Raw genomic sequence first — 70,996 nt, 5'->3', positions numbered from 1 at the left:
GTGTGATAAATACTTTGTTTTTCTTTTTTCATTGTGTGTGTGTGTTATATACACAAGTGTGCAGAGCCTTATGTCTGTGTGTTTCTGAGATCAAAGAAGGATGCAAATGATCCTACTCTGCCTAATTCTTTCCTTTGAAACAAGGCCTCTCACTAAACCTGGAGAAGTTTCAGCAAGCCTCTGTCTCTGTCCCCAGCACCACTGAGGGTATAGGTGTATGAGGATGTGGCCCTACTTTGTTAAAAAATTTTTTTTGCCATAGGTTCTAAGATCTGAACTCAGGCCTCCATGCTTGCACAGCAAGTGCCCTTATCCACAGAGCCATTTCTCCAGCAGTAAACAATTTGTGGGTTCTTTCTTTTTTTATGTTCATACCTTTTTTCTTCACATTTTTAATGTATGTATCTATAGGGGCTACACGCACCAAGACACACTTGTGGAGGTCAGTGGACGACTTTCTGAATTTGGCACTCTCCTTCCACAATTTCACGGACTGAGCTCAGGCCTTCAGCCTTGACAGCGAGCACCCTTCCCAGCTCAGCTGTCCCGTGCCCTACAGTTGTACCTTTAAGTAGTACCTGCCCTTCACACTTCCTGGAACTTCCTGAAAGACTGCTTAATGTACCACCCTGTAAAAAGAAGTTTTTTCCTTGATAAGCCTTCCCGCCAGCCTGGTTCTAGAGCCGCATCAGTCCCAAATAAACACACAGGACGCTATATTAATTATGAAGCTGTTGGCCTTGCTTGTTTCTTACTGGCTAGCTCTGACTTAAGTAATTACCCCATAATCGTTAATCTAAGTATGTCTCTTACCGGAGAATAGTTCCAGGCTTCCTACCCTATGGTGTTACATGTCGAACTCTCTTGTGTTTCTCCTTCCCAGAATCCTCCTGGACTCCTAGCCCCACCTATCTAGATTCCTATTGGCCAGCAGTGCTTTATTGACAAAGGACTTCCCCAACACCACCCAGACGTAGCCATGATGAGAAATATGAAACGAATGAGACATACCCTGATCTACTGTTACTACATACACTCACAAAATAAAATGTTAAAACATAAATTAATTAGTTAATAAGAAGACAAGTGGCCCTGAGGAAGCAGATGGGGAAGGCCCTCACAAAGAAGGATAGAGCAGAGGTCTCACACAGACTTTACACAGGCCAGAAGTAACCCCTAAACAGCCAACACAGGCAAGGAAATCTACGCTAAGGTCGTTGTTGAATAGAAGCAGAATTTGTGGCAGGGCAGTTGAAACCCAGTACCACTGACACCAATGAACAATTGCATGGACCAATGATGGGCTTGAGGGCTAATATTGATGGGAGATGTCATTCTGGTGTCTCTTATTGGTTGTTGAATAAAGCACTGTTGACCAATAGGGAAGCAAGATAGGTGGGACTAGGTGTCGAGGAGGACTCTAGGAAGGAGAAACACAGGGAGTCACGATGTAGCCTCCATAGGGGTAAGAAGTCCAGACCCTTTCTCCGGTAAGAGACATACTTAGATTAACAATTATGGAGTAAATACTTAAGTCAGAGATAGCCAGTAAGAAACAAGCAAGGCCAACAGCTTCATAATTAATATAGCCTCCTGTGTGTTCATTTGGGACTAATGCGGCTCTGGAACCAGGCTGGCGGGAAGGCTTACTCTAAAAATGTTCCATGAGTCTAAGGAATGAGAAGTAGGGTTCCCAGGGCCACCAGAGGCCCATGTATAGTCCCTTGATTGTGGTATCGTTTTCCTCACCTCTCTCTGGCCTCTGTAAAGCAACTGCAGCTGTCATCATCACCCTGCCTTTATTAAAGACTTGCTCTGCCGACAGTCAGGCGTAGGCTCATGTTCTTTTTTCAGTCACCTGAATGGCAGGTTGAATGGGTTTAATGGCTCTATGATGATGACAGAGAAGGTTGGTGACTAACTCACTCAACCGACTTGTTTCTTGTCCTGCTTGATTACTCTTGTCAAACAGCTGGGCATGTGCTAGGCCCAGCATATTGTGCAATTGCACAAACATGTGTTTGTGCAGTCAGGCTTGCGTTCAGAAGGCCCCTTCCAGGTCCCTGCCCTGGGGATGACACATTCTCAGTGACTTGTCCTCCACAGGGACACTTGTGACTACCCCCTCTTCTGAAACTCCTCTACTCTAGATTTCAGGGGCCCTCCACTGTTGCTCTCAAGGTGGAAGGGCCTGCAGGCTCACACACAGTGCTCCATTTGGACTGCCCTTGTGTGGGTTTCTATGAGCTCAGAGCCTTTGGCTTGAGTTTGGGCAAACTGCTTAAGCTGTTTCTTCAAGCAATAGCACTTGCCTCATTAAGATGTGAGAATTAAATGAGCTAACAACACTTAAAATAGTATCTGGACTTCAGTAGATGGTAATTAACAATTAGCTCTCTCAGGCAGGTGTGGTGATGTAAGCCTTAAATCCCAGCACTGGGGAGGCAGAGGCAGGTGGAACTCTGTAAGTGCCAGGCCAGCCTGATCTACAAGGCTAGTTTCAGGACAGTTAGGGCTGTTACACAGAGAAACCCTGTTTCAAAACAAGGTGGTAGCATATTCCTTTAATCCTAGCACTTGAACCCAGAAGGCAGAAGCAGGCAGTCTGACCTACAGAGTGAGTTCTAGGACAGCCTCCAAAGCTATAGAGAAACCCTGTCTTGAAATACCAAACAAACAAAAAACAATTAGTGTGCTCTCTCTCTCCCTCTCTCCCTCCCTCTCCCTCCCTCCCTCCCTCCCTCTCTCTCCCTCTCTCTCCCTCTCTCCCTCTCTCTCCCTCTCTCCCTCCCTCTCCCTCCCTCCCTCCCTCCCTCCCTCCCTCCCTCCCTCCCTCTCTCTCTCTCTCTCTCTCTCTCTCTCTCTCTCTCTCTCTCTGTTTTGTTGGGAAAATTCACACACAAAACAAGTGTTCTACTACTGAGACCTAGTATTAGCTTCTCAGTCATGTTTCCTTAAAAGAAAAGGTGTGGTAGTACTTTGTAATCCCAGCATTCAGGAGGCACAGCAAGTTTGACGACCACAGTTCAAAGCCAGCCTGGTGTATATAGCTAGTCCTAGGTCAGCCGGGGCCATATACTGAGACAGACAGGAAAAAAAGGAGAGACAGAGAGACAGAGAGAATTGTAAAATAATCTACAAATTTAAAAACTGTGATATTAGCTGGGCGGTGGTGGCGCACTTCTTTAATCCCAGCACTCAGGAGGCAGAGGCAGGTGGATCTCTGTGAGTTCAAGACCAGCCTGCTCTACAAGAGCTAGTTCCAAGACAGCCTCCAAAGCCACAGAGAAACCCTGTCTCAAAAACCCAAAACGAAAACAAAACAAAATGTGATATTAAATATATAGAAAAGTAACAAGCCAGCTAGATATGGACATAGTGGTTCACTCCATAGTGCCAGTTGCCTGGGAGGCTGAAGGCAGTAACTTGAGTCTAGGAAGGTTGTATTTATTTGTTTTGTTTGTAGGTTTTATGTTTATGTGTATGAGTCTTTTGCCTGCATGTATGTAAATGCACAGCACACACATAGTACTTATGAAGGTTAAGAAGAAGACACTAGATCCCCTGGAACTGGAGTTATAGGTGGTTGGAAGCTACCATATAGGTGCTGGGAGCAGAACCCAGATTCTCTGAAAAACCAACAAGTGTTCTTAACCACTGAGCCATCTCTCCACGCCCTTTGTTTGTTTCGCTTTAGGGGGTTTGTTGTTGTTTTGTTTCATTTTGTTTTGTTGGAGACAGTCTCACCAAGTAACTCTACAGGCTGGCCTTGAACTCACAGAGAGCCACCAATCTCAGACTCGTGGGCCACCACCGGCCAGCAAAGTGCTAGGATTAAAGACATACACCATGTCTCTTGGGTTTATTTGTACTTAAGGTTTATTTATTTATTTATTTATGATTTTTTTTTTTTGGTTTTTCGAGACAGGGTTTCTCTGTGGCTTTTTGGAGGCTGTCCTGGAACTAGCTCTTGTAGACCAGGCTGGCCTCGAACTCACAGAGATCCACCTGCCTCTGCCTCCCAAGTGCTGGGATTAAAGTATTTTTGGTTTTTTGAGACAGAGTTTCTCTGTATTGTCTTGGAGGTTATCCTGGAACTCTCTTTGTAGACCAGGCTGGCCTCGAACTCATAGAGATCCACCTGCCTCTGCCTCCCGGGTGCTGGGATTAAAGTGTGCGCCGTCAATGCCCAGCTATAAACTTTTTTTTTTTTTTTTTTTTTGGTTTTTACGAGACAGGGTTTCTCTGTATTGTTTTGGGGGCTATCGGTCCAGCCCGGCCTCGAACTCACAGAGATCCGCCTGCCTCTGCCTCCCGAGTGCTGGGATTAAAGGCGTGTGCACCAACACCTGGCTTATTTTTTTAAATTTTTATTTGTGTGTGTGTGTGTGTGTGTGAGAGAGAGAGAGAGAGAGAGAGAGAGAGAGAGAGAGAGAGAGAGAGAGAGAGAGAGAGAGAGAGGATGTAAGTGCAGGTGTACAGATGACAGAACTAGCTGCCCAGGAGCTGTAGTCACAGGCAAATGATACTCAGGTCCTCTCAAGAGCAGTATGGTACTCTGAGCCATCTCTTTGCCCTGAGTCTAGTAGTTTAAGACATAACAGGGCAAAACCTCATTTCAGAAAAAAAAAAGGAACAAGTATCCTTTATGTCAAAGCTCCATTACAGTAAAGGAACCTCTAAAACAGGACGCTGTGGATGTTAGATGTTTGCAACCTGAAATCTAAATCACATAAAATTAAATTTATTTAAAAGGGATTTTTTTGTTTTATTTATTACATATTCAGTGTTCTGCCTGCATATCAGAAGAGAGCACCAGATCTCATTTTAGATGGTTCTGAGCCACCATGTGGTTGCTGGGAATTGAACTCAGGACCTCCGTCCGGAAGAGCAGTCAGTGCTCTTAACCTCTGAGCCATCTCTCCAGCCCTTAAAAGGGATTTTTTGGTTTATTTATATATATTATTACTGTGTCTATGTGTGCATTCTATAGATAGGGCCAAGCGGCACAGAGTACTGGTAGAGTTTTGTTCAGTCCGTTCTTTCCTTCTACCCTTACATACGTTCCAGGAATCGAACTCAGATTGCCAGGCTTGGGGGCAAGGACCATACCACTGAGCCATCCTACCAGCCCTAATTGGAAGTTTAAAAAACTAAATACATAGTTTAAGTAGTACCTGCAACAGGCCGGGCGTTGGTAGCGTACGCCTTTAATCCCAGCACTCGGGAGGCAGAGGCAGGCGGATCTCTGCGAGTTCGAGACCAGCCTGGACTACCAAGCGAGTTCCAGGACAGCCTCCAAAGCCACAGAGAAACCCTGTCTCGAAAAACCAAAAAAAAAAAAAAAAAAAAAAAAAAAGTAGTACCTGCAACATAGAGTCCATTATCTACCTACCTACTTATCTACCTATCTATCTGTCTGTCTGTCTATCTATCCACCTATCCATTCATCCATCTATCTAACTTTTACAGTTTGGTAATGAACACCAGGGTCTTAAGCATTAAGGGAAGTGTAAGGATTCAGGCTGGCCAGCCCCTGTCACCTGCAGAATGCACTCAGGCAGTACCCTGGTGAGCCCAGGGTTCCATGACTACAGTCTGCACACAGGTGCCAAGGACCCCTTAAAAAAGACCACCACCCTCTCTCCCTACCCCCCTTTCCAGCTCTCTGCTCTTTTCCAGCTCTCTTCCCACCATTCCCCTGGAGCAGAAAGGACTTTTCCTGTCTCCCCTTCTGTCTTCTCTTTCATCTCTGCCTGTGTCTCTAACCTCTGTTCTCTTTCCTTCCCCCTCGCTCCCCTTTCTAATAAAACTTCTCACTTAAACTCTGTCTGCCTGGTGTGTTTGCCCCTCTGCCACCTCGGTCACTCTGGCCTGCCATGGAATCCGCCAAGATCCCTCAAGTCCCCCTTTGAGCTTTATCCTACCAGGAAGTGCTCCACCCATGAGCCACGCCTCAAGCCCCACACATTATCTCTAACTTTCCTTCTCCACTGCACAGACCTCATGTCCTCAACCTCTGCCTAGATCACAAATCTTAAAGTGACTGAACTCTTCTTCATTATTCAAAACTCAGTGGTTGAATAACGGGTCCTGTGGTATAAGCCTTTGATTGCAGCATTCAGGAGGCAGACAGATCTCTGAATTCAAGGCCAGCACAGTGAGTTCCAAGTCACCCAGAATTTCAGTCAAAGTGAGTTTTTGTTGTTTGAGGTTTTTTCTTGTTTGACTTTTTTTTTTTTTTGTGGTGCTGGGAATCGAACACCAGGACATGTACATGCTAGAGAAGCACTCTACCACTAAGCTGCACCTCCAGTCCTAGAACTGCCTAGTGAAACACTGTCTCTAAATAAATAAACAAATACCCAGTGTATGCGCACATTTCCTCCCAATGGCCCTGAGTATCTTGTGTCATATATGCTTATAAAAATTCTTTCACCTATTTTTAAATCTGTCTAGAAAAGACAACAATAAAAATTATTATTTATGATGATGATGTTGATGTGCGTATAATGTCTGTGTGTGAACAGGGAGAGAGAATAACTCAGGAATTGATTCTTTCTTTCCACTGTGGTTCTGGGAATGCAACTCGAGATGCCAAACATGGTCTCACTGTGTAGCTCTGGCTGTCCAGGGACTCACTATGACCAGGCTGACCTCAAACTCACACAGATCCTCCTGCCTCCGCCTCCCAAGTTCTAGGGTTAAAGGTGCATACCACTATGCCCAGCTCACACCTAATAATTTTTAAGGAATATGGGGGCAGGGCTGGAGAAATGGGTCAGTGATTAAGAGCACTGGCTGCTCTTCTAGAGGAACTGGACTTGGTTCCCAGTACCCACATGATAGTTCACACCCATCCATAACTCCAGTTCTGAAGGAGCCTCCACCCTTTTCTGGCCTCTGGGGGCACTACACACATGTGAAATAGACATACATGTGGGCAAAACATGCATACACAGTAAATAAAACTAGAATGTTTCTTTAAGCTGAAATGTGAGGTGAGGATTGGCGGTGGAATGCTTGCTGACCAGGGGGAGGCCATCAGTTACAGACTCAGCAATGAGAAAACCTAATGTGAGAATAGAGTGATGCCAGTGTATGGTGAGCCCAGGGCTGTTTGTACCTGTGTGTGACTCTTTCCGGAAGGCTTGATGCTAACAATGTCTGCCACCAGCTCATAATCTAAACCAGAAGGTACACTTTTGGAAATAATTAAATATCCTCGGCTCGTTAAATCTTGTCATTTGGGAAGTGGTTACAATAATGTGGTTGTTTTCCTGCCAATCCCTAAGCCCAGAGCATCAGTCTGTGGAGTCTTAGCATGCGAACCTGTTTATTAGCCACTAACTGCCTACTGGACTGAGGTACTGAGGTACTTCGCTGTTTCAAACAACTGTCAACCGGAGCATTTCATTCTCCATACTCTGGGTCCCAAATACCCTGCAACAGAGTTGGGTGTGGGGTATGTGTTAGGGTTTCAAGGCAGAGGGAAGAGTGCCTTGGCAGCTTGGAGCCAGGGACCACCACAAAGTCACACTATGCAACAAGCCACACTTGAGAGATTTGTGGGGGAGGGGTACTCAGAGGAGGGTGAAAGGGGAAAGAGGGCAGGAAGTGAAGGCACAGGCCTTTTTTTTTTTTTTTTTTTTTTTTTTTTTTTTGGTTTCTTGAGACAGGGTTTCTCTGTGGCTTTGGAGGCTGTCTGTCCTGGAACTTACTCTGTAGACCAGGCTGGCCTTGAGCTCACAGAGATCCACCTGCCTCTGCCTCTGCCTCTGCCTCCCAAGTGCTGGGACTAAAGGTGTGTGCCACCACTGCCTGGTGAGGCACAGGCTTTTTTTGTTTTTTGTTTTTGTTTTTGTTTTTTTTGTTTTTACAAGACAGGGTTTCTCTGTATTGTTTTGGAGGCTGTAGGTCCAGCCCAGCCTCAAACTCACAAAGATCCACCTGCCTCTGCCTCCCGAGTGCTGGGACTAAAGGTGTGTGCCACCACCGCCCAGCACGAGGCACAGGCTTTTTATAAAGGCATATAGGGTATGCACATGGGGAGATTATGTGGCTCTTGGCGACAGTGGAGATGTGTAGGGTTTTGGCATCTGGTGATGATGTGGCCTCTGACTCTGGGTTATTGAAGGTGAGCTTGTGGGTGGAATTTTCCAACAATGTGCACCTGTACTTGAAAGGGAGAGGCAGGAGTATTAGGAGTTCCTTGTTACCCCTGGCTATATAACAAGTTTGAAGTTAACCTGGGATGAGACCCTGTCCCAAGCTAAGCTTCTGGCAAACTTTAGTTACTGCCCAGTTCACCGTCCCTTGCCATGTATGTAATAAACTTACTTTCTTCCTGAAAAAAAAATTACAAGAGACAATGAAATTTTAAGATGTCATAGCATAGTGGCTTTAAAATTTTATATAAATGTGTGTGTAAGTGTATGTGTACATGTATGTATACAGGATGCCTGGTTGGTTACATGAGTGCTGGGACCCGCACTCCAGACATCATCATTGCTAGTTAGTTATAACTGTCAACTTAGCATACCCTAGAATTGCCTGGAAAGAGGGTCTTATTGTAGAATTTTCATGGCTTCAGAGATGGTTCAGTGGTTAAGAGCACTGTCTGAAGCCGGGCATTGGTGGCACATGCCTTTAATCCAAGCACTTGGGAGGCAGAGGCAGGCAAATCTCTGTGATTCTGAGGCCAACCTGGTCTACAGAGTGAGTTCCAGAACAGGCTCCAAAGCATTACAGAGAAACCCTGTCTCGAAAAACAAACAAACAAACAAACAAACAAAAAAAGTACTGGCTGTTCTTCAAGAGGACCCAGGTTCAATTCCCAGCACTCATATGGCAGCTCACAGCTGTCTGTAACTTCAGCTGCAGGGGATCTGACACTCTTACACAGACATACATGCAAAACACCAATGCACATAAAATAAGAATAAATAATTTTTTTCAAAAGCACTGTTTTCTAGATGAGTTGGCCTGTGGGCATGTCTGTGTGAGGGGGGTGTCTTGGTTGTTCACTGATGCAGGAGCACCTAGCCCCTGTGGGGAGCACTGCTCCCAAGGCAGGAGGTCCTGAATGGTGTAAGAGGAAAAAGCCAGCTGAGAGCTAGCAGATGGGAGAGTGTGTGGGCATCCTTTCCCTTTGCTTTTGAGTTTGGCTGCAATTTTGCTATCTGTTTGAAGCTCTTGATTGACTTTCCCACTGTGTTAACCTAGAGTTGTAAACTGAAATAGTCCCTTTCTACCCTAAGTTGTTTCTTGGTGGAGTATTTTTTTTTTGTAGCACAGCAACAGACATCAAACTAAAACATACAGCAAGTGCTCTTAACCACTGAGTCACCTCACCAGCTGACTCCCCACCCCCCATCGCTGCCCCTTTGACAGAGTCCCTTGTATTTTAGACTAGCCTTGATCTTACTATGTAGCTGAGGAGGGTCTTGAACTCATGACCTTCCTGCTCCACCTCTTAAGCGCTGAGATTACAGGAGTGTGCCACCATGTTTGGTTGACCAAACCCAAGGCTTCTTGTCTACCAGGCAAGCATTTACTAGCTGAGCTACATTCCCAGCCCAAAACAACTTTTCATGTTACTGGGTTTTCAGGTCACTGGGGAGAGGTGTGTGAGGTGTTCTGAGCAAAGGCCTACTGAGGTGAATGGGGTGGGGGTACCGCACAGGAGGCAGCAGAAGTCGGCAAGAAGAGGAGGGACAGACTGAAGGTGGGAGGCGCAGTCCTCTGAATATGGATGTGCCCTGCAATGACCTGTGTTAGAGATTTGGCTCCCATGATGACCCTACTCCGAAGGTCACTGTGGAGCACACTCCTGAAGAGGACTGTGGGATTCCAGACCCTTACTGTCTTTCTCTGTTTCCTGGCTCAAGATGGAGCCGAAAACAACAAGACTCCTAGATCTTAGACTAAAACCTTCAAAACTGTAGCAGGGCCTCAAGACCTTACCAAAACTGACTCCATGATGGAAGGACCCTTCAGGCTGCAAAACTCAGCATGCTGCTAATCCATCGAAGTCCACAGTTCTGGGAAAGTCTCTCATGTACTAACCTTGTTCTTGGCTTCTGTAGTATCACTTCTGACTAACTGTCCTTGTTAACTGAAGTATGGCAACCCAGAATGTGGGTGTTGAGCGTAAAAGCTCACCCAGAGAAAGGCTCAGTGCTAGGCTGGGATCCTGAACACCCAGAGTGGTCATTGGCTGTCTAATAAAGGCTTTCTCTTGGCTTAAATCCACATTGGAGCAGTCTCCTCTGGTGGACACCCAACAACAAAAACCATAAGTGAAGAAACCTTTTTCTTAGGCCAGAGAGATGACTTATTGGTTAAAAAATGCACTTGCTATGTGGCAAAACCAAACCCATGGAAAAAGAACCAACTGCCACTTGAGGGTCATATGATATGCATGTCTACACACACACACACACATACACACCATACACATACAGAGTAATAAAGTAAAAATAAAATCCTTTTTCTCGCCGGGCGTTGGTGGCGCACGCCTTTAATCCCAGCACTCGGGAGGCAGAGGCAGAGGCAGGCGGATCTCTGTGAGTTCGAGGCCAGCCTGGTCTACAAAGTAAGTTCCAGGACAGCCTCCAAAACAGTACAGAGAAACCCTGTCTCGAAAAACCAAAAAAAATCCTTTTTCTCTCTGTAAGAGAATTGCCTCAGGAAGCTTACTATAATAATACAGAGACTATACAAGGGACTATGGACGGCCTTTTTTTTTTTTTTTTTTTTTTTTTTTGGCTTTTCGAGACAGGGTTTCTCTGTGGCTTTGGAGGCTGTCCTGGAACTAGCTCTTGTAGACCAGGCTGGCCTCGAACTCACAGAGATCCGCCTGCCTCTGCCTCCCAAGTGCTGGGATTAAAGGCGTGCGCCACCAATGCCCGGCTTATAGACGGCCTTTTTAAGAGAAGGCTTGCTTCTGTTTACACTTGAGGACGTGTTCAAGAGAAAAGCCAACATATTACAACAGACTGGAAGCCCCAGAGCTGGGTACTAGCCCAGCTGTGTTTCCTTTGGTCTGTGATTAAATACTATTTTCTTTATTTGCCAAATGCTTCTGGTGCTGACAGTTAATTCATTTAATCCTCACGACACCCTCATGAACTAGATACTATTGACAGATTCTGCAGATGAGGATCCTCAGGTACAGAGAACAATTAGTTATGTTTCCTGGGGATCACAGCTATTACGTCTAAGGGCCAGGACTTATCAGGCATGATGGAGCAAGCCTGTAATTACAGGGGATGGACACTGGAGGCAGGAAGACCAGCAGTTCAGGGTCATCCATGGCTGCATTTTCTCAAAATAACAAACAATTAAACAAGCAGTCAAAAGCTAAGTAAGTCTATCACATCTATTTTTCCCTCACTGCTTAAATTCTTATAATCCAGTATAAAACTTTAAAAATCGAAGATATATATACATATATATACATAATACATAATATATATATATATCAAGCTATGTGGTGGTGCACACACTCTTAATCCCAACACTTAGGAGTTTGAGGCCAGCTTGGTCTACAGAGCAAGTTCCAGGGTGGCTATATCTAAACAGAGAAACTCTGTCTCAAAAATAAACAAAAAAGCAACAAAACAAAAAAGCCATATCTTTCATTTTTCTGAGAAATTGACCCTGCTCACTAGAGTTTCTGGACAGCCACTTGCCCACTGTTACCATCTTCCTCGCTCCTAGGGGTGCTATGTTTCCACTGCCCATATGAGCACGTATGAAGCAAGCAGGTAAATTGCTTCCTTCAAAGCCTGGCATCCTGAGTCCCATTCTCAGAACCCACAGTGGAAGAAGAAAATCAATTCCTGAAAGTTGTCCTCTGTCCATATGTTTGAACGAATATGCACGAGTGAAGCTAGAATTCTTTCTAGTATATAAAAATATGTAAAGTAATTCTGTGTAGAACTTCAGTTATTCACAGTAATGAAAAGTGAGCCAGCACACACCTTTAGTCCTAGCACTTGGGAGTCAGAGTCAGGCAGATCTTGAGTTTGGGGCCAGAGTGGTCTACAGGGCGAGTTCCAGGACAGCCAAGGCTACACAGAGAAACCCTGTCTTGAAAAAACAAAAACAAAGCAACAACAACAAAAGAATAATTACACTGGGTATTACACTGGGCACAGCTACATACCTTTCCCAGCTACTTAGGAGACTGAGGCAGGAGTATTGCTGCCTAGGAGCTCAAGTCCAGCCTGAGAAACACAATAAGACCTGTATTAGTCACATTTTTTGTTGCTATGACAGATAAACTGTTGAGAAGAGGGTCTCTTGGCCTCAAGGCTGCCCTGCTCCACTGTTACAGGCCCATGTGAGGCAGAGCATCATGATAAGAAGAGCACATGGTCATGGAAAGTTCTACCTCATGCTAACCAAGAAGCCAACCAAAAACTCCCTTATAGGCACACTAATCTAGTCTGTATCTTCAGTCATCAATATCACTGCCAAAATAGCTTCCTTGCTCTTTACATTCAGCAGAAGTATGAATCATATGCTTCCACATGGTCTCTGGTGACAGTACAGAACACGGTTCCCAGCTGTAGTAGAATCATGGATGCTGGCAGGGCCCTCAGAGGCAGCTGGGACCACAGACATCAACATGGCCCTTGATGGCAGTGCAGGTCACTCACTTCAATGTGGCCCCTGGAAATAGCATGGACCCAGACATCACCATGGCCCCAGGTGTTAGCTCAGGCCATGGTATCTGCATGGCCTTTGGTGGTAGCAAGGACTATGGACATCAACATAGACCCCAGCTACAGTAGGACTACGGATGCCAACAAGGCCCTCAATGGCAACATGGGTCCAGGCATCACCATTACCTCAGATTAGTATGGTCCCCAAGCAGCCACATGGCACATGGGCATCAACACGTCTTCAGGCTGTGGTATAGATCACAGACATCCAAATGGCCATTGTTGGTGGCACAGGCCACGGACATCACCACAGGTCCAGGCTGCAGTAAGACCACTGACCCAGACATGGCCCTGGGAAGCAGCACAGACATGGACATCACTATGACCTCAGGTGGGGGGTTGATAGTTCTTATTACTAATCCTAGCCCTTGGGTTGTAGAGGCAGGAGGACCAGAAGCTCAAGGTCATCCTCAGCCATAGATTGAGTTCAATTCCTACCTGGGATATATGAGACCCTGTCTCAGAAGGAAAAGGAAGGAAGAGAGGGAAGGAGGGAGAAAGAGAAAAGAAAATCTATTCCCTATGCAGTACAAACTTCAAAGGCCCTTGTCACATGCGATGGTGTATGCTGTCAATCCCATCACTTAGGAGACAAATTTGGGCAGATCTCTGTGAGCTGAAGGCCAGTTTAGTCTACATGGGGAGTTCTAGGCCAGCCAGGGTGATGTTGTGGCACTGTCTCAACAAAATAAAATAAACAACAACAAAAAGCCCCATGTGATGGTTAATCCTCATTGTCAATTTAGAGACATAGCTCTGGGATATCTGTGAGGACCAGAGATGTATCACGAGTTCTAATTGGTCTTAATAATAAAAACCCAGAGTCAGATATTAGGGGGTGAAAGTGGAAAGGTCAGAGAATCAGAGCAGACAGCCACTAGAGGTCTTTTTTTTTTTTTTTTTTTTTTTTTTTTGGTGTTTTTCGAGACAGGGTTTCTCTGTATTGTTTTGGAGGCTGTCCTGGAACTCGCTCTGTAGACCAGGCTGGCCTCGAACTCACAGAGATCCGCCTGCCTCTGCCTCCCGAGTGCTTGGATTAAAGGCATGAGCCACCACAGCCCAGCGCCACTAGAGTTCTTACCTTTACGAAATCCTCAGACTGAAAAGATATCAAGCTACTGTCTCCCCTGCCTTATATTCCTCTCTCTGCCCAGTTATATCACTTCCTGTCTGTCTGTACAGACCTCCAGACCTCTATGGTTAACTAGTGTCTAGCTCTGCCCTCTGATCTTCAGGCAAGTTCTATTTTTATTTATATACACTTGGAGGCTGGGGATTCCATGGATGGGCAGAGCACCTGCCCACCATGTGGAAGGACCTGTGCTCATCCCCAGTGCCTCAAAACCCCAGAACAAAACAAAACAATACCATTGTCCCTGATGGGGAAGTCCTTTATGTTTCTCTTATTGGTTGATGAATAAAACACTGTTGGCCAATAAGGCAGGGAGATAGGCAGGACTAGGAGGAAGAGAATTCTGGAAAAGGAGGCAGATAGAGCTGAACAGTCACGATGTTGCTGAAGGCATTACTGGGTAAGCCACAGCCTTGTGGCAATACATACATTAATAGAAATGGGTTAATAATTAGAACAGAGCTAGCCAATAAGAAGCCCTGGCCACCCTAGCCACCGGCCAACAGTTTTATAAGTCTCTTTGTGTTCATTTGGGGTTTCTAGGGTCGTGGGACCTGCCGGGCCAAGAATCTCCTGTAACAAAACTCTCTAGTTGGTCGCATATTTCTCAATCCTTTCTATTTGTTTGTTTATTTATTTAGATTTTTCCAGACAGGGTTTCCCCGTGCAGCTCTGTAGACAAGGCTGGCCATGAACTAAGAGATCCACCTGCCTCTGCCTCTAGAGTAGATAAATGGTGAGGTTGGCAATCTTGAACCCGCTAGAACAGAAACAGGAAGGAAGTCAGGGGAATTGGAGGCAGAGAGGGTCTGGTTCAGAAGTTAGTCCATCGTTAACAAGATGCTGTGCTACCAGCCCCAGGAGGGGTACATTTATACTCTGGAAAAGTGACCCTGCCCTAAAATCATGCAACTTCCTGTCAGCTCACTTCTGTCCAGCTCACAAGCTAGGAAAGTGCTCTAGTTTCCTTTATGCTGCTGTGGTAAAATGCCCTGACAAGTTCTGGAGGAAAGGTTTATTTCAGGTTACAGTCAGCTTCAGGTCAGTCCATTATTGTGACGGAGTCACAGAAGCAAGAGTTCGAAACAGCTGGTCACATAGCGATAGCCAAGAACAGAGACAAATATGTGTATGTGTGCTTAGTGCACAGCTAGCTTCCTCAAACTAGTGACTGGTTGTTATAACATGACACAAGGTGGGACAGGGCAGATCCCATGGCAGGTGAGGGACAAACACCACAGGCAGACAGAGTTTAAGGAGGAAGTTTTATTGGGGGAAAGGAAAGAGTAGGGAGAAAGGGGAGAGAGAAAGAGAAGAGAGAGACAGGGAAAGTCCTGCCTGACCCTTCAGAGGAACAGTGGGAAAGAGAGAGTGAAAGTGGGCAGAGTTTGCCTCTTTTTTTTTGTTGTTGTTTTTTTGTTTTTTCGAGACAGGGTTTCTCTGTGTTGTTTTGGAGGCTGTCCTGGAATTGGCTCTGTAGGCCAGGCTGGCCTCGAGAGTTTGCCTCTTAAAGGGACCTTTGCACCTTTATGCAGACTATATAGTGATATAGCAGCCATAGGACCCTGGGCTGGCCAGTATACTGCCTGAGTGCATCCTGCCAGGGGACAGGGGCAGGCTAGCATAATACCTGGTTCCTAACACTGGTGCCATCCACTTTGAAGCTAACTCTTCCCACATCAGTTGATGCAATCAAGATAATCCCCAACAAACATTTGTACAGATCATCTCAAAGTAATCAGTCTCTCATTGAGTGACTCTAGGTTGTGCCAATTTGACAATAAAAACTGGCCATCACAGACAGTGCACCTACTCTCTGTCTCTGTCTCATTTCAGGAGGCATCCAGTATGAACTAGATCAGGCACTGCGGGTGCCACAAAGGCGAAAATACTGAGTTCTGGCTCCCCAGAGGAGTGTTGTCAGGACCTGGGAATTCTATTGCAAGCTAAACAGCTAGCCCTCTTCCTTTAACCTTAACTTCTTCCTTGAAGGCCCCAACTCCAGATACAGTCTTGGCAGGAGTTGAGACTTCAGCCTAAAACACATAGGGGTAGTGCACCTGTGTACAATCTTCAAGTTGATATCCCAGTGGACAGTAACATCAGTTCAACCCTGTTTCTCTGCCTTTCAACTTATTTCCTTTCCCTAGAGACTGTGGTCACATTCACAGGAGAGATTCAACACATCCCTCTGTTGACTTGGTAACATTCTGATTTAAAAGAATCCTGTGGTTGGGCAGAGGGTAAGAGCACTTGCTATGTAAGCATGAGGATGTGAATTCCAACTCCCAGGACTGTGTAAAGCTGGCCATGGCCTCACATGCTTGAAACTCCAGCAGTGAGGGACAGAGACAGGTAGATCTCAAGGAGAAGCTGGCTAGCCAAAATGGCAAGGTTCCCCTCACTTTTTCATAATACTGGATTCTACAAGAAAGCAGGCTGAGCAAGTCATGGGGAGCAAGCCAGTAAGCAGCACCCCTCCATGGCCTTTGCAACAGCGCCTGCTTCCAGAATCCTGCCCTGCTTGAGTTCCTGTCCTAACTTCCTTTGATAATGACCACTTTAAAAGAAAGACCCCAGCCCGCTTACAATCTCTTTCCCCCTGTTTCACAGAGAAACCCTGCCTCAGAAAAAAGATAAATAAATAAATAAACAAACAAACAAAAAAGAAAGTAAGCTCTGGGGGCCCTGCCTTGGGCCTGGTGCCTACACCCCTGGGCCTTAGTTTACAACATCCCAGTAATTAGGTGACACTGGGGCCTGCTGCTGGGGCAAAGAAAGAAAAAAGAAAAACCCAGAATTGCTCTGCATGAGAGAGCACAGTTGGGGAAGGGACATGGGTGCCCAAAACAATGGCAGGAGAGGACGCTTGAGGACCAGGCCCAGCTGTAAGTGTTTGTAACAAACTGCCAAGGCTGAGACAAACGGCCTTGCCACTTCACGGTGACTGCCCATCGCACAAGAAAGGCAATACTTGCCTCTTTCCCCTGGGGAGGAAGTTCGGTTCAGCGACTGTGGCGATTGGACAGCTTGAGGTAATGCCTCTGCCTCTGGCTGGGATCAGGGTCAGAGTGATGAAGAATGGGGGCAGAACTTCCTCCTGGGTCCCAAGTGGTTCAGAACGAACCGTGGCCAGCTGGCCACAGCCCTGTGACGGCCTCTGGTAGACACCAAAGGAGGAATTTGATGGAGGCTGCCCAGGAGTCTGTTTCCACATTAATTTTTTTTTTCTGAGACTGAATCAGCACACAGAAGCCAAGCACTGTATCAGTAATCAACAATCGCAAGCTCTCTTGTTACTCTTGTTTCTTTTATGTCACTATTATAAAATTTCAGATCATCAAAGTATTTCATATTGTTTCTTTTTTGAGACAGGGTCTTGCTGTGGAACCCAGGCTGGTCTTGAACTCACTATCTTCTAGTCTTAGCTTCAGGAGTTCTGGCCTTCTGAGCATGTGTTACCATGCCTGGGTTCACATTGTGTTTCTACCAAATGGTTATATCTACTCTCCTGTTATATCTACTGTCCTAGCTTTGCTTAGCCTTGCAGGGTGGTTTTTGGTTCTGTATTGTATTTATTCTTTTTAGTCCTGTGGGGGAAAAACCAGGGCCTCACACATGATCATCACATGGTCTACAGCATAGTTACACCTTACAGGAAGTAGTTATTGAGGAGACAGGAGCCCTTTATTTTTCTCCGGTCTGTACCTCGGTTCCTGGACTCAGGGGGTCCTTAAGCCTCAGTTCACACCACTATGCCAGCCTGCATGACCATTCTTGGTCTCCATGACCATGCTCATCTCCTACATCACCATTCTTGGTCTCCATGACCATGCTTGGCCTGCATGCTGAATGCTGATCTTTAGTCATCATTTCCATCTCCTGAACCTTTATCAGGTGCTCAATACATTTGCATTGTTCATTTTAATACATTTGGACACACTTAAAAGTTTGTGTTGTGGCTCTGCGGGTATCTGCTTCTGGGCCCCTAGCCCCCTCTTTTCCTATGATTTTTTGAAAGTCATCATGCTAAATTTACTCTCCTTACATATGAAGGCAATCCTTTCCAGGTTTAGAGAGCTTAGCTGAAACATGCCTTGTGCATGTTTATTGAAGGTTTATTGAAGCTAAGAGCTCGCTGGACAGCAAGGTATTTAACTACTAGGAAGGAGAAGGCTGTTTTCAAGCTCTTCCAGGCCTAAGAAGAAGGATTTGGTGCACAGCCCAAGGGCACATAGCCAGTCACTTCAAGAGCCAGGGCTAGACTTCCTGACTTAGAACAAGACCTTCAACTTTGCAGTGAAGAGCTAGGTTGTCAGGTGTGAGTGCCCTCAGCTTCCGTCCCTGCAGCTTCTGCAATGCCTGCACTTTTGTTCTTCCTTCTGTCCTGACTCAGATAAAAGATGGCACAAGTCTGGCAACTTGAATTCCATCTCTGGAACCCATGTAAAAGTGGAATGAGAGAAACTTCGCACGGTTGTGTCCTCAGACTCCCACACGTGTGCCTTGGCACTGCCTCCCCCTTCCCTTAACAAGAGTGAAAGTTTAGCCCCACAGGCTCTCTTCATTTTCTCTCTTCTACATCCTAGTTCCAGTTTCCCTCTCTGAGTTCTGCTGTGGGCTGGCGAGATGGCTCAGAGGTTAAGAGCATTGGCTGCTCTTCCAGAGGTCCTGAGTTCAATTCTCAGCAACCCCATGGAGGCTCACAACCATCTATAATGGGATCTGATGCCTTCTTCTGTCGTGCAGGCAAAAATGCAGACAGAGCACTCCACCCAGACCCCTCCCCCAAAACAAGAGAGAGAGAGAGAATGAGTTATCTTGTTAGCATAGAAGCATAACCAGGTGGGGCAGCAGATGTCGCTCAGTTAGTGGCATGCTGGCACAATGTCCTAACATGCAGGAAGTCCTGAATTCGATCCCAGTACTACATAAACTGGGCATGGTGCCAAAGACCTGCAATTCCAACACTCAGAAGGTTGAGGCAGGAGGACCAGATGTTCAAGGTTATTCTTAGCTGTATAGTGAGCCCAAGGCCAGCCTGGGCTACCTGAAACTATGGAGTTTTGTTTTGTTTGTTTGTTTTCCTTTTTTAATTTTTGTTGTTGCTATTTTTTAAACAGGGTTAACCAGTTAAGGGGTCTGATGCAAGCCTAATGACCTGAGTGTCCTCTGGGACTCATATAGTAGACTATTGAAGCAAGTACTAAGCCTGTATAAGTCCCTGACTGGAATCAACTGCTTCAGCCTTCTACAGAGGAAAATAGGTTCTTTCTCCCAGGACACTGTCACTGGGGAAGACAGATAGAATGAGGAAGGGGTATTGAAGATACCCCCAGGCCACAATAGCCTACTGTTGTGGGATATTTGTACACTGTGTGAAAATGTATTGCTGTGATTGGTATAATAAAACGCTGAATAGAGCCAGGTGTTGGTGGCACACGCTTTTAATCCCAGCACTCGGGAGGCAGAGACAGGAGGATCTCTGTGAGTTCGAGGCCAGCTTTGTCTACAAAAAAAGTTCCAGGACAGTCTCCAAAACAATACAGAGAAACTCTGTCTTGAAAAAACAAAAAACAAAAAAAACAAAAAGCTGAATGGCCAATAGCCGGGCAGGAGATTTTGGCAGGATTTCCAGGGAGATAAAAGAAGAGGAGGAGAGCCGGGCGTTGGTAGCACACACCTTTAATCCCAGCACTCGGGAGGCAGAGGCAGGCGGATCTCTGTGAGTTCGAGGCCAGCCTGGTCTACAAAGTGAGTTCCAGGACAGCCTCCCAAGCCACAGAGAAACCCTGTCTCGAAAAACCAAAAAAAAAAAAAAAAAAAAAAAGAAGAAGAAGAGAAGGAGATAATCAAGGTATAAAGGAGATGCTAAGGAGACATGGAGGGTGTCAGACACACAGAATGAAAGAAAAGTAAAAATCCATGAGGCAAAACATAGATTAATATAAATGGGTTAATTTAGGTTATAAGAGCTAACGGGACAAGCCTGAGCTAAGGCCCATCTTTCATAATTATTTGTAAGTCTCTGTGTTATTACTTGGGAGCTGGCTGGCAGGAGAAAAAGAGACTCGTTACAGCCCACCCTTCCACCTCCTGCAGCCTCCTGCCGCTCTCCTTCTACAACTGGTGTTTTCCAGGAGGAGCTTCCTCCTAACCTCAGGGTCTTTTGACACTTGGGATCGGTGACAAGCCCCTTTTTCCAGTTTACCTGAAAATGCAGGAGACAAAAACACCAGACAAGCACAGAGCTTTCACTGCAGAAAGTCTCTGGGTCTGTCCTTCAATACAGAAGCAGGCTGGTACAATGGTTATACCAAGACTGCCGGATCCTGGGCCTTTGATCAGGGTGGCCTTGAAGCTGGCAGAGAACAGACTGATGGAGACAGGAAGGAAACAATTTGTGAATGGGTCATTGGGTGATGGAGAAGTCCTGTGTATATGTCAATAAAGCACTGTTGGCCAATAGGGAAGCAAGATAGGTGAGACTAGGAGTCAAGGAGGATTCTGGGAAGGAGAAACACAGGGAGTCATCATGTATCCACCATAGAAGTAAGAGGTTCGGACCCTTTCTCTGGTAAGAGAAATACTTAGATTAACAACTATAAGGTAAATACTTAAGTCAGAGCTAACCAGTAAGAAACCAAGGAAATGGCCAACAGCTTCATAATTAATATAGCCTCCTGTGTGTTCATTTGGGACTAATGCAGCTCTGGAACCAGGCTGGCATGAAGGCTGCACTTTACAATTGGGAGTAATTTTGCTTCCTTGGACCTTTTGCTCCTTGGCTGTCAGACTGACCAAGCCATTCAGAACATATATTGAATCCCACAATGGAGCACACAGTCTCAGTCGGGAACATGGCTCTATCATCTGGATCCCAAGCCAGGCCCCTGTGCTATGTGTTCTGGACAATGGGGTATATGATAAAACCATTGAGTCTGATAGATGTCCACCACTGTTCCTTTCACTGTAAAACAGTGTTTAACATTGTCAACTCGACCAGATCTAGAATCTTCTAACCTGGCCTCTGGACATGCCTGTGAGGATTATCTCCATCATGTCCATGGAGGTGGGAAGGTGACAGTACCATTCCACAGACTGAGATCAAAGAAAAATCAAGGAACAGGAGAGATGGCTCAGAGGTTAAGAGCACTGGCTGCCCTTCCAGAGGACCTGGGTTCCATTCCCAGCGCCCACATGGCAGCTTACAACTGTCTGTAACTCCAGTTCACAGAGACACCAATGTGGTCAAAACACCAATATACATAAAATAAGAATAAATAAAATCATTTCTAAAATGTTAAAAAGAGAAAGAGAGAAATTGAGTTAGATGCAAGTATTCATCTCCCTTCCCTTCCTAAGTGCTAGGTCATATGACCAGCTGCCTCAGGCTCCCACCGCCATGGCACTGCTGTGATGGACTGTACCCTGGAACTTCTTTCTTTTAATTGCTTTAAACAGGGTATTTTATCCCAGGAACAAGACAAGTAACTAAGTCAGGTGGTGGTGGCACACACCTTTAATCCCTACACTCAGGATGCAGAGGTAGTTGGATCTGTGAGTTTGAGGCCAGCCTGGTCTATAAAGCAAGTCCAGGATAGTCAGGGCTACTGGCTATCCTGTCTCAAAAAACAAACAAAAAGACAAATAACTGAGACAGACCCTTGGTGATTCGTTTATTTTTCCAGAGCCACAGCCATCTCAGGGTCTTGCACATGCTAGGTCAGCATAGCACACTGAGCCTCCCCCCACCATACCCACCCCCATTTACTTTTTGGTGTTGCCCATTACTCTACTGGAGTTTGAATGGGTCTTGAACATCCCAGGTAAACATTCTATCAACTGACTGTAGTCCCAACTGCTGAATTCCCCTCCCCCATTTCTTTTTGAGATAGGGTCTTGCTATGTAGCCTTAACTGGCCTTGAACTTGCTTGGTAGTTAAAGATGGCCTCCTGCCTCAAGAATGAGGATTACAGAAGTGTACCATCACATCATATAGTATTTCCACTTTGAAAATAAAATGGTCAGCCAGGTTCGGTGACACACTCCTTTAATCCCAGCACTTGGGAGGCAGAGGCAGGTGGATCTCTGAGTTCAAGGTCAACCTGGTCTACAGAGTTCCTTTCAGGTCAGCCAAGACAATACAGAGAAACCCTGTCTTGAAAAACCAAAAAAAAAATGAAAGAAAATGGCAGGGCCCTGGGGTTGTGACTCAGTCAGTAGCACAAGGGGAGCTGAAGCCCTGAGTGAATGTGTATTGTTGACATGGTCATGGCCATGTTAAGAGCCCCCATGCTGCCAGGCAGTGGTGGCACACACCTTTGATTCCAGCATTCGAAGACAGAAACAGGCAGATCTCTGTGAGTTCGAGGCCAGCCTGCTCTACTAATCGAGTTCTAGGATAGCCTCCAAGTCTACAGAGAAACCATCTTGAAAAACAAAACAAAAAACAGAACAAGTAAGCAAACAAAAGAACCCCCATGCCTCAGCACCACGGGAATTGACAACTCCTTCCTTGAGTCAGGTTCAGAGAATTTGCAGTCTTCCTCTGGTCCATGAGTGGATATTGACAGTCCAACTACTACAATGTCCTCCTTCCAGGGGACTGCAACCTGAGACTGGCCCCTTGTAGAGACCTTCCACCAAGACTACCCAACCAGCCTCCTTGTACTGTCCTAACAAACAAGCTGAGTTTCTGAGTTGTTGCATAGTAACTGCACTCCACCAGAGCGAGCACAGTCCCCCAGATCCCAGCTTTTCTGGACTCATGTCTATCGTTCTTTTCATTCCCAACTTGCCACAATCAGGTTTCCAGGACCAAGTGGTACAGTGCTCAGTACACAGCCTAAGGTGGACATGGTGGCACATGACTGTAATCCTGGAGGCAGGAGGATCAAAAGCACAAGGGTATCCCTGGCTACAAGGCCATCCTGCACTAGACGAGATACAGTCTCAAAAGAAAACCACACTGAAGTGTAGTTGCTGTGGTTGCCTAGAAGTTTACAATAATACCTAAGTCTATAAAAGTATATTGAGGGGCTTGAGGGGCTGGAGCGATGGATCAAAAGTTGAGATTACTGGCTGCTCTTCCAGAGATCTTGGGTTCAATTCTCAGCAACCACATGGCTGCTCACAACCACCTGTAACTTTATTCTAACAGGGGATCCTATGCCCTCTTCTGGCTTCTGTGAGCACCAGCAGACACATGGTGCATACACATGCATGCAGGCAAAACATTCACATACGTAGAATAAGTACACTTAAGAATTATATTAAAAACCAGGCGGTGGTTCATGCCTTTAATCCCAGCACTCAGGAGGCAGAGGCAGGGGAATCTCTGTGAGTTCGAGACCAGTGAGATCTACAAAAGCTAGTTCCAGGATAAGCTCCAAAGTTACACAGAGAAACCCTGTCTCAAAAAACAAAAACAAAACAAACAAAAAACAAAACAAAAAAATTATAGTGTTGGAGAGATGGCTCAGAGGTTAAGAGCACTAGAGGTCTTGAGTTCAATTCCAAGCAACCACACGGTGGCTCACAACCATCTGTAATGAGATCTGGTGCCCTCTTCTGACCTACAGGTATACATGGAGGCAGAAGGCTGTATACATAATAAATAAGTAAATAAATAAATAAATCTTTTTTGTTTGTTTGTTTTTGTTTTCTGATACAGGGTTTCTCTGTGGTTTTGGAGGCTGTCCTGGAACTAGCTCTTGTAGACCAGGTTGGTCTGGAACTCATAGAGATCCACCTGCCTTTGCCTCCTTAGTGCTGGGATTAAAGGTATGTGCCACCACTGCCCAGCAATAAATAAATCTTTTTTTTTTTTTTTTTGGTTTTTCGAGACAGGGTTTCTCTGTGGCTTTGGAGGCTGAATAAATCTTTTTATTTTTTATTTTTTTGGTTTTTTTCAAGACAGGGTTTCTCTGTATTATTTTGGAGCCTGTCCTGGAACTCGCTTGGTAGGCCAGGCTTGGTCTCGAACTCACAGAGATCCACCTGACTCTGCCTCCCGAGTGCTGGGATTAAAGGCGTGCGCCACCACTGCCCGGCAATAAATAAATCTTTTAAAAAATTATATTAGAATGTACCTTTGTGATGTAGGAAAATACAACAGGGTAAGTATAGAGATTGTTTTTGTTTTGTCTTTTAAAATAATTTATTATTATTTTATGTGCATTGGTGTTTTGCCTGTCTGTATGTCTGTGTGAAGGTGTTGGATATTGGAGTTACTGCTAGATGCCATGTGGTTGCAGGGAGTTGAACGTGGGACCTCTGGAAGAGCAGTCAGTACTCTTAACTGCTGAGCCATCTCTCCAGCCCTTACTTTTTTTAAAGATTTATTTGTATACAGTGTTTTGCCTACATGCATGCAGGCTAGAAGAAGGTACCAGATCTCATTACAGATGGCTATGAGCCACCATGTGGTTGCTGGGAATTGAACTCAGGACCTCTGGAAGAGCAGCCAGTGCTCTTAACCTCTGAGCCATCTCTCCAGCCCCAGCCCTTATTTTTTAAGGTAACTGCTTTGCAGTTTAGCACTTTGCTTTCATATGTCTCCTTTACCTTTAGTGGAGACTCCTTGTCAGGAAACTATGGATACTATACAAAACAGACAATCAGCGGCCTAACAATGCAATCTGCTTATTTGTTGTTATTATTTTACAGGACATTGTTTGGGTTGGTTATGTGTCCAGAGCAGAAAAGAAGACTGCTCCAGCTTTTTTGGAGCTACAAGTCATCTGGGTGAAATAAGATGTGGTACTCATAAGAATCCATTCAGGCCAGGCAGTGGTGGCACACGCCTTTAATCCCAGCACTCGGGAGGCAGAGGCAGGCGGATCTCTGTGAGTTCGAGACCAGCCTGGTCTACAAGAACGAGTTCCAGGACAGTCTCCAAAGCCACAGAGAAACCCTGTCTCGAAAAACAAACAAACAAACAAACAAACAAACAGAATCCATTCAGAGCAATAAAGCCAAATAAGGACGCCGAGAAGCTCTGCTCATGTTGGATGGTGCACAGGAGGAGGGGGCATCCCCTTAGTCTCTTTGGAAAAAAGCATTCTATGCAGAAAGAGACATGGTCAGTGCTTATACGTGAAGGGAAGGGTCAGATTTACAGAAGCTGAGCCCTGAGACAGCAGTATCCTGGCTGGAAGGGGAGGGCTCACCACCATGCTGGCATCTCGAAAGGAAGAGGATCTGGTAGGGTGAAGGGTTTATGGTCACTCTCTGTGACCACTGAGAACAGACCTGGTTAGGAAAGCCACAAGTTCACACTCCCAGGCTCCTAACATTACCGGGAGATGTACTTCCTCAGTGTCACATAAATCACAGACTTTCACAGCTGAAGGTGCCTCTCTGCTGCTATCACTAATCCAGCCTCTTCTCCCTGACCTGCTAGTCTTCTCCCAGACCAAGAGGTAGACAGCCTAAAGGACGCTAACTGCAGACAGATGCAAGGCCAGTTGATAATCCCTGAGATAGTATGCAGCGCTCTTCTCTGACAGCATGTCCCAGCTCTTGGGGCTACTTCGCAGGAGTTTCCTTTACCTGGAATTCTTCCCCACCTGCTGTAGGGAGGTGTGTGTGTGTGTGCGCGTGCTTGAGCTTCAGACCATCCCATGTTTAGCATGGCAGCAGTGAAAAACACTGAATCATTTCTTGAGAAAAGTTTATGACACCTCAGTATCATTCCTGTTCTCTGCTTCTCAGGACCTTTCAGACCTCTTTGCTGTAGTGTTAATGTTCCAGTACTTTCCACTCAACCAGAAAAGGGCCTTGAACTGTGTCCCACACAAGTCAGCCATGCAGGACCCGACTCTCTGTAAGAGCTGGCTGTTGCCTTCGAAATGTGGGAGGCACGGACTTTCATAGCCCCCACCACTGCTCTCTTAACCATTTATCCACCTACACTCTGTGTCACTTCCGGCACCTTGTCTCACCTCCATTTTATTTCATTTTATTTACTTTGATGGTTGTTTGTGCGGTGGTGGTGCACGCCTTTAGTCCCAGCACTCAGGAGGCAGAGGCAGGCAGGTATCTGTGAGTTCAAGGTCAGCCTGGTCTACAGAGTAAATTCCAGGACAGCCAAGGCTGTTACACAGGCTGGCAACAAGGTCCACTTTGATATGTTAACTAGGCACCTCTGCAATTTGTCCAGGGTTTGGGACTTAACACCTCACCGGAAAGTAGTGTACCCTTATATATGCAAGGTATCTTTTTTTTTTTTTTTGGTTTTTTTTTTTTTTGGTTTTTCGAGACAGGGTTTCTCTGTGGCTTTGGAGGCTGTCCTGGAACTCGCTTGGTAGTCCAGGCTGGTCTCGAACTCACAGAGATCCGCCTGCCTCTGCCTCCTGAGTGCTGGGATTAAAGGCGTGCTCCACCAATGCCCTGCCTTTTTTTTTTTTTTTTTTTTTTTTTTTTTTTTGGTTTTTCCGAGACAGGGTTTCTCTGTATTGTTTTGGAGGGTGTCGGTCCAGCCTGGCCTCGAACTCACAGAGATCCACCTGCCTCTGCCTCCCGAGTGCTGGGATTAAAGGCGTGCTCCACCAATGCCCTGCCAAATTTTACAGTTTTGTTTTGTTTTTTGAGACAGGGTTTCGGTGCAGCCCTAACTGTCCTGGAACTTGCTCTGTAGCTCAGGCTGGCCTTGAACTCATAGAGATCCACCTGCCTCTGCCTTCCAAGTGCTGGGATTAAAGGCATGCACCACATTGCCTGGCAAGATTGATACTTTTAAAATTAGTTATGTGACTCTCTCTCTCTCTCTCTCTCTCTCTCTCTCTCTCTCTCTCTCTCTCTCTCTCTCTCTCTGTGTGTGTGTGTGTGTGTGTGTGTGTGTGTGTATGTGTGTGTGTGTGTGTGTGTGGTGCCCACAGCAGCCAGAAGCGTCAGGTCTCCTGGAGATGGAGTTCCAGGCAGTGGTGGGTTCTGGGAACTGATTGGGTGCTGGGCCCTCTGGAAGACTTGCACATTAATGACAAAGTTGTTCAGAAGCAAAGTAATAGGTAGTGCTGACCTATACTCTGCAGGGAGCACTCAGGGCCCTGGCTGTTCTCTAGGACCAGGAAAAGGATGAGTTGGGTATTAAGAGGCAAGGCGTGGGTGGGTCTGTTTTGAGTGACAGGCTGGTATTATGTGAGCCATTCTTCACTGTGCACGTCCTTTCCCATGATGCATCTGATTTTAACCAGATGCATCTGTGATGATGCCCAGGCCCACTCCCTTCCCTTTCTAATAAAACTTCTCACATAAGCTCTCTCTGCCCGGCATATTTGTCCCCCACCCACCATGGAATCCGACAAGGTCCCCACATCCCACACGCTTTATTTCTTCTTCTCCTTCTCCTTCTCCTTCTCCTTCTCCTTCTCCTTCTCCTTCTCCTTCTCTTCCTTCTCCTTCTCCTTCTCCTTCTTCTTCTTCTTCTTGTTTTTTTTTTTTTTTCCCGAGACAGGGTTTCTCTGTGGCTTTGGAGGCTGTCCTGGAACTAGCTCTTGTAGACCAGACTGGTCTCTAACTCACAGAGATCCGCCTGCCTCTGCCTCTGGAGTGCTGGGATTAAAGGCTTGCGCCATCAAGCCCGGCTAGTGCTTTATTTCTAACACAGATGTTTAGTCCATTTCCACCATGGTGGCACTCAGGGAGATGGTGATGAAGAAGCAGCTGAGAGTTCTACATCTGGATCTGTAGGCAACAGGAAGAGAGAGCCACTGGGCCTGGCTTGGGCTTTTGAAACTTCAAAGGCCATCCACAGAGACACACTTCCTCCAACAAGGCCAAACTTCCTAATTCCTCACAAGTAGTACCACTCTTGATGGCTAAACATTCAAACATATGAACCTATTGGGCCATTCTTGCTCAAACCTCCACAATGGCTCAGCAGTTACTGAGTAGTGGCTCCTCTTCCAGAGGACCTGGCTTTGATTTCTAGTATCCACATGGCAGCTCACAACTGTAAATCCACTTCCAAGGAATCCAATATCCTCTTTTAGCCTTCTCAGGCACCAAGCATGCACATGGTGCTCAGACATACATGCAGACAACACACACACATACACACACACACACACACACACACACACACACACACACACACACACAAAAGTGAGAGGCTAGTGAGATGGTTCAGTGGTTTAGACTGTGTACCCCTCTTCCAGAAGACCCATTTTTAGTTACTCATAGTCATCTATAACTCCAGTTCCAAGGGGATCTGACCTCTCCTGGCCTCTGTGGGTACCTGCATTCACAAGCCCATACCCCCTCCCAGAAACATATACATAGTTAAAAATAAAATGTCTTTTTTTTTTGGTTTTTCGAGACAGGGTTTCTCTGTGGCTTTGGAGGCTGTCCTGGAACTTGCTCTGTAGACCAGGCTGGTCTCAGACTCACAGAGATCCGCCTGCCTCTGCCTCCAGAGTGCTGGGATTAAAGGCGTGCGCCACCACTGCCCGGCAAAATATGTCTTTTAAAAATGCATTAAAAAACAAAACAAACAAACACCACCAAAAAACCAAGGTGGAAGGAGAGAACCAACTCCCCAAAGTGGGTCCTCTGATACAACATGCTCTGTGTACCCAAGTACCATGGATCTCAATTTTTTTTTAACTAAAATCATTTAAAATACAGAGCCTGGTGTGATAGTGCATGCCTGAAATTCCAATATTTGAGAGGCGAGAGGATTAGGGACACAAGACCCCTTCTGCTATATACTGAGTTCAAGACCAGCTTGGGCTATTTGATACCCATATCTCAAACAAGCAAGCTGGGATATAGGTCAGAGATAGGGTACTTGCTCAGAGATAGGGTACTTGCTCAGAGATAGGGTACTTGCTCAGGATAGGGTACTTGCTCAGAGATAGGGTACTTGCTCAGAGATAGGGTACTTGCTCAGAGGTAGGGTACTTGCTCAGAGATAGGGTACTTGCTCAGAGATAGGGTACTTGCTCAGAGATAGGGTACTTGCCTGCCCTGTGTGAGGCCCTGCCATCTGTCCAATCCCCGGTATTGCAATTGATACATAATGTTTAACCATCGGACATTCTGTGGTGGCCCTCACCTGTAACCCTAGCCCTTCAGAAGAGAAGGCAGGAAGTGCAGTATTTCAAAGGCACCCTTTGCTGCATGCTCTCTGACTCAGGGCCAGCCTGGCATATATAAGATCCTGTCTCAAAATAAAACACACAGCCACAACAGTCAACAAACAATGCTGAGCTGGTCATGTAGCTCTGTGGTAGATCACTTGCCTACCAAACATGAGACTCCAGGTTTGATCTCTGGCAATAAACAATTAGACTTGAACAAATTCTTTTTTCTTTTCTTTTAATGTTTGCACTATTTGATCTTGGATTTTGGTTTCAAGTTACACACTAACAATAAGAGTGTGTGGTGTGTGATTACACACTACAATAAGAGTGTGTGGTGTGTGGTTACACACTAACAATAAGAGTGTGTGGTGTGTGGTTACACACTAACAATAAGAGTGTGTGGTGTGTGGTTACACACTAACAATGAGAGTGTGTGGTGTGTGATTACACACTAACAATAAGAGTGTGTGGTGTGTGGTGCTTTTTCGACTTTCTTTGCTTGCTTGCTCATGGGTTCATTTAGTCCCCTTTATTTGGATATAAGGCATCAGAGCGTGCTGCAATTGTCACTTGCTAGTGAGATAAACATCAGTTATTGTCACCCTGTCCTCTAGATGGTGTGGCAGATTTTGTGAAGGGCAGGCCTCATTGGAGTTCAGCTTTAAACCAAGTGAAGGGGTGTCGTGTCAAGGATATTTTAATTGGCTGTCTGCATTGTGTGGACTCATTAGATAATTGTCAGCCTCTCCTTCAGTTCCTGCTGTACAGGCTGGCTGTGGAAGACAGCCTATGGGAAAGAGATTAGCCAAGGGAGAGCCTGTGGGGCTGCAGACACAATCTACCAGCCTCTGGGGCCAAACCTGGAGGCAGTGGGGCTGGAGACAAAGGTCCTGGAGTTGGGAAAGAAAAAGGATCTGGGCATAGCAGAGGGCATAAGAAGGACTTGGGGTTGAAGGGATGTTGGAAATTCCCTCAGGAATCCCACCCAGGGCTGGGAACACAGCTCCGTTAGTAGAGTGTTTGCCCAGCATGCGCATATGTCTGTAATCCCTGCACTCGGGAGTTGGAGGCAGGAAGACTGGGAGTTCAAGGTCATCCTCCTCTATCTAGGCAGTTCAAGACCAGCCTGGGCTACAGGAAAGCCTGTCTCCGAGGGGAGTGGGGACAGAGGAAAGAGAACTAAGAAGCCATAAAAGCAGATGTTTAGGGAGAGCTGCCTACTCAGGAAATGAAGGCTGGAGGGGTTTCTGACATGAGACGACTCAAGTTCCACAGCACCTAAGAAATTAGAGAATGGGCAAGGATTTGGGGTGAAACTAATTTTCACTGCTGGAGAGTGGCAGCCCGAAGAGCTGGCCTGGTCTGTTGAAGTCAGAAGTCAGAAGGCAGAGTCTGCAGCAAGCAGTGCGGGGCGGTCAGGGGTGGAGGCTAAGATCACATTTGGGAACAATGGAGCTTGAACATCAAACAAGACTTAGGGCTGGAGATGAGGTTCAGTGTGAAATCATCTGCTGTCTGTGTGGGAGACCCTGGGCTTCACCTGAGCACAGAAACAGAGAAACAACAAATACAAACCCAGTGCGGGAGAGAGAGCTCAGTGTTTAAGAGTGCTGACTGCTCCAGCAAAGGACCTGGGTCAATTCCCGGCACCCCCAAGATGGCTCACAACCATTTGTAACTTGACTCCAAGGGCACCAGGCATATAATGTACACAGACACGCAGGCAAAACACCCATACACATAAAATAAAGCAATAAATTAAAACAAAGCAAAGAACTCTTATGGTGACTGATTTCCTAATAATTGTCTGTTGAATAAGGTATTTAAATTTTATTTTATTTAAATTCAGTTAAACCTCATGTGTATGGGTGTTTTGCCTGCACATTTGTCTGTGAAACATGTGCATCTGCCTGTGCCTTCAGAGGCCAGAAGAGGCCTGGAACTGGATTTATAGATGGCTGTGAACTGTCATATGGGTACTAGGAATAGAACTCAGGTCCTCTGGGAAATCATCAAGTGATCTTAATCCCCAAGCCATCTCTTCAGCCCTGAATAAGGTTTTATTTAAAAGAGATCATTTCTGGGGCTGGCAAGACTGCTTAGTGGGTAAAGATGATGACATGGGTTTGAACTCTGGAGCCCACATGGTTGGGGAGGGGAGAAACAGTTTCCACAAGTAGTCTTCTGACCTCCACACACATGATAGGGCATGCGTGTACACACACACACACACACACACACACACACACACACACAGTGAAGGTTTTAAAAAAGAGCACTTCAGCCGGGCGTTGGTGGCTCACGCCTTTAATCCCAGCACTTGGGAGGCAGAGGCAGGTGGATCTCTGTGAGTTCGAGGCCAGCCTGGTCTACAAAGTGAGTTCCAGGACAGCTTCCAAGACAATACAGAGAAACCCTGTCTCGAAAAACCAAAAAAAAAAGAGCACTTCATTGGGGTGGTGGCACACCCTTTAATTCCATCACTTAGCAGGCAGATGTTCTCCTGGAACCTCCAGCTCACTCCTGCTTGCTCCAGAAAGCCCCATTCCTGTTTCTTGAAACCCAGCCCACTCAAAGAATCTCTGAACAAAGGGAAGGCACCAAAAAGCCCAGTTCTACATTCTTGGCTGCTACAGTAGCTCCTCCCCTGAAGCTGCCAGCAGCCCAAGTCCCTGCCCAAGCACTCCAGCTTTTGACCATACTTGGGCACAAACCCAACTTGTGGCAGACACGTCATCACCCCTTGCCTACAGGTTATATAATAAGCTTCTTGCTTTAGTTCAGTAATGTGACATCTCTAACCCGATCTCTGGGGCTGGAGGACTCACACGGGGGTTGCTTTACTTAAATAGACCTTTTCTTTTGCCTTTTCAGTTCAGCTTGATCTGGCTTACTGCATAGGGCAGAGAAACCTATTATCAAGGTACACAAAACCTATTAGTAGATACAGGCAGATCTCTGAGTTCAAGGCTATCCTGGTCTACAGAGAGAGTTCCAGGGCAGCCAGAGCTACATAGAGAAACCCTGTCTCAGAATAAAACAAAAGGTTCTCGTCCCTGTGAGTATTTTGGGTGTGGTCTCCAGTGCTGAGTGCCTGTTGACATGACTCAGAAAATTGAGGAAATCAAGGACTTTCTGCTCACAGCCCAGGGGAAGAATGCCAAATCTGTCAAGACCAAGAACAAGGATGCCCAGTGTTGGTGGCACACACCAACACATAGGAGGCAGAGGCAGGTGGATCTCTGTGAGTTCAAGGTCAGCCTGGTCTACAGAGTGAGTTCCAGGACAACAGCATCCAAAACAATACAGAGAAACCCTGTCTCAAAAAACCGAAGAAGAAGAAGAAGAAGAAGAAGAAGAAGAAGAAGAAGAAGAAGAAGAAGAAGAAGAAGAAGAAGAAGAAGAAGGAGGAAGAAGGAGAATGTGAAGTTCAAGGTTCGCTACAGCAGGTACCTTTACACCCTGGTCATCACAGACAGAGAGAAGACTGAGAAGTTGAAACAGTCCCTGCCCCCTGGTTTGGCAGTGAAGAGGCTGAATTGAACCAGACCTCTGCATTGACTACTAAAAACCCTAAAAAGTAAAAAAAAAAAAAAAAAAAAAATGGTTACTCTGACTGGGAATGAGGCTCAGTTAGCAGGATGCTTGCCTAGTGTCTTAGTCAGGATTCCATTGCTATGAAGAGACACCGTGACCAAGGTAACTCTTATGAAAGGGAGAATTAACTGGGGGCTGGCTTACAGTTTTCAGAGGCTCAGACCATTATCATCGTGGTGGGGGAAGCGTTGCAGCATGTAGACAGGCATCAGAGCAATAGCTGAGATTTTTTTTTTCTGTCTTCCCCCCTCCCAGACGTGGTCTCACTGTGTAACTCTGGCTGTCCTGAAACTCACTATGTAGAATATGGTAGTTTTGAACTCACAGAGATCTGCCTGCCTGTCTCTGCCTCCCCAGAGCTGGGATTAAAGGCATTTGAAACTACACCCAACTAAGTATCTGAGACCTTTACATCCTGGCCACAGGCCGAGAGAGAGAGAGAGAGAGAGAGAGAGAGAGAGAGAGAGAGAGAGAGAGAGAGAGAGAGAGAGAGAGAGAGAGAGAGACAGACAGACAGACAGACAGACAGACAGAGACAGATAGAGAGAGACAGAGACAGAGACAGACAGAGAGACAGAGAAAAGACAGACAGAGAGACAGACAGAGACAGAGACAGAGAAGCAGACAGACAGAGAGCATAAGCAGCAACTGGACCTGGCATTGGCTTTAAAAACATCAAAACTCTCCCCCAGGGACACATTTCCTTCAATAAGGTCACACCTCCATAACCTTCTCAAGCAGTACCGCTCCCTGATGACTAAGTATTCAAATACTTGCAGAACATTCTTATTCAAACCACTACTTGTAGTATGCACAAAGCCCTAGATTTGATCCTCAGCACTACATAAAACTGAGCATGGGTAGCAGAGGCCTGTAACCCTAGCACTCAGGAGGCAGAGGCAGAAGTCTGAAAAGTTTGAGATTATACTCAACTACATAGCAGATTTTTAAGCCAACCTATGGTAAGTAAGACCTGTAAAAGAGGCCACCATCTTCTAACATGGACAAGGTTCTGGGTTCCATCCTGGCACTACAAAAAGAAAACCTTAAAAAACAGACAAGTTGGGCTGGAAAGATGGCTCAGAGGTTAAGAGCACTGACTGTTCTTCCAGAGGACCTGAGTTCAATTCCCAGCAACCACATGGTGGCTCACAACCATCTATAATGAGACCTGGCACCCTCTTCTGACATGCAGGCAGAACAGTGTGTACATAATAGAAATCTTAAAAAAAAAACAGACAAGTTGGCACAGTGGTATATGCCTGGCACGGTGGTGATGCCTATAGTTCCAGCACATGAAAGGTAAGAAAAGAGGAGAATCAGGAATTCAATCCTCCCTACATAAGGCAGTCTGGGCTATTGAAAACTTGTCTCAGAACAAAATAAGACAAAACAAAAATCCCAACAACAATAAGAAAAGAAACCTGACAAACTAAACTTATCCAACATGTTAAAAAAACAAGAGCAAACACTGAAAAGTGTCCAAAGAGAACTCTGAGTAGGGAAAGCCTCTTGCTGCCTGAGTTCGATCCCTGGGACCCACATGGTGGAAGGAGAGATCTGACTCCCTCCAAGTTGTTGTCTGACTTCCACACCCGCTCTATGGTTTGTGCTCCTCCCCAAACAATAAATAAGTGTATGCAATAAAGTATAAAAAATGGTGGAGGGACTTCAAATATCCACCAATAAGGAAGTAAGTGAATTCAACACTTAGACTAAACAGTACTGTGATAATGTGAAGCAGTTAAACAAAAAGATAAGATCACACACTGAGAGATTAATGATTATATTAAAAGATTATATATATATATATATCTGGGCATGGTGGTAAACGTCTATAAATCCCAGACAAAGGAATCAGAAGGGCAAGGCTAGCCTCAGCTACATTTTGAGTTTAAGTTCAACCTAAAATATACAAGATTTTATCTCAAGAAAAAAAAGAGCCGGGCGTTGGTGGCGCACTCCTTTAATCCCAGCACTCGGGAGGCAGAGGCAGGTGGATCTCTGTGAGTTCGAGACCAGCCTGGACTACCAAGCGAGTTCCAGGACAGCCTCCAAAGCCACAGAGAAACCCTGTCTCGAAAAACCAAAAAAAAAAAAAAAAAAAAAAAAAAAAGAGAAACCATATGCCTAAAATATTGGCACACATTTGCAATCCCAGCACTTGGGAGGTAGAGACAGAGGAATACTGACTTTAAGGCTATTCTGGCTCTCAAAATGGAAACTAAAGAGTGGGCTGGGGACACAGCTGAGAGGCACAGGGCTTATCTAGAATTCAGGGCTCCTAAATTTCAATCCCTAGGACCTCAAGAAAATAAGAGTAAAAAGGAACAGTGGTAGAATCCCTCTCTTTTTTTTCTTTATGTGTATCAGTGCTTTGCCTGCAGGCATGATATGCACCACATGTATTCTTGGTGTCCAGAGAGGCTAGAAAAGTGTGTCATGTCCCTGGTTGTGAGCCACCATGTCGGTATTGGAAACCCATCCTCTCTACAAGAGCATCAGTGCTCTTATGGCTGAGTCGTCTCTCCAGTCCTAGAATTGAAGCTGTGACAACATGTCCTTTGCAGAGTAAAGGAATGCTTGAGAAATACACACTAGGCTATTTGCTGGGTGATGGGCTGGCCTGGGGCAAAGGGAAGGCAGGAAAAGGCCAACTGCAAAACTGATGGAGATGAGACCAGATTTGGCAAGGAGCCAGGCGTATGTTCCTTTTGGGGAGGAACTGCAAGCACCATGCTGCTGGCGGGGACAATACAAGACTTCTCTGGGGTCTCACTTAGCTTTTTGTTCTGTTATGTTCTTATGTCATTATGTTCTTATGTCATTATGTAGCCCAGGCTGGCTTTCCAACTTGTTGTCCTCCAATAGCATCTGCATTGAGGACACAGGTATATACAACCGTGTAAGGCTTTCAAGAGTCTTTTCAGGCAGGCTGACTGTCCAATCCACAGGGAAATAAAGGTTGCCCGCCAGTCCATGAAGTCAGTCACCGGGTATCAGGTGACATCTTGATGGCTGATTTGCTGTTAGATGCAATCTGGCTCTGGTTAATTCTGCTAATACCAGATTCTTAGAGTAGGCAGGGATTGGAGGTTGAAACTGGCCCTACTCTTTTTTTTTTTTTTTTTTTTTTTTTGATTTTTCGAGACAGGGTTTCTCTGTGGCTTTGGAAGCTGTCCTGGAACTAGCTCTTGTAGACCAGGCTGGCCTCGAACTCACAGAGATCTGCCTGCCTCTGCCAAGTGCTGGGATTAAAGGCATGCGCAACCAACGCCCAGCGAAACTGGCCCTACTTTTAACCCAGGCTGATCTAGAACTCACAGTAATCCTCCTGCCACCATCTCCCAAATCCTGGGATTACGGGCATGAACCTCCATGCTGGGCTTCCATTGTTTTCCACAGAGCCCTTTCCTGACTCCATTTGGCTACATCTTTTTCAAGCCTTCTGTGCCCATTTTCTTGCATTCTGGTGTCTTTCCTTTGTCCTGGTGTCTGTCTGTATGTTTAACACTGTCCACTCCATCGAACCATAAACATCCTCTGAGAGGGTGGATGTGTTTTATACCAATCAGCCTCATGACACCCTACTCAGCTAGTCCATTCCGAACCAAGAACCCCTCTATCCATCCCAACTTCGGCTCTTCGGAACTTGGTGTTCCTGGGTGGGGAGTCGTCAGGGATGCTCCGGAACAAAGGCTGGCGGGCGAATGCTGCTAGTGGCTGCTGTGATTCACCTCTCCTGCCTGACTCTCAGTGGGTGGGTGACACAAACCAAGACCCTGTCTCAGACCTTAGAGCCTTTGTTGGTTTGTTGATCCAGAGGGAGGGAGGGGGCAGGTGACTTGTCAGGCCAGGGATCCAATAAGGGATACTCCAAGGAGAGCGACAGTGCTCCTCAGCCTCCTCCCACTATTATGGGAGGTACACCTGAAATGCCCATGCCTGCTGAAGGCTACCTAGAAAAAGGCTCACCTCCCAGCACTCGGGAGGCAGAGGCAGAGGCAGGCGGATCTCTGTGAGTTCGAGGCCAGCCTGGTCTACAAAGCGAGTTCCAGGATGGCCTCTAAAACAATACAGAGAAACCCTGTCTCAAAAAACCAAAAGAAAAAAGAAAAAAAAAAAAGGCTCACCAAACTTTTTGTTGTTGTTGTTGTTGGGTTTTTTGAGACAGGGTTTCACTTTGTAGATTTGGAACCTGTCCTGGAAGTTGCTTTGTAGACCAGGCAGACCTCAGATTCACAGAGATCTGCCTGCCTCTACCTCCCAAGTGCTGGGAATAAAGGTGTGTGCCACCACCGCCCTGTGGTTCATCAAACTTTTAAGGTGAGTGATTGGTTGGTGCCCAGTGTCAGAGTTCCTCAGGTCTTCTGGCCCCAGATCAAAGGAACAATGCAGGCAGCAGATATCTGCCCCAAGTTGCTGGATACAGGTGACATCTCCCACCATGGCCCGTGTGGGAGTTAGTCTGGGGATACACTGTCTCACAGGGTGGATGGGAAGAAGGGATGGGAGCCCCAGCAGGGAGGAAGAGACAGAGCTTGAAATAGAGCCTCAGAGGGTGCTGAGATTAAATTCCTAAGGACTTGAGCACTGGTTCCTGGTAAATGGGGTGCTGCCCTCCTCTGGAAGGAGTTGGAGGTACCCCAGTATTCTCCATTCCCCTACCCTGCCTGGGGGGGCATTTACTATCTTTCCTTAGTAAAATGGGAGAGTACTTTGCTCTTATAAACTTCAAACTAGGGCTGGGGTGTAGCTTATTTCCAGAGTACTGACTAGCGTGCACACAGCCCTGGGTCTGATCTCTAGCCCAGCGTAAAATGGGTGTGATAGTGCACACCTGCAGTCCCAGGAGTTCAAAGGAATCCTCCCTTTATTAGTCAGAGTGTTGTCTAGAGAAACTAATGGGATACACACACACACACACACACTCACACACATACACACACACACACACACACACACACACACACACACACACGAATTACTAAGTCAGCAGAGAGTTAGTCCTGCAGGCTGGTTCCTCTGTGGTCAGAGTAGTCTCGCAATGAGTGTCTCTCACAGGGTGGGTATAGCAGAGAACGGGGGTGTCATAGAAGTATCCAGTTGTTGGTCAGTTATAAGGCTGGGTACCTCAGTAATCCCACTGTCATAAAAAGCCTGGAAGTTTCCCATAGAGTTCCTGGTCTCTAGGCCACGAAGAAAGCTTGGAGACATTGGTTCTGATTTCAGTGAAGGGAACAGCTGTAGATGGATTTTTCTTTGGGCCGCCAGTTCACAAAAAATTACTCAGATACTTATTATTAATTACAAAAGCTCAGACTAAGCCGGGCGTTGGTGGCGCATGCCTTTAATCCCAGCACTCGGGAGGCAGAGGCAGGCGGATCTCTGTAAGTTCGAGACCAGCCTGGACTACCAAGCAAGTTCCAGGATAGCCTCCAAAGGCACAGAGAAACCCTGTCTCGAAAAACCAAAAAAAAAAAAAAAAAAAGCTCAGACTATAGCTTGGGCTTGTCTACTAGCTCTTAAAACTTTCTATTCCTTCCTTCCTTCCTTTCTCTCTTTCTTTCTTTTTTTTTTTTTTTTTTTTTTTTGAGACATGGTTTCTATGTGTAGTCCTAGCTATCCTGGAACTCACTCTGTAGACTAGCCTGTCCTCAAACTCACAGAGATCTGCCTGTCTTTGCCTCCTGAGTGCTGGGATTAAAGGAGTGTACCACCACCATCCAGCTTTAGTTCTTATAATTTAAACTGATCCATTTATATTAATCTTCGCTTCCCCTTGTGACTTCTTACCTCTCTTCCATGATGAACCTCCTGTTTCCTCTCTAAGTCCTCTGGCATCTTTCCCAGGCCTAGATTCATCTCCTCAGCTTCTCTCTGTATCCGGAAGTCCCGCCTAACCTTGTCCTGCCTAGCTATTGACTATTTAGCTCTTTATTAAACCAATCAGAAGGCGTCTCGGCAAAGACACATCTTAACAGTGTGCAAAAAGATTATTCCACAGCAGCAGCAGCAGCAGCAGCAGCAGCAGCAGCAGCAGCAGCAGCAGCAGCAGGGCAGATCAACCTGTCAGCAAGAGGGGAGGCCAAGTCAGCCCTTCTTAGCTCCCTGAAGGTACAACCCACTGCCAGCCAGGCAGCCAGCACAGTTATGCGGGTGAGGGGTCTAGTTTGTGGCAAGTTGACATTGCAACCAGCCACAATACGCAGCTATACAGGGAGGCCAGCCCAGGATATATGAAACCATGTCTCAAAAACAAATAAATACAATCTAAAAACTTCAGATCACATCATTTGGGGCTCAATGGCAGGAAAGTGCTTAACATGCACAGGTTCTGAATTTCATCCCCAAAATAAATAAATCAACAAATACACAAAGCGTGAATCCCAGCACTGTTGGATAAATCAGACCCAAGTAAGGCTGCTTTTTAAGAAATGTTCATTTTTGCCGGGTGTTGGTGGCACACGCCTTTAATCCCAGCACTCGGGAGGCAGAGGCAGGTGGATCTCTGTGAGTTCGAGGCCAGCCTGGTCTACAGAGCGAGTTCTAGGACAGACTCCAAAACAATACAGAGAAACCCTGTCTCGAAAAACCAAAAACAAACAAACAAAAAGAAATGCACATTTTTTTCTTCTGAGAAAACCCTGGCCACTGGAAAAGTAGGGAAGCAAAAACACCGAGACTTTAGGCCGGAGGTCATGGAGTTCAGAGGACATGGCCTCCCCAGGAGGGAGGCAGCCACTCCCTGGAGTTCTTGGATGACATTCTGACTCTAAGCCCTCAGTCTCCCTTCTGGCACCCTTCCTTCTGCTGGTGTACTGCTGACATCCGGGATGCCCTCCTGGCTCTGGGCTGGCATGGCTGTGGTGTCCAGACATTAACAAACTAACCAGCCAGGACATGAGCTACAGCCTGGTGGTATGGTCTGCTTTGCCATTGACTAGCCATTCCGCACCCTATTGATCCTCAGTTTACTCTTTTGTGTCCTGAGACCACAACAGGTAATTAAAAGAAATGTTTTTGTTTTCTTTTTTGAGACAGGGTTTCTCTGTGTATCGCTGGCTGTCCTGGAACTCAGTGTGCAGACCATGCTGGCTTTAAACTCATAGTGATCCGCCTGCCTCTGCCACTGGAACTAAAGGCGTGCACCACCACTGCCCAGACTTTCGTTTGTTGTTTTTTTTTTTGAACCAGGGTCTCACTGTATAGTTCCAGGTTGGCCTCAGATTTTTGTATACATTCCCACCTCTGCCTGCTCAGTGTTGGGATTACAGATAAGGGACTCCATGCCTGTCTGTGACAAGTAACTTAATAACCAGTGAAATAATCTATTTTTTTGTTTTGCTTTTTGGGTTTTTTGAGACAGGGTTTCTTGGTGTAGCTCTGGCTGTCCTGGAACTCACTCTGTCCACCAGGCTGGGCTCAAACTCACAGAGATCCTCCTGCTTCTGCCTCCTGAGTGCTGGGATTAAAAGTGTGTGCTCAATTCCCAGCAACCACATGGTGGCTCACAACCGTGTATTGTGGAATCTGATGCCCTCTTCTGGCATAAAGGTATACATGCAGATAGAGTACTCATATACGTTAAATGAGTAAATCTTAAAAAACAAAACTGATGTAAGTCATATCAGCCTGCCAAGAGATTAATATTACTGTCCCTATTTTTGCAGCTAAGGAAATTGGGGCTCAAAATAAGAGTAGAGGCAAGCATGGTGATATGTACCCATAATCCCAGGAGGGTAATGGGTTCGTGTCTTTGTTATATGACAAGCTCAAGGCCAACGTGGGCTTTGCAGTGGAATTGCTGGGTTTTAGACTCCCATGTCTTTATACAAATCCCATTTCATTCACACCTAGACACTGGGATTTATCCTGTACCACAGCTGAAGCAGAAGCCTCTCAAATGGGTCAGGCACACGCAGCATTGTAGGAAGCCAGCACACAATTGCTGAATTCTACTCCAGGAAGTCACTCTGGGTGCCATCTTAGAGGAGGCCCAGCTTGCCTTTAGGAGATGAGGCCAATTTATGGGTGACAGTTGGGTGCTGACTGGGAATGGGAGACCCACCATCTGGCTCCCAAGGCACATGCATCTAAGTGTACAGCTTTGGTTTTATCAGGGATGGGGTTCAAATAGTCTAAGTGGTTACTGAGGGTGGTAACCTCTTTCCCAGGAAAGGGAGGGGGTGGGTTGGTGAAGCTGCTTAATTGAGATGGGAGGGTGGCCAGGGACTTCCAAGCTTTTAGATCCGGTGGTGATGTTCCGTAAACAAGCGCAACCTCAGCTCCCTGGAGGGCCTGGGAGCAAATGGGTGCATCTCGGCCTCCCTCCCAGCAGCTGCTCGCACAACCCGGCCGCCTCCAGCGGGCGAGCTCAACGGCCTCCCCACCCCCAGCTCAGCCTCAGGAAGTGGGGCCACTGAGAGTATCCTCTCGCCTCCCCTCCTGCCGTGAGTGCCCTCTGTGAGGGAGCATTTCCTGGCCTAATTAAGCTGGGTAATGAGTAGCTAAGAAAAGGGGATGAAAGCCCTAGGCGGCTTAGAGCTGGGACAGTTTATGACAGGGGTGTCTGCAGCTGGTGACGGTCGTAGAGAAGTTATTTCTCCTAAACCTGGGAAGTTACATGCTATTTCCTCAGCAGAGTGAGCCCCAGAGTGGAGCAGAGGGATTACTCTGTCCTAAGGGGACCTGCTTGGAGGGTGAGGATTAGGGTTTGCCCCAGGCTCTGGGGCTGGGGAGGAACCAAGCCAAGCTCGGGAGCAGCACAAGTCACCTGGGGCTAATGACCTTAGTTTAGCCCAAGGCTGGGCCGTCCTCGGCGACCAGGAGTGCCTCCCCGGGGTGTTGTTTTTCATTTGAATGATAGGACTGTGCTCAGAGGCCATTTCCTAAGGCCTCTTCCAGCTGAGAGTGAGGAAATCTGAGCTCTGTCCCTCCTCCCCTCTGTCCCTCCTCCCCTCTGTCCTCCTTTAAAGGTGCTAAAAGTTGAATACCAGAAAATATCAGGTGCCACAGCAGCCAGGAGTTAGGGGAGAGAGAGCTGGTGTAGACAGCCCCACCCAAGAGATGGAGGCCGGACTGCGGAAGCTCTGGATCCCAGGGCAACTTCTCAAGACTCTAACCCTGAGGTTGTCTGATGCCCCACTGTAGGGGAGAGTTGAGTCCCACACAGCCGCACACTGTACCCCAGATTCTCCTATTGTGCCCGTGTCTGTCCTACTGTCTGTTCTTCATCTTCTTAAATTTAATTTTTTTGTTTTTGAGAAGGCTTTCTCTGTAGCTTTGGAGCCTGGCCTGGAATTTGCTCTGTACACCAAGCTGGCCTCGAACTCACAGAGATCCACCTGTCTCTGCGTCCTAAGTGCTGCGATTAAAGGCTTGGACCACCACCTCCTGGTTTGCTCTTCATTTTTAAGAAATTACTTTGTGCCAGGTGTGGCGGCACGTGCCTGTAATCCCAGGGTTTGGAGTTCAAGGCCAGCCTTGTAACATAGCAAACTGAAGTCAACCCTGACCTATCGGAAACAAAGGAACAAAAGCCCAGACCACTTGGTTACAAACCCACTACCACAGCACTGGCTGCTCCTCTAGAGGACCTAGGTTCGATTCTCAGCACCTGTATGGTGTCTCATAGCCCTCTGTAACTCCAGTCCTGGGGGATCTGATGCCTTCTTTTGGCCTCTGTAGGCACCAGGCATGCACATGGTTCATGGATTTACATGCAGGCAAACAACTCATATACAACAAATTACAGCAACAACAGTAATAATAAATATTAAACCAAATCAACCAGACAACAATAAAGTAGAAAGAAATTGCTTTGCTTCATACTCATGTCTTAGTTGGCAGGAGTGGGTGGAGTAGAGATTGGGCCCAGTCTGCCACTCAGCCCCTGACTGAAGTTAGAAATCAAATGGCCCTACTCATTATCTTCTCCTCTTCAAAAGGAGGGCATTGGGGTGTATAGTTCTCACGTTATGAATCCACTGCCTCCACTGAGGCAAAATTAGGACAGATATTTCACTGACCTTTCAAATAAGGTCCTCACTGGGTATGTCCTGGTCCTACCAGAGTAGCATTTTTCTAGTTACCCTGTAGTGTAGAGTTGAACCCATTTACTGCAGCTGGTGGGAGGGCTGTTTGTCATGATCCTGTGACCAACTATATTCCTTTTTTTCTTTTCTGAGACAGGATTTCTCTGTGTAGCCCTGGCTGCCCTGGAACTCACTCTGTAGACCAGGCTGCCTCAAACTCAGAGATCTGTCTTCCTCTGCCTCCTGAGTGCTGGGACTAAAGGTGTGCGCCACCCCCTCCTGACTTTTTATAATTTTCTAAATAAGACCTATTTTAGGCCATGTTTTCTGAGCCCCCATTCTTCCATTGAATTCTTTTGTTGCTGTTTTTTTATAAAAGGTTTTAGCTCTTCCCAACTGAACTAATTTTCTTTCCTTCTTTCTTCTTTCCTTCGGGGGCAAGGGCCCCACTGTGTAACACTGGCCAGCCTGGACTTCATTATGTAGACCAGGCTGACCTCAGACTCACAGGGATCCTCTTGCTTCTGTTGTTACCAGGCCTGACACACCACTGAACTCTTGGTGGCTGGAAGGACATGGAACTGATGAAGGTATCTGTCTCTTTCCAACAACCTCTTCTTTACCTCCCTAGTCCTTCCCCTCTGCTCTTGCTTAGTGATGACAGGGTCTTTTTGAATTCTTCCTCAGGCCATAGAATCTGCAAAGCAGGAGGAGTCTTGGTGTTCAGATGCCTGACCAGAGAGGGTTCACTTAGGCAGCCCAGCTTGGCAAGGACAGCCAGGGCACCCTCTGCTCTCAGAGTCCTTGCAGAGTCCTGGTGACCAGACTAGAGAAAAACCAAGGGCCAGCCTGAAAGCTCCAACTCTGACCCTGGTTACCTTCCAGTTGGGTAGCCCAGCTCAGGGACATGGCATTCTCTTTAGTGTTGCTGCAGCTGGGCGCCCAGGGAGCCTAGGCATTCTGAATGTGTAACCCTGCTAAAAAGGAGAACCTCAAGGAAGCTAGGAGCTTCCCAGGCGTGGACTGGGGCCACTGAAACCGGATACCCTGTCAGGAGAGGCCTTTCACTGAGGAGCAAGGAGGAGGAGGACAGGAAGGAGGAAGAAAATGGAGGAGGAAGAGGAACATTGGAGAGATAGCTGGCTCACTGGTTAAGAGCGCTCACTGTGCTGCTGTAGTAGCAGACCCCTGTTCGATTCCCAGAGCAGCCCTGGAGGCTAGTGACAGCTCTTAGAAGCCATTTCTTGTTTCTCATTTGCTCTGATACCAGGTGGTGTTGCACATCTGTTCTCAGGGGGACTGCTGCAAGTTGGAGAGTGGCTTGGAGTACACACTGGAACAAAATAAGCCTGACACCTTGAGTTTGGTCCCTGGGACCCACGTGGCAGAAGGAGAGCACTGGCCCCTGGAAGTTGTCCTATGACCTTCATTCATGCCCCATGGAATCCTCCTCTGCCCTTAAGTCTAATAAAAAATTTAATTGGAAGCAACAGGAACAGAGGCCTCAGCCAGTCATCTCTGCTCACAAGGAGCCTCTGCCTTTTCCCTGGAGGAGCCCAGTCTCCCTTCTCTCCCAGCCCTCTGAGTAAAGAGGTCAGGTAATACTGTGAAAAAAAAAAGTGTTCAGGGCAGAGAGATGGCTCAGTAGACAAAAGCACTGGCCTTTGTCTGAGGACCAGACCTCAGTCCCTGTCCTGTTGTCCCTGCACCCTTCTCCCTGCTAAGCACAAGGTAAAAGAATACAGGCTCCAGAATGTTGTTCTTTGACCTCCATACAAAAGACTGGTGGTGGTGGCACATGCCTTTGATCCCAGGACTTGAGGCAGAGGCAGAGGCAGAGGCAGAGGCAGAGGCAGAGGCAGAGGATCTCTGAGTTCAAGGCCAACCTGGTCTATGAGAGTTAGTTGCACCGGGCATTGGTGGCACACACACTTGGGAGGCAGAGGCAGGTGGATCCCTGTGAGTTGGAGACCAGCCTGGTCTACAAGAGCTAGGTACAGGACAGCCTCCAAAGCCACAGAGAAACCCCGTCTCAACACCACCACCACCACCTGTGCCCTGCAAAAAGAGCTAGTTCCAGGACAGCTATTGCTACACAGAGAAACCCTGTCTGGAAAAACCCGAGAAGAAAGGAGGGGGCGGGAGAGAAGTGCATGATGATTTCCAACACTCAGATGAAAAAACGTTCTTTCTGCTTGTCTGTCAGCAGACATCCGCCGAATGTCTGACAGAGCAATGGCATGGTATAGCGCCACACGAATGGTCAGAAAGGAAAAGGATCCTACATGAGAATCATCCCCAATTTATACAGACCATTGTCATTGCTCAGCTAAAAGGAACAGACCAAGGCTAAACTCACAGCAGTTCAGGAAGGCTGCTTGGTGACCAGCTCTGCCAAAGAACCAAAGATAGCAAATACTCTGTCCTTGAGGTACAGTTTGCCATCTGCCGTGGAGACAAGGCTGTGAGCCAAACCAACTCGTGAACAAGGTCCAAAAGAATTCCAGTAAATGACTCAAGTGCAATGGCAGCATGTGGGAGTCAAAGCAGGAGGCCCTTCAGCTTTAGGCCAGACTGGGCTACATAGAAATTTCACCTCAAACAAGAACCCGTTTATAGACCATGTTGGTTTATGCCTGTTATCCCAACTCTCGGGAGCCTGAGGAAGGAGGGGTACTGCTAGTTTGAGACCAGCCCAGGGCTACAGGGTGAGAGTTTAACTCTCAAAACAAAAGAGAGCCCGTCAAGATGACTTAGTGGATATAGACACCTGCCTGTCTGCCAAGCCTGAGACCATGAGTAGTTTGATCCAATGGATCCACATGGGGGAAGGAAAGAACCAGCTCTCTCTCTCTCTCTCTCTCTTATTTATTTATTTATTTATTTATTTATTTATTTATTTATTTTTTGGTTTTTTGAGACAGGGTTTCTCTATGGCTTTGGAGGCTGTCCTGGAACTAGCTCTTGTAGACCAGGCTGGCCTCGAACTCACAGAGATCCACCTGCCTCTGCCTCCCAAGTGCGGGGATTAAAGGCGTGCGCCACCAATGCCCGGCTCTCTCTCTCTCTTATTAAAAATCTTGTTTTGTTTTGTTTTTGAGACAGGGTCTTTCCATGTAGCCTTGGCTGTCCTGGAACTCGATCTGTAGGCCAGGCTGGCCTCAAATTCACAGAAATCCACCTGCCTCTGCCTTCTGAGTGCTGGGATTAAAGGCATGCACCACCAACGCCTGGTGAGAAACCATGTCTTTTTTTTTTTTTTTTTTTTTTTTTGGCTTTTCGAGACAGGGTTTCTCTGTGGCTTTGGAGGCTGTCCTGGAACTCACTTTGTAGACCAGGCTGGACTCGAACTCACAGAGATCCGCCTGCCTCTGCCTCCCGAGTGCTGGGATTAAAGGCGTGAGCCACCAAAACCCGGCGAGAAACCATGTCTTGAAAAACCAAAAAAAAAAAAAAGAAGAATGTGTCACCACACCTGACAGAAACAACTCTTACAAGTTGTTCCCTCACCTCCACTCTAGTGAAGTGTATGTGCATCCACCCAAATATTTACACAGGTGGTGCACCCCTGTAAATAAACAACACACCCAAAACAATACTAATAAAAAATAAAGACAAGAATTCAAATGTGTGGTGTACTTCATTGGCTATGTAGTCAATCAATCTATCTACCCATCTGTCTATCTTAGTTACTTTTGTATTACTGTGATAAAACACCATGGCCAAGGCATTTTATAATAGGAAGAATTTTGGGGGGCTTAAGTTTCCAGAGGGTTGAGTCCATGACCTGTTGGGAATGGTGGCACACATCCTTTAATCTCAGAATCTGGGATGCGGAGGCAGATTTCTGTGAATTTGACAATCAATAATTCCGGGACAGTCAGAACTATATAGTGAGATCCTGTAAGAGAAAGAAAGAGTCCATGCCTTGAGTTTGATGTCATTTATCAAAACATGGAATTGTGGCAGGCATAATGACTGACTGGGGCAACAAGCAGAGAGCTCATATCTTAAAATCAAGTGGGAGTCGAGTAGGGGTGGCTCATACCTTTAATTCCAGCACTCTGGAGGCAGAAGCAAGGGGAAATCTTTGTGGGTTCAAGGCTAGCCTGGTCTACAGAGCTATTTCCAGGACAGTCAAGCTATACAGAGAAACCCTGTGTCAAAAAAAAAAAAAAAAACTAAAAAGATTAGGAATGGCACATGGCTTTTGAAACCTCAAAGCCCACCTCCACTGACATATCTCACTGATGTACACCTCCCAAACCTCCAGCTGGAGGCCAAGTATTCAAACACCTTTGCCTATGAGGACACTCTAATCCAAGTCACCACACTGTCTGCCATCTGTCTCTGCTGTGGATGGAACCCAGGGCGCCAGCCAGGCTCTGAAACCATCTCCAGCCACGTTTGTGACTCCCTAATGAATGAGCTCACAGCCGCTGAGTGTGCACACTGATGCTGGTACAGCTAGCCTAGCAGTTGGTCCTGGTGTAATCTGGGGAGAAGGCTTCTTTCCCATCAAATACTCCCCAACGCTGTTCTTCAAGTCAGTTTACTGAGCGGCCCTTGTGTGCCAGGCACAGAACAAGAGGAACAAGAGGCTCTTCCCCTCCTCCTCCTGACCCAGCGGTCCTTAAGGGCCAATCTCCATTCTCACCGAACACATTTAAGGTGTTTTTTTTTGTTTTGTTTTGTTGTTGTTTTGTTTTTTTTTGTTTTTCGAGACAGGGTTTCTCTGTGGCTTTGGAGGCTGTCCTGGAACTCACTCTGTAGACCAGGCTGGCCTCGAACTCACAGAGACCCGCCTGCCTCTGCCTCCCGAGTGCTGGGATTAAAGGCGTGCGCCACCAACGCCCGGCCCACATTTAAATTTTACAGTGTATTCATTTGCACAAAATTTGTAGTAAGATCACCGGGCGTTGGTGGTGCACGCCTTTAATCCCAGCACTCGGGAGGCAGAGGCAGGCAGATCTCTATGAGTTCGATACCAGCCTGGTCTACAGAGTGAGTTCCAGGACAGCCTCCAAAACAATACAGAGAAACCCTGTCTCGAAAAACAAAAAAACAAAACAACAACAACAACAAAAAAAGTTGTGAAGGAAGTAGGGGCTGAAAGCCAGATTTCAGGACTGCACTGCAATACTGGAGATTAAAAGGTGGCTCTGGGTTGCTTGGTGATTCCCTCAAAATGGGAAATAACGTGTCCAATAAAGAGGAAGCATTTCCTGTACAATCTCCCTTCCGGAACTAACATTCAGGCTTGTGTCTCACCGTGGTCTCTGTCACTCAGCTTTGCCTGTTTGGTTCTGGACAAGCAGAGTGCTAAACTGCCTTGCAGGTGTGTCGTCCTGTCCCCCTTCCCCCATCTGACTGTTCTGACTCCTTCTTATGGGACTGTACACCAATGACCCTGTTTCAAGAGTCAGCATAATAAGCCAGAGATGCAATTTTGTTGGTAGCATGCTTATCCAGCATGCACTAAGGCCAGGGTTAATCTCCAATGATTCATGGGAACTCTGGGTCTCCTGTTGGGGTTACTAGTCTTATTAATAAAAGAATTTAAGAATGAGCCAGGCAGTGGTGGCGCACACCTTTAATCCCAGCACTCGGGAGTCAGAGACAGGCGGATCTCTGTGAGTTCAGGACCAACAAGAGTGAGTTCCAGGACAGCTTCCAAAGCTACAGAGAAACAACCCCCCCCCAAAAAAAAGAATGAACACAAACAGCAGTTCAAGGACAAAGAATAGACTCTAACAGAAGCTCAAGCACAATTTTATTAGCGTTTAAAAGAAAACTCCAGGGCAGGCAACCTATAAATCTCAGCAGCTGCCCAGAGGAGAATGGAGGAGAGAATGAAAACACGAAACAAAACTCTGCCATTTAAGCTGGCATGGCAGACAAACAGCCACACGGTGCAGGAATGCTTCAGAAAGAGCTGAAAAAGTCCAAATATCGGGGAAACCAAAAGTGTTGAGCAAAGCATGCTCAAGGAAGAGTGGAAAGAAGAAAAGGAGAAATTATGGCCTTCTGAATAATTAAGAAAAGCAGGCATATTATGAAGCGGTATGGTGATGGCCTGGTAAGCCGCTGTGCTAGGGAGGGATTCTGGGAATAAAAGTACAGTATCTGATTGAAGGACTAATTATTCTGCCCATCTGCTTATCATGGCTTAGGAGTCCAGCTTCTTAGGTGGTCCCTGGAGTCAACCCAACTGGAATGTTCATACTCTGCCCAGGCAAAAGACTCTGTTCTCTGGACCAGGAGTTTTCTCTTAACAGGGTTTTACTGTTCACAGAAGCACTTGGGAAATGGAAGCAGCAAGATAAAAAGTTCAACATCATCTTCAGCTACGGAGTTCCAGGCCAGTCTGGGGTACCTGAGACCCCGCCTTAGCTACTTTTAGGAGGCCAAGGTAAAAATTGCAGGTTCAAGGTCTGCCTGGGATACAGAGTGAGTTCAAGGCCAGCCTGGCAATTTAGTGGGATGCTGTCCATCTCAAAGGAAAAAGGAAAAAGAAAGCTGGTATATATAGCTCAGTGGTAGAGTACTTGTATAGGGCATGTGAGGCCTTGGGTACAATCCCCAGTACTATAAATAAACAAACAAACAAGCAAACAAGTCATCATAGCAGTTGCTGGCTCTGACAGACTTCCCATCATCTTCCCTAGGAGTTGACAGGCTGGTCTAGTGCTGAACCTGCCCCCTCCTCTATGGTGCTCTTTGACTTAGCCCAGTTAGGAGCGTCCAACAAATGTTTGCTGCCCATGTGCTTATGTTGCATCGAATGAGGTGCCAAGCACCAAGCTATCTGTTGTACCCACATCGTCGTACTTCATTCTTACAGTAACTGGGTTGCTGTCACTGTGACTACTTTGCAGATGGAGGAACTGAGATGAATTGACCCGGTAACACCCAAGGGCTCCTTGAGAGAAGCCAGCAATCAGCACCCGCTCTGTCAGCCTCTGGAGCTAGTGGCGATGATCAGACACTTTTCTTTTCCATTTTACTGGATTGTGAGTCCTTGACGGGAAGGGAGAAAGGTCTTTCTTTTATGTGTATGTGTGTAGTGAGCATTATGTAGTGTGCATGTATATGTGCTTACATGTGTGTGGGTGCATGAGCACATGTGGGTGCCTGTGTGTGGGTGCATGAGCACATGTGGGTGCCTGTGTGTGGGTGCATGAGCACATGTGGGTGCCTGTGTGTGGAGCCCTTTAGGAATCTTCTTTGGTTGCTTTCTACTCCGTTTACCAAGGCTGTGTCCCCTGCTTGTACAGTGTAGTTTTCCCCGCCAGTTGCCTGAGCCCTGCCATGCTGTCTGAACCCCCAAATAACACACAGGACACTATATTAATTATAAAGCTGTTGGCCGTTTTCTTGGTTTCTTACTGGCTATCTCTGATTCAAGTATTTAACCCATAATTGTTAATCTAAGTATTTCTCTTACTGGAGAAAAGGGTCTGGACCTCTTACTCTGGCGGTCTACATGGTGTCTGACTCTGCCTCTCTTTCCCAGAATCTTCCTTGACTCCTAGTCTCACCTATCTTGCTTCTCTATTAGCCAACAGTGCTTTATTCAACAACCAATATAGAGACAGATTTACAGAATGATATCTCCCATCACTTGCTGGACTTGGAGAGTACTGATCTGGTTAGTTTACCTAGCTTGCTGGCCCTTGAGGTCCCTTGTCTCTGCCTCCCTAGCACTGGGATCACAGGCAGGACACCATAGCCACCTAGATTTTAAAGGGTTCTGGGTATCCAAACTTTTGGCCTTCATACATGGCTTTATCCAATAAAAATGGGTGAATGGGTGGCGCTTACTGCAAGTGCATTTTCTAGGGTTTCATCCTAGTCCTACCAGAGGGAGATAGAGGGAGAGGGGAGGAAGGGAGAGAAAGGAAGGGGAGGGGAAACAAGAGAGGGTGTGAACTTGCATCTGGACCTTAGAACTCATCTGCTCCAACATTCCATGTTCCATAGCTGGAGAGACAATTGCAGTAGGACTAAGCCACTGGTCTCAAGGTCAAGGTCATAGCTCTCATTCCAATCAAGCAAGGCCAAGAACAGATCCGAGACTAGCTACTTGGAATCATTTTTCCAATCCATCTAAAAAAACCTACCTCTACAGAGACAGAAAGTCTAGAACTGAAGCTCTTCCACCAAGACAGCACCCTCTAGTGGCAGGCAGATGTGATTGCTATCAGCCTCTGCTGTCCAATCAACCTGCCCTAACAACAGGCCTGGTGTCCTGGCTAATTTTTTTCTTTTTATCAACTTGACCAAACTAGAGTCATTTGGGAAGAGGGACTCTCAGTTGAGAAAATCCCTCCATCAGACTGGCCTATAGCTGTTGGCTTTTTTTTTTTTTTGGATTGATGATTTATAAGGGAATATGGGACGATCAAGGCCACTATGGGCAGTGTCACCCCTAGGCAGAGTGGTTCACGGCTCCTGAGCAAGCCGTGAGGAGCAAGCCAGTAAGCAACACTTTTCTATGGCCTCTGCATCAGCTCCTTCTTCCAGGTTCCTGCCCTAATTTCCCTTCATGATGCACTACACACCAAAAGCTGAGATAAACTTTTTCCTCCCCAAGTTGCTTTTGGTCATAATGTTTCCTCACAGCTGTAGAAATCTAAGACACTTGATCTCTATCTTTCCTGGTCTCCATCCATTTTATGTATGTATTCGTTTATTTACATGTTCATTATTTATGCATTTATGTTGGGAATGGAACCCAAGGCCTCTTTCATGTTAACCATATGCACATACCCAATTCCCTCTCTCATTTAGAAGAAAAGTACTGGAGCATGCCAACCTTTCTATTGTGTAGTGGCATCCTGCTTTGAACACAGCCTTGGTTTCAACTCCTCAGAGGGGGGTAGCTTTTGCTGTACAGTGGTTCTTCAGCAGGGCCTGATAAGGCAGGCCTGTAATTCCAGCTACTAAGGAAATCTAGGAAGACTGGCCTGATTTCCGAGGTGAGTTCAAGGCCAGCCTGGGCAATTTAGTGTGATCCTACCTCAAAACAAAAAGGTAAACTGGGTAGTGGTGACACACACCTTTAATCCCAACACTTGGGAGGCAGAAGCCAGCCTGGTCTGCAGATCTAGTTCCAGGACAGGCTCCAAACCTACCGAGAAACCCTGTCTCGAAAAATAAAAAAACCAAAACAACAAGTAAACTGTATCTTAGCCCAAGAATTGTAGTTTATGTATATTTACTTTGCCTTCTTACTTAATTTTACCTGAAAAATGAAGACTAGCTGGGGAGCTGGAGAGATGGCAGAGCAGTTAAGAATACTGTTCTTGCAGGGAACCTGGGTTTGGTTCCCAATACAACATGATGTCTTACAACCTTCCATTGTAACTCCAGTTCTCTAGTTCTAGAGGATCCAATTCCCTCTTCTGAGCTCAGTGGGCACTAGGCAAGTATGTAGTGCAGACATAAATATAGGCAAAACACTCATAACATGTTTTAAAAAATAGCTAGGCACTCGGGCTCAAAAGCAGGAGGATTTCTGTGTGTTTAGTTTAAGGCTAGCCTGGTCTGTAGGGAGAGTTGCAAGCCAGCCTAGTGAAAAACCCTGTCTAAAAAAAAAAAAAGCTCAGCAGTGGTGATGCATGACCTTTAATCCCAGCACTTGGGAGAGAGGTAGGTGGATCTTTGAGTTACAGGCCAGCCTGGTCTACAGAGTGAGTTCTAAGACAGCTAAGGCTACACAGAGAAACCCTGCCAAAAACAAATATACAACAAAAGGACTATCTAAATTGTGAAATTGTGAGGGAGATCCTTTTTGCTTTTTTTTTTTAATTATTTATTTATTACGTACACAGTAGTCTACTTGCATGTATGTCTGCATGCCAGAAGAGGGAACCAGATTTCATTATAGATGGCTGTGAGCCACCATGTGGTTGCTGGAATTTGAACTCAGGACCTTTGGAAGAGCAAGCAGTGCTCTTAACCGCTGAGCCATCTCTCCAGCCCTTTTTTTGGTTTTTCGAGACAGGGTTTCTCTGTAGCTTTTGGAGGCTGTCCTGGAACCCACTTTGTAACCAGGGTGGCCTCGAACTCACAGAGATCCGCCTGCCTCTGCCTCCCGTCCTTTTTGCTTTTAAGAATGTTTTTTATTAATCAGTTAACTAGTCAATTAATTGCTCCCATGAGTGTGTGCATGTGCGGTGGCCAGCACCTTTACCCCTGTTTGCAGCTTACCAATGAGAAATCCAAGGCCGAGAAAGCTGAAGCCACTTCTTCAAGGTCGTGAAGCTGTAACTCTTGTGCAAGTCAGCCTTGTACGGTGTAGATGATCTTTTTGTTATTTTCCCCAACAACAGCCTTGGGTTGCGCATTCAAACACCAAAGACTTGAAGGCTGGAGGTGGAGGTGGAGCTCGGTGGTGGGGTTTTTGCTCTGCACATACAGTGCAAGGCCCTGGCTTCGACTTCCAACACTAGGGCAAGGGAGGGCGTGGACAAATGAAAGGCATGCTTATTCTGTTCAACCGTATAGCCCTTTTGCATAAACTGTAAACCAGGGAGGCAGGGTAAAGGGTGTTGGGGATGTTGGGGTGTTGGGGGTGCTGGGGGTGGGGTGTGAAAGCAGACAGTGGTGCACCAAGTTCTATCAACTTAACCTCACACTTCAGGTGGCCGGCAGTGCAGGTTCAAGCTTTGAATTGCCCTCAAAGACTCTAGGGGGCCTCCCAGTCAGGGCACACACCCACGCCCTGGGAGAGGCACTCCAAAGGAGCTCCTCTCCTGTGTCCTCAACCAATGGAACCTGCTGTTAATGCCTGCCACTGGCGCTGGGGACCTATTAAACACACTAACTCAGGGTTTCTGACTACCAAACCCAAGGTGTGTTGTCACAAGGTTCCTCTTCATAATAAGGGCACACCATATATAACAAGAGATGTAATGTATACAACATATGTAATATATATTAAGAATAAGAGCATGCCCTATATAACAAGATATAGCACGTAATAATAAGAGCATACCACATATACGATCTCTGCCCTGCATTGTGAAACACCACACTGAGGTGACCTTTCTTCAGGGTTTCAAGTGGGCCTTGGCCTCCTGGCCTCATGAAGTTTCCAGAGCCCCTGCCCTCCAGCCCAGAGCCTGCCTTCCCAGCAGTCTGGAATGGAGCTGGGCCCCTCAGGGCTCCTCTGTACAGATTAACCCTTCTTTCCACTCCTCCTTGCCTGGCAAAGGACTCTGGGCCAAGTGGCCAGACACTGACTCCAGGGCTGGCGGATGCCATAAACCTGCTTTCCTTGGGGACTCCGGAGATCCATGCCTGATCCAAGCGCAAACGTTTTGTTTGAAATGGCCTCGGGAGGAGAGAGCACAGGGCTTCAGACACATGTTCCTCATTTGCCATTGGTGGAGCTCAAGGGCTGGGAGCAGCGCCAGCAGGAGAAAGGGCAGGCTGCAGCAGCTGCTGCTGCCACCAAGCCACCAGGGAGTGTGGCTTCAGGGGGAAATGGAGGGAGAGAGCCAGAGGAAGAAGGGGTGGGACTTGGGGACGAGGGCGGTGTCACTGGGGAGGAGGGAGCAGGTGGTGGCTTGTTTATCTGCTCAGCTGTTTTGTACCTCTGAGCCTGAGTGCCTGAGTCTGGGACCAGAGCAGCTGGGAGAAAAAGCAGGGCAGCCAGGGGCCCTAGTGGTCCTTTGCCTTAGTTACAGGTCCCGAAACCAAAGCAGAGTCACAGGAGGGAGAGGCATGTGGGTGCTGCCCTCCCTCCCCAGTCTGCAGGGCTGCTAGCTGCCCATATGCTCACTTCTGCCATGCAGACACCCTGGCAATGCCCTCCTGCATAGTGCAAAGGTTTTCACTGGGTAGTCACCCCCTGGGCTGACATTGGCACAAACACAATGTAAATATCCCCGGGTCTCACTGGCGCAGTCTCATACGTTAATTGGCATGGTCCTGGGGGTGAGCGAGCCAGCCTTCTTAGCTCCTAGCCTTGGTAAAAGCCCAGCCTGTACCAGTGAAAACCAGGCTAGTACCCCGGCCTCTGCCCAGTGTGCCCCAGCACCTTCCTCCGAGGGGTGGGATCTCCCTTCTCCTATATATAGACCAAGAAGAAGGGGTTACTTGCCAGTCCCCTTTACACCTCAGTGCCCCCATCTCATTTACATGCTAAATTGTTCAGCGGCAAAGCTGGCTCCAGCTTAATTTGCCCTGATGCCGTCTTTTGACCAGGTTAATAAACTCACCACCCTCAGTGCTGGAGATTTTGGGAGGGAGGGTGCCTTAATTACCCTGTGGCTCGAGAGTTCACTTCCTCCATGGGTCTTCCTCCAGCTTATCACTTTGTTCTTGGTTGTTTAAATGAGAACATTCTGGAGGACTCTGGTGACTGAGTCCCTCCCCTCCCCATGAGGATTGCCAGAAGTCTCTGTCTGCCTTCCTGATGGTGCACAAAGCCAGGGCTCTGTTGACAAAGGGTCTGCTCCCCTGGCACTGGGCCTAGGGGTTAGGACAGGGTAGGAAATGCAGATGCCTTTTGCAGACTTTTGCAGATGCCTGCTGGGCTCTTTTAAGTCGCCAGTTTAAGGACTCTCTCTCTCTCTCTCTGAATATGCAGGGTTTCTCTCACACACACATTCTGAATATTATGCAGGGTCTCACACACACTTTGGATAAGCAGCCTCTCTCTCTCCCTCTCTCTCTCTCTTTCTCTCTCTCTCTCTCTCACACACACACACACACACCCACCCACACACACACACACACACACACACACCAAGTCTGAGCACTGCTCCTCTGACCTCCCTCACCTGTGTGCAGTGGGGGAGGAGGGCAGGCCAGGGAGGAAGCCTGTTTAGTCCACGGATCTGTGCAGCTAGGGACTTGGTCCTGGGGTACACCGACTGGTGGAGAACAGGGGTGTGGACTCTCTGCTGCTAACTCTGTGCTTACAGCTTATGTGTTTTGGACTTCCATTACCCGGGTCTGGATCTTGCTGTGTAAAAAGCAGGACTGGGCCTCCAACCACAGCCTTTCCCACTGGGCCTCCAACCACAGCCTTTCCCACTTTACAGATTCACAGGCTTGTAGAATGTGGGTTTCTTTGTCTATAGCCCATTTCTCTCTTCAGACACAGGCAATCGAGTAAAATTCACACAGCTAGCTAACTTGTTTTGCTGCTCTTCAACCCACAAGCTCTTGCTTCATCCCATATAAAATTGGCACCAGAAGATGGTATTCAAGTTGACCTGATGCTGCTAGGGCCTCCAAACAGAAAAATGGCTACCCTACTATCTTCTGGCCAATGACCACCCCCTACCTAGCAAATTCTCTGAGCTTTATTTATAACAGGTCAGAGATCTTAGCTCCAGCAACTCAATGGACCAGTTTGTTTTTCAGTGCTGGGGATGGGACCCACAACCTCCCCACGCTAAGTAAATTCTCTGCTACCGAGCTATCCTCAGTCCTTGCCAATTTTGTTGATTTGAGACAAAGTCTCTTGTATCACAGGCTGTCCTTGGGCTTGATATGTAGAGTAGAGTAGGCTGGCCTTAAATTTGTGGCAGTCTGACTCACCCTACTGAATGCTGGGATCATAGGCATGCACCCCACAACCTACCCCTAAAATCTTCATTCTTAGGTAAGGAAAACGGTCAAGAAGTTGAACCCAGGGTCTCAGATCCAAGCCTATTCTACCACTATGCCAGGATCTAAATAAACTACAAACAGGAGGCTTTCCCTCATTCAAATCCATCTTTGCAAGTAAGTAAAAATATTATCTTTTATCTTCCTACTACCGTTTCCATTAGCCTCTGGGTTTTTAAATTTTAATTTAAAAATACTTTATATTTTTATGTCTGTTCTGCCTGCATGTATGTCTGTGTACCATGTACATGCAGTGCCATTAGGAGCCAGGAGAGGGCGCTTCATTCCCTGGAACTGGTGTTGATGCTTCTGAGCTTGCCGTGTCGGTGCTGTGATTTGAACTCCAGTCCTCTAGAAAAGCAATCAGTGCATAAGTGCTCCTAACTGCTGAGCAATCTCTCCAGCCCCTACTTTACCACTATCATCACCATCACTACCTATCACGGCAGACACACACACACACACACACACACACACACACAGGAAGAGGAGAAGCACCTACTATATGATCTCTAGGTAGTTAGGAAATGGAGTTACTCCTTTGGCCACATACATGTAAATCTACAAGAAGAGTGATCAAGGCATTGTTCAAAAAGGAAAGCCTCACAGGTATTACTATGACAAAACTAGAAGTGTCTGTGATGTCATTCAGAATGCCTTGGGCATCCTTATAAACAAGCAAGTTAAGGTCAAGATCCCTGCCAAGAGAATTAATGTGCAGACTGAGCATATGGAACACTCTAGGAGCCGAGACAACATCCCCAAACGGGTGAAGACAACAAAGGAAGCCAAAGAGAGAGTCACTGGGCTCAGCTGACGCCAGACTGCCCCGTCTAGAGAAGGATGCTTCTTTGTGAGGACAGATGACAAGGCTGGAGCCTGTTCCCTGTGAGTTCATGGCTTAATGTACAAAGAGAGATAACAGGCCTAGGTTATACAGTGTTTTTTTTTTTTTTAGTTTTCTAGAATAAATATGTGAAGCAAAATAATTTTCAAACTAGAATAATGTATTTGTTATTGTATGACATTGTGCATAACTGGGGGTGGCGTGAGCTCAAGGGCCATGGCTCCTGTGTCGAGGTCAGAGGACAATTCTGTGAGGCATTGCATCCTATGCTTTTTCCTTACATGCTTCCATCCATGTAAACCCAGGTCCAGGCTTGCCCAGCAAGTGTCCTTAATTGCTGAGCCATCTCATCAGCCTTGTGCTTTTTCTTAAATCTTGTTTTGTTTCGTTGTTTTTTTGTTTTTGTTTTTTTTTTGATACGTATTCTCTCTACATAGCTGGAACTGTCCTGGAACACATTATGTAGACTAGGGGCTGACTTGGATCTCACAGAGATCTGCCTGCCTATGAGTGCTGGGATTGAAGGCGTGCACCACACCTGGCTCCCCCCCCAGATCTAATCTATGATAATCTCTTCACTTTTTATTTGGGGAGGGGTTACTGAGACTCGAGTCAAGGTTTTATGTAGTCCATGCTCGATTCCTGTATAGCTGGGGCTAGCCTTGAACACTTTGACTTCCTGCCTCTACAGCTTGAGTGTGAGGTGTGTGCCATCATGCCAAATTCTCTTAAAGAGGTAGACCCACCATTTTCTATAAGATTCTAGATTATGAATGTGTCTAATTATCTAATTAGTTCCTTGTTGTATTATCTAACTCATCCTTTCATATGCATATTCTCTATAAATCTAAAAAGCCTGCTATTGCTTTCCTGGGCAAGGGTGGCTTTGGGAGGCTGCCACTCCAGGGTGGAGGACAGGATAGCAGGAGATTTTCCCTGGTGATTGCTGTAACAAATCTTAGGATGTGTGCCAGGTCTGGTCTCACTTCGCCAGAGGGGGAGGGGCGTCCCCAGTAGGATTCTGAACTCCATCCCCAGAACATACTTGCCAAGAGAGCCGTGAGCTGCAGCCTAAGGCCCCAGGGTGTGGGGCAACTCTGGCCTTCTGCCTGTGGAACGGAGCAGCAGTGCAGCAGCCCGGGTCAAGGAAAGGGACCAAGTATGGAGCCAGCCAGACTGGCCTCTATAGCTTGCCAGCTTTGGGGTGTCTGGGTAGGTCATACAATGCTGAGCATCTGTTTCCCTGCCTGTGACACGGAACTATATAAAGCTCCTTCATAGGGTCATTGGAGATTGGTACTAGTAGACAGGGGACAGAATGCCTGCTTCGAGGGTCAGTGGGCAGAAGCTGGTGCTTACGCCTAAGTCAAGTTCTAGGTGTAGTAAAGGCAGGTGACTGACGACAATGGAGGTGAATGAGCGCTCTTCCCCGGGTGCTGGGGTAGGGAGAGCACTGTCATAGTCACTCCTGTCTGTCTTCCTGACTGGGTGTGGCTCAGTGGTAGAATACTTGCCTAGTATATGGAGGACCTGGGATCAATACCAGTTCTAGTACAACAAAATGTAGAAAATTACACTTCCCATTCCCACTTTCTTCCTTTTTAAAAAAATTTAAATTAGAAACAATCTTATTTTATATATCAATCCCAGTTCCCTCTCCCTCCCATCCTCCCATGCCCCCCACAAACCTCCTATCCTATCCCTCTTCTGCTCCATAGAAAGGGTGAGGCCTTCCATGGGGTATCATCAAAGTCTGTCACATCATTTGGGGCAGGGCCTAGGTCCTCCCCCATTTGTCTAGGCTGAGAGAGTATCCCTCTGTGGGGAATGGGTTCCCAAAGCCCATTCATGCACTAGGGATAAATACTGTTCCACTGCCAGAGGTCCCATTGACTACCGAGGCCTCCAAACTGACACCCAAGTTCAGAGGGCCTGGTTTTGTCCTATGCTGGTTTCCCAGCTATCAGTCTGGGGTCCATGAGCTCTGCCTTGCTCAGGTCAGCTGTTTCTGTGGGTTTCAAAGCCTGGTCTTGACCCCTTTACTTACCAGTCCTCCCTCTATGCAACTGGATTTCAGGAATTCGGCTCAGTGCTTAGCTGCGGGTCTCTGCTTCTGCTTCCATCAGCTACTGGATGAAGGCTCTAGGATGACATATAAGGTAGTCATCAATTTCATTTTTGGAAAAAGGCATTTAAGGTAGCCTCTCCACTATTGCTTAGATTCTTAGTTGGGGTCATCTTTGTATATCTCTGGATACTTCCCTAGTGACAGATTTCTCTTTACACCTATAATGGCTCCTACTATTAAGGTATATGTCTACTTTCTTGCTCTCCTCTATTCTTCCCCTGACTCACTCTTCCTGCTCCCTCATGTCCTCCCCTCCCCTCCTCTTCTCCTCTTCTCTGTCTCCTAATTCCCTCTCCCCTTCCCCCATGTTCCCAATTTGCTCAGGAAATCTTGTCCTTTCCCCTTTTCCAGGAACCACATGTGTCTCTCTTAAGGTCCCCCTTGTTTCCTAGCTTCTCTGGAGGTGTGGATTGTAGGCTGGTAATTCTTTACTCTATGTCTAATATCAGTACATAAATGAGTGCATACCACATTTATCTTTTTGTGACTGGGTTACCTCACTCAGGATGGTTTCTTCCAGTTTCATTCATTTGCCTGGGAATTTCAAGATTCCATAAATGGTACCCCACAGAATGAAAAAAGATCTTGACCAACCCCACATCTGACAGAGGACTGATTTCAAAAAATGTGCAAAGAACTAAAAAAGCTAGTCACTAAAACACCAAATAATCCAATTAAAAAGTGGGGTACAGAACTAAGTAGAGAATTCTCAACAGAGGAATCTAAAATGACTAAAAGACACTTAAGAAAGTGTTCGGCCGGGCGTTGGTGGCGCACGCCTTTAATCCCAGCACTCGGGAGGCAGAGGCAGGCAGATCTCTGTGAGTTCGAGGCCAGCCTGGTCTACAAAGTGAGTTCCAGGACAGCCTCCAAAGCCACAGAGAAACCCTGTCTCGAAAAATCAAAACAAAAAACAAAACAAAAAAAACCAAAAACAAAAACAAAGAAATGTGGTATGTTTACACAATGGAGTATTACTCAGTGGAGAAAAACAATGGAATCCTCCATTCTTGTGACCTCAAACTTGTGATCCTCATCCCTCAGCCTCCCCAGAAAATAAGATGTGCTGGAATAAACCTGTAGCATTAACATTCAGGAGGTAGAGGCAACAGAATTTCAAGTTCAAGGTAACCTTGAGATACATAGCAAGACTCTGTTTCAAAAAATAAAAAGACAGCTGGACATTGGTGGCACAAGCCTTTATTTAATCCTAGCACTTGGGAGGCAGAGGTAGGCAGATCTCTGTGAGTTTGAGAATAGCCTGGTCTACAAGAGCTAGTTCTAGGACAGCCTCCAAAGCCACAGAGAAACCCTGTCTTGAAAACCAAAAAATAAATAAATAAATAAATAAAAAGACAAGGCTGGAGTACATTTGTGACTTTCACAGAGAATTGGGGTTCAGTTCCCAGCACCCACATGGTGGCTCACGACTGTCTATAGCTCCATTTCCAGGGGATTTAATGTCCTCTTCTGGACTCTGTGAGCACTACACTCACATTTTGCATATACATATATGTAGACAAAACACTCATACATGTAAATAAAGATGGTGGAGATGGTGGGGCTTGGGGGCACCCACCTTTAATCCCAGCAACTCAGGAGGCAAAGCCAGGCAGGTCATTGTGAATTCAAAACCAGCTTGGTCTTTATAGCAAGTTCCAGGCTAATTGAGGCTACACAGTGATACCAAGTCTCAAAAATAAATAAAATGAATGAATGAATAATCAGGACTCAGCCACCATAGAACTTCTAGAACTGACAGACACTTTCAACAAACAGCAGGGTGCAAAATCAACATACAAAAATCAGTAGCTTTTCTGTGTATCAATAGCAAACATTGAGAAGGAAGTTGGGAGGAAATAACACTCATAATACCTTTAAAAATTAAACAGCAATAAGGGACTAGGATGTAACTATGATGATACAATGCTTGCCTAGACTAAACCAGGCATGGTGGTGTACACCTGTAACGCCAGCACTCAGGAGGTGGAGACAGGATGATCAGAAGTTTGAGGTCATCCTAGGCTACATAAGGAGTTCAAGAACAGCATGAGACGGGAAAGCACCAGTCTCGAAGCAAAGGAAGCAAGAAAATGAGGTAGGTGGTACTGTGGTTACCACCCCACTGCAGGGACTTAGTAAACTTTTATTTCTAAATAAATAAAACAAGATATTTTTGAGTAAGTCCAACCAAGGAAGAGAAAGACTTCTACAAGAAGAACTTTAATAACAAGAAATTAGACACCAGAAGATGGGAAGACCTCCTGAGCTCATTGACTGACTGGCAGAATTAATGGCTTTAATACAAAACTGTCCTCATCCAAATCCCTATGATATTCTTCATAAAACTATTTCTAGTTTTAAAATTTTTAAATTCAGGTAGCAGGGAGCTGGAGAGAGAGCCAGATCAGTAAAGAGCTTGCAGTAGGACTGGAGTTTGAGAGCCAGAACCTGCTTTCCAAACCCTGCTATCGTGGCATACATTTTTTTTTGTTTTGTTTTGTTTTTTTGGTATTTCGAGACAAGGTTTCTGTATTGTTTTGGAGCCTCTCCTGGAACTCTCTCAGTAAACCAGGCTGGCCTCGAACTCAAAGATCCGCCTGCCTTGCCTTCCTTGATTCCGGGGAGATGGTGGATCCTTCAGGCTCAATGGTTAGTCAGCCCTGCCTTCTTTGTGAGTTCCAGGCCTGTGAGAGATCCTAACTGAAGAAAATGAAATGAAAGCTGTGGACAGGACACGGGAACAACACCCAAGGTTATATTATGAGTTCTGTGTGCGCACACAAGCACAAGCGTGGTCCCTGTGAAGGATGAGAGGCTGTAACATCCAGAGCAGCCGAAGCAGGCACAGCAGTGCTGGAGGCTGCACAATGCCTGCTCTTGAACTATACTACAGAGCTACAGTAACAAAAACAGCAGGGTGCTAGCTCAGAAACAGACATACAGATGAATGGGACAAAAAGGATCCAGAAATAAATCCACAAAGCTACAGAACCTAACTTCTTACAAATGTGTAAAAAGCATATGTTGGAGCTGGTCTACAAATCTGATGCTTTGGAGGTGGAGGCAGAAGGATCAGGAGCTTAAGGCCAAACTTACCTACATAGTTAATTCATAGCCAGCCTGGAATACCAGAGACCCTGCCTCACAAAACAGACAAACAAGGAAAAATAAATTAACTGTGACATCATTTGTGAGCTGGCGGTCCAAAGAAAAATCTGACTAAATATGGCATCCAACATGAAGGCTTGAATATCCAAGCATACAGCCTGAGAAAGCTAAGAAAAGTTCTGGATAAGAAGCCAAATATGAGCCGGGCGGTGGTGGCGCACGCCTTTAATCCCAGCACTCAGGAGGCAGAGGCAGGCGGATCTCTGTGAGTTCGAGACCAGCCTGGACTACCAATCGAGTTCCAGGACAGCCTCCAAAACCACAGAGAAACCCTGTCTCGAAAAACCAAAAAAAAAAAAAAAAAAAAAAAAAAGAAGCCAAATATGGCTTCCTAGTCCGGCAGTCTCTCAGGTGGGCTGGTGCTTGGCTAACGTCGAGCCAGCCACCAGAGCAGAACCATGCAGTGAACCGACTGGCCCTTTAAGGTTTGGCTCTAGCAGTCAGAGAAAGCTGCAGACCCACAGAAAGCTAGGTCCAGACACAGAAAAGTTTTTTTCTTTTTAAGTTATTTATTTTTATTTTATATACACAGGTGTTTTGCTTGCATGTGTATATGTGTAAAGATATTGGAACTCCTGGAGCTTGAGTTACAGACAGTTGTGAGTCACCATGTGGGGAATTGAACCCAGGACCTCTGGAAGAGCAGCCAGTGCTCTTAGTCATCGAGCTCTTTCTCCAGCCCTAGAAAACTTGTAAAAAGATACAGTATGCCTAAAAAAAGTGCTTAGGTGCTAAAGGAAAAAATGGGTGAAGATAGTCATAAAAATATAAATAGTTTAAAATTAATAGTTTTTAAAGAAAGGGTATATGAAGCCATGTAAGGATGGGAAATACACAGGGCATCTAAATCCTATGTGGAGTTTTGTTAAACCCATCTACACAGTTTAAGAATGTCTTTTTTTTTTTTTTCAAGACAGGGTTTCTCTGTATTGTTTTGGAGGCTCTCCTGGAACTCGCTCTGTAGACCAGGCTAGCCTTGAACTCACAGAGATCCGCCTGCCTCTACCTCCCAAGTGATAGGATTAAAGGCATGAGCCACCAACGCCCAGCATACATGTTACCTTTAAAAGTTTGTATGTTTTAACTGGGCCACAGTTTTAATTCTAGCACTTGGGAGGCAGAATCTCTGTGAGTTCAAGGCCAGTCTGGTCTACAGATGGAGTTCCAGGACAGCCAGGGCTATTACACAGAGAAACCCTGTCTTGAAAAACAAACAACAACAACAAAAAAAAAGTTTGTGTATTTTCAGAAAAAAAGGACCAGACACCAATGAAAACAAGTAGCCAGGTGATCCAGCCTCTCAGAATGCCTCTGTTGTAGTTTCCTCAAAATTCTGCATCCAGAACACTTTCAAAACTGCTAGCTAAAATGGTCCAGTGTCACAGACTACTCCAGCCAGGACTTCAAATATGCTCTATACTTTCTCATCACACCGAAACTAAACAGAGACTTGACCATTATCCCAATGTTCTCATGGTTCCCTAAAGATGCCTTTGCGGGAGCAGTCTAGAGAACATTACACCCATATTCCCAAGAGGTGGGATGGGTGGTTTCTAGCTGTTTGGTAGATGTCCGTCATTGTTTAGGAGGGTTAGTTACAAATTGCTACTGGTCATGATCAAGGAGAAAACTAAACAAAGTAGGTTAGATTCAGGGATCTCTTTCAAAAGAGAAGAGGGGCTATATGAATGGTAAGATAAAAGGGTAGATTATTGAATCTACTTTAAACTAAACAGAAACTATTAACCTCAAACATTTTACATTGTTATGGATTTTTGTATATTTTTAAGGTTATTTTTGTCAGAAAATACTCTATATATGGTTTTGTATATTGAAGGCCTAGCAGTGGTGGCATAGGCCTTTAATCCTAGCACTTGGGAGACAGAGGCAGGTGAATCTTTGTGAGTTTGAAGCCAGCCTGGCCTACAGAGCTATTTCCAGGACAGCTAGGACCGTTACACAGAGAACTCTGTCTTGAAAAAAAAAAAACAAAAACAATGAAAAAGGTATTTTTTATACTGATACAAATTTAGCCAAGCATGGGGCACACCTTTAATTCCAGCACTTGGGAGGCAGAGGCAGGCGGATCTCTGTGAGTTCGAGTCCAGCCTGGTCTACAGACAGCCTCCAAAACAATACAGAGAAACCTTGCCTCAAAAAACCAAAAAGAAAGAAAGGAAGAAAGAAAGAAAGAAATACAGGTTAGAAGTTAATCATTTATAGTGATCAAACTTGTAGTAATCTTAGGTATGTTTCCAAGTTTAAGTAGAGATATATAAACACTTCAGAGACCTACAGAATATGGCATTTAAGATATTTTAATAACATGAGTCTTTTATGACAATGAGACACATCTGCTCCTGGCAACAGCAATTTCTTCACAAAAGGATGATGGGCATCAAGGAACCTCCATATGGAGTTTGCTTTTAATGTGGCAAAGTTAGCCACTGAGCAAGAAATTGCTTTTGAGCCAGGTTTTGGTGGTGCATGCCTTTAATCCCAGCACTCAGGAGGCAGAGGCAGGCGGATCTCTGTGAGTTCCAGGACAGCCTGGTCTACAGAATGAGTTCCAGGACAGCCTCCAAAACAATACAGAGAAACCCTGTCTCAAAAAAACCAAAAAGAAAAAGAAAAAAGAAACTACCTTTGCCTCAATTGCTGACAGTATGCTGTCTAAACTGGGCAAACAGAACAAAAAAGAGGGTGATTTCTGAACTTTGCCAAGACAAGGTATGACAGTCCTTCAAAATTCTTGCTTCACAGAAATGTCTGTCAGATATGCTAGGCCTGTAGGCTGAAGATGGATGCCCCAATATTACAGAGGAACCTTGGGTGACTGTCCAGGCAGCCAGCTGTCATTTCTGTAGTTTTGGAAGTTGCTTGCTCTGCATTTCTTATTTACTCAGGTAATATATCCTTCTTGGGACTCTGATGGAGTTGAAGACTAGATAGTCATAGTTACAGTTTTCCTTGCTACCAAATTCAGAAAACAAACTTATGTAAGAGATGTAAAGTTTATAAAGTTGAGAAACACAAAAGCTTAAATTGTTTATCTAAAGAGATGTCCTAAAAGATATTTTTAGGATGGTAATGCAAGTTTTGATAAAAAATGATGTAGGTATAAAACTTTGGACTCACTAAATAGGATAACTAATACAGACATTTTTCCCTTGCTGAGCTTAAGGATGGCTTTCATGAGGAATGACTCGACAGGGCTAGGGAGATGGCTATGTAAAGTGTCTGCCGCACAAGCATGAGGACCGAGTTTGGATCCCCAGCCCCCACATAAAAGCCAGGTACATCTTGGGAGGCTATGACTCCAGTGCTGGAGGGACAGAGCCAGGTGAATCCCAGGCAATGCCCGGTCAGGCTACATGAAATGGTGAGCCCTGGGTTTAATGAGTGACTCTGCCTCATAAAAATGAAGCAGAGGGGAGCTGGAGAGATGGCTCAGCGATTAAGAGCACTGGCTGCTCTTCCAGAGGTCCTGAGTTCAATTCCCAGCAGCCACATGGTGACTCACAACCATCTGTAATGAGATCTGGGGTCCTCTTCTGGCATTCAGGCAGACACTGTCTACATAATAAATAAATCTTAAAAATAAATGAAACAGAGGAGCAACTGAGGGAAAACACCCCAATATCAAATCTCTGGCCTCCACATGTGACTGCATGGGAAAGTACACTCCCTACTCACGTGAATATCGCACCTTCCACGCAAGCACGCACAGAGTTTTCAATAACTTTATTATTGTTGTGTATGTGTGGAAGGGGCACATGTGTACTGCCGTGCATGTACGGAGGGGGTCAGTCTTCTCCTTCTTTCTTCATGTGGGCTCTAGGGCTCAAACTCAATCATAAGGTTTGTGTGGCCGGGGCCTTTATCCACTGAGCCATCTTACTGCCCCTCTAACCACAAATTAAAAACAAACAAAAAACAAAAAAACTTCACGGAGATCCGCCTGCCTCTGCCTCCTGAGTGCTGGAATTAAAGGCGTGTGCCACCAACGCCCGGCCAGTTTTAACTTTTGAACAAGTGTTCAGAGACATTGAGGACAACCCTATGAGAAAACATGCCCTCCATCTTTTCTGCAATGATCATCTTAAATAGAGCATGCTAGTTCCAGCTCAGCTAAGACTACAATGTGAGAGAGACCCTGTAGGGGCCGGGGGAAGATAGACCCAGAAAGCTGTCAAGTATGTGAAGGTTTGTGTTGGTGCCGTAAAGGGTGTGCTGATTGGTAGTAACAAAAAGATGGGAGGCAATTGGCTCAGGCTTGACACTATGGCCACCTCAACATTTCACTGAGATGGACAAGAAACACATAACCCAGGCTTGTAAACTTGCCTCCAAGGCTGGTGTGTGGTAATACAGGCTGAGCACTGAGTGGCTATAGGAGGCACCATTCACCATGCTGATGTTTAGGGAGCCCTGCTTGTACTAACAGACACTCAGAAGTTCCTTTCCACCTCACTGCCACTATGCCTGTCCCTCTGCAGGCGGTATCTCTAGGTGTCCACTGTCAGAAGTCACGGAGTAGGCCTGAGGGCATAGTAGTAAGCAACAGCTCAGAGGCCTCAAGCAGCCTTCATCCCGAGGTTGGCGTGTACTAAAGGGATAGCGGTCAGGAGGGATGTGACCCAGTTAACGCAGCTCTTGCCTAGCATACCTGAAGTCCTGGGTTCAATCCCTGGGGGAATAAGCCTGTAATCCCAGTACTCAGAAGGTGGAGTTATCTGGAAACTCAAGGGCATCCTCACTACAATCAGGTTTTGCTTTTTTAATTGTTTCGTTTTGTTTGTTTGTTTGTTTGTTTGAAACAGGGTCACACTATGCAGCTCTGTCTGTTGTTTCTGAAACTCACTGTATGCCAGACTGGCTTTGAACTCATAGAAACCCACCTACCTCTGCCTTCCAAGTGCTGGGAATTAAAATTTTTTTTAACTTTTTTTCTGTGAATGGGTGTTTTGTCTGAACGTATGGGCATTGCATCCCCTGGAACTGGAGTTACAGATGGTTGTGAGCCACCACGTGGGTGCTGGGAATTGAGCCTGTGTCCTCTAGAAAAGCAGCCAGTGCTTAGCCTCCGAGCCTTTGTTCCAGCCCTGTAATTGTGTTTTTAAGGAAGTTTCCAGAGTCATGAAGACATTTTAGAGTGCCTTTCCACATTGCTTGTCTGGAACTGTTTTGAACCATGGAAGACACAGTACGAACAAATCCATGAACATATATGTACACAAGCACACATATTCCTCTCCTCAAACATATAAACCCATATGCAGCTCACAAATGTATCTAACTCTCTCCACAAACATACATACAAGTCTCCACTTAAATGCACACGTGAATGCAGCAGCTCACATTGACATGCCCAAGTATGCAATGCACACATAGACACTACTACCCTGCACAAAGACAGAAAAAACCATGCAGACACAAGAAGGCAAGAGAATCTACAGAGGCCCCTCCTGGCTGCCTGGGCTCTCAGAGGTCTCTTGGTTTGCTTGTGTTCAGAGGCCTGGGTGACCAGCTAGCAGGCTAGCAGGAAGTGAAACCCACTGTGACAGGAAGTGAAACCGCTCAGGGCATTTCTGGTACATCTGACAGCTGTTGAGACATTAAGCAAACAGCTCTAGTTTCTGGGGCTGCCCTGCCTAACGGCCAAGGAATGCTGTTTGAGTGGAGCCCAGCTGTGCTAGGAAGTGGCCCTGGGCTTGATTTCCACCCAGGGGACAGGTGGGAGGCCCAGTGGGAGAGAGATGTCCACAAGGAATCTCTCGCAGCCACAGATGTGCCAGGCTGTATCTTCCTTCTTAGTTTGCAAGGTGCTGTCTAGAGGTTTCATGTGCCCTCTCGCAGGGTAGAAGGAAAACTCAGGGCCAGAGACGGAGGAGTACAGCAAGAAGCATGGGTAGGATTCCCCCTCAGTTGGTCAGTCTGGTTTTAATATAAGATGTCTGTTAAGCAAAAACAGTGCCCAGGTGCTAGGACACAAGTGCTTTCCCGATCCATCTTCAAGGTTTTGAAAGTTTGGTGGCCTGTGTTCTGTCCAGCCTCATCTTAACAATATTTGTATCAATCTTTTGTTTAAAATTCAGCAAAAACAAAATAGCCATGGCTCATGGCTAATACACATTTTAAAACTACCTATCAGTCGGGTGTTGGTGGCGCACGCCTTTAATCCCAGCACTCAGGAGGCAGGGGCAGGTGAATCTCTGAGAGTTCAAGGCCAGCCTGGTCTACAGAGCGAGTGCCAGGACAGCCTCCAAAGCCATAGAGAAACAGTATCTCAAAGCCAAACAAACAAACAAACAAAACAAAACATCTCACTGGGCATGGTGGCACAAGTCTTTAATGCCAGCCCTTGGGAAGCAGAGGATTTGTGTCTACAGAGAATTCCAGGGCAGACAGAGCTATATAGAGAGGACCTGTCTCACAAACAAAACAACAAATAAGAACTATCTTTCTTGGCTAGGGTGTAGTTCAGAGGCAGGATATCTTTCCATATGTGTGAAACCCTGTCTTCATTTCCCACACTGAGTACAAACATATGTTGTATGAATATGTATTTTTATTTTAGTGGGAGTTTTGCTTTCTTTCTTTTCTTTCTTTCTTTTTTCCCCTGAAACACAATTTCCCTGGCTATTCTGAAATTCACCCAGTAGACCAGGCTGGTCTTGAACTCACAGAGATCCTCCTGCCTCATCCTCTTTTTTTTTTTTTTTTTTTTTTTTTTTTTTTTGGTTTTTCAAGACAGGGTTTCTCTGTATTGTTTTGGAGGCTGTCCTGGAACTAGTTCTTGTAGCACAGGCTGGTCTCGAACTCACAGAGATCCGCCTGCCTCTGCCTCCCAAGTGCTGGGATTAAAGGCATGTACCACCAACGCCCAGCCTGCTTCTTCCTCTTGAGTGCTGGGACTAAAAGGCATCAGCCACCATTGCCCAGCCTTGTTCTGGTTTCTTTCTTTCTTTCTTTCCTTCTCTCTCTCTCTCTCTCTTTCTCTCTCTCTCTCTTTCTCTTTCCCCTCTCTTTCTTCCTTTCTTTCTAATTCATTTTATTTATTTATTATCTATTTATTTTACAAAAGTTTATTATAATGTACCCCAGGCTCCAGGATGACACTTCATTCTAGGTGTAGGTGGCGAAGATGTTATGGCATGGAATCCAGATGTTTAAATGAGAATGGAAGAGGGTCACCATCATCTCAGATATGAGGAACAGTTACTTTTTGCCAGATTTCTTAATTCTACCTATGGCCAGGGGTCCCTTCCCCATGGCCTTGGCTTTTAGCTCCAGGAGTTTCTTCTGCTCCTCTTTTTGTTTCTGCTTGGAAGCCTCATCTTCCTCGTCTGTCTCCTTGGTTTCCTTCTTGGACTGTTTCAGGGGCTCTTTGCCACCTTTGTGGCCGACGTGGCGCCCACAGACAGCCCCTGCCCAGACATTGTTCTGGTTTCTTTCTCATGATCTTCTCCAGGTCTTTTTGCTTCTCAGCTTACATTAGGTCTTTGTTTGAGCTTTTTTTTTAAAGCTTCATTATGGCTGACCTAATGGCTCAGGCTTGTAATTCCAGCCACAAGGGTCGCTGAGTCAGTAGGAATACAAGTTCAGCACAGCCTGGGCCATTTAGTGGAGAAACTGTCTCAAACATTGCTGTAGAGACTTCCCAGTGGTTAGAGCACTAGATCTTCTTCCAGAGGATCCAGGTTGAATTCTCAGTACCTGCATGGGCTCACAACCCACATGTCACTCCAGTTCAGGGAATCAGAGACCCTTTTGGGGCCTCTGAGGGCACTGCATGAACATGGTGTACATACAAACATGCAAAGAAAACATATACATACACATTAGATAAATAAATAAATAGATAGCAGAAGATATTACCTAAAAATTTTAATCAAAATGGGAGGGAGCTTGGGCTTAGAAATTGAGTACTTCTACAGTATTCCAAAGTCATGAGTTCAAATCCTAATACTTGAAAAGATGTACACTATAAAGGTAACCTTTATTTGGGAGACCCCTACAGACATACCTTTACTTGGAGGCCTTTTCTCTTGAGTCTCAGGGGGGAATCCTTCAATAATACACCAATGGGTAATCAGAACTCAGCTTTGGCTACTTCCCCTGTTGCTGTCACAGAATGTTCTGAGAGAAGAAACTAGAAGGGTTGGGTATGTTTGGGTTCAGTCTGAGGGTAGTGGGAAGTCAGAGTTGTAATGAACTTGAGGTAGACATCCCACTGCCTCAGTCAGGAGGAAGAGACTGAGGAAGGCTCAGTGCTCAGCCGTCTTCCTCCTTTTCACGCTGTCCAGGCTCTTAGGGTAGGCCTTCCCGCTTCACTTAGCCGAATCAAGACACTAGCTCACAAGAGTACCTGCAGGTTTGTCTCCTAGATGATCCCTGCCAAGTTGGCCTTCCATGCTAATCATCCGTGCTGAGGATGGGGACAGAAGCTTGGCCTTGCTCATAGGCATTTAGATCTGTGGACTCCAATTTACTCCTTCCTTACAGCCTGGTGAGTCTCCAACTGAGCAGTCTGTCTCCCAGGCATCCCCATGAGCCAAATCAGCCAACTCTGTTCTCACAGCTTTGGGTCATTCAGTGCCCTACATCAGCTCTAGGATCTGCACAGAT

The 70,996-nt window shown here is 46.2% G+C and overlaps 2 protein-coding genes and 1 long non-coding RNA gene across 4 annotated transcripts; 2 read left to right on the top strand and 1 right to left on the bottom strand.

The window, feature by feature from the left end:
• The first annotated feature begins 32,058 nt into the window (after positions 1 to 32,058).
• On the top strand, positions 32,059 to 32,499 carry LOC101833401 (60S ribosomal protein L38-like). The gene is made up of 2 exons (XM_040737098.1): positions 32,059 to 32,145; positions 32,377 to 32,499. Exons 1-2 carry the CDS (start codon positions 32,059 to 32,061, stop codon positions 32,497 to 32,499), a joined length of 210 nt encoding a protein of 69 aa, XP_040593032.1.
• An 8,288-nt stretch (positions 32,500 to 40,787) lies between these two features.
• LOC121136598 lies at positions 40,788 to 44,075 on the top strand. Of its 2 annotated transcripts, none has more exons than XR_005873635.1 (3): positions 40,788 to 41,006; positions 43,128 to 43,180; positions 43,861 to 44,075. It is a non-coding gene; the product is annotated as an uncharacterized LOC121136598 (long non-coding RNA). The 2 variants fall into 2 exon arrangements; XR_005873636.1 differs by having other exon boundaries at positions 40,788 to 41,255.
• A 25,511-nt stretch (positions 44,076 to 69,586) lies between these two features.
• Positions 69,587 to 70,836, bottom strand: LOC110340133 (translation machinery-associated protein 7-like). Its single transcript, XM_040737097.1, has 2 exons — positions 70,737 to 70,836; positions 69,587 to 69,795 (listed from the first exon to the last, which is right to left on the bottom strand). Exons 1-2 carry the CDS (start codon positions 70,834 to 70,836, stop codon positions 69,587 to 69,589), a joined length of 309 nt encoding a protein of 102 aa, XP_040593031.1.
• Positions 70,837 to 70,996: the final 160 nt, after the last annotated feature.

This window comes from Mesocricetus auratus, unplaced genomic scaffold, assembly GCF_017639785.1.
Source record: "Mesocricetus auratus isolate SY011 unplaced genomic scaffold, BCM_Maur_2.0 Super-Scaffold_100676, whole genome shotgun sequence".
Classification (NCBI taxonomy): domain Eukaryota; kingdom Metazoa; phylum Chordata; class Mammalia; order Rodentia; family Cricetidae; genus Mesocricetus; species Mesocricetus auratus.
Note: the sequence above shows the minus strand (reverse complement) of the source record. Positions and strands in the feature narration are given on the sequence as shown.

What these genes read in the sequence shown, in the direction of transcription:
- LOC101833401 (XM_040737098.1), top strand. Translation starts at nt 32,059, where the DNA reads ATGACTCAGAAAATTGAGGAAATCAAGGACTTTCTGCTCACAGCCCAG. An exon ending in TCAAGACCAAGAACAAGGAT is followed by an intron (nt 32,146 to 32,376) that starts GCCCAGTGTTGG and finishes AGGAAGAAGGAG; the next exon opens with AATGTGAAGTTCAAGGTTCG.
- LOC110340133 (XM_040737097.1), bottom strand. Translation starts at nt 70,836, where the DNA reads ATGCCTATGAGCAAGGCCAAGCTTCTGTCCCCATCCTCAGCACGGATG. An exon ending in TCTAGGAGACAAACCTGCAG is followed by an intron (nt 69,796 to 70,736) that starts GTACTCTTGTGA and finishes ATGTCTGGGCAG; the next exon opens with GGGCTGTCTGTGGGCGCCAC.